General features: G+C 62.5%; 3 protein-coding genes across 9 annotated transcripts in view; 2 read left to right on the top strand and 1 right to left on the bottom strand.

Annotated features, from left to right (window-relative positions):
- Positions 1–17,250: 17,250 nt before the first annotated feature.
- On the top strand, positions 17,251–30,456 carry EGFL7 (EGF like domain multiple 7). 5 transcript variants are annotated; one of them, XM_027104264.1, is made up of 10 exons: positions 20,956–20,990; positions 22,435–22,512; positions 26,355–26,476; positions 26,722–26,838; positions 27,776–27,891; positions 28,103–28,198; positions 28,332–28,496; positions 29,081–29,145; positions 29,719–29,881; positions 30,088–30,225. In XM_027104264.1, exons 3-10 carry the CDS (start codon positions 26,397–26,399, stop codon positions 30,108–30,110), a joined length of 825 nt encoding a protein of 274 aa, XP_026960065.1. In that variant the 5' UTR covers positions 20,956–20,990; positions 22,435–22,512; positions 26,355–26,396; the 3' UTR covers positions 30,111–30,225. The 5 variants fall into 5 exon arrangements, with proteins under 5 accessions (XP_026960061.1, XP_026960065.1, XP_026960060.1 ...); XM_027104260.1 differs by lacking the exons at positions 20,956–20,990; positions 29,719–29,881 and adding an exon at positions 17,251–17,451 and having other exon boundaries at positions 30,088–30,456; XM_027104259.1 differs by lacking the exon at positions 29,719–29,881 and having other exon boundaries at positions 30,088–30,456.
- A 450-nt stretch (positions 30,457–30,906) lies between these two features.
- Positions 30,907–44,286, bottom strand: AGPAT2 (1-acylglycerol-3-phosphate O-acyltransferase 2). Its single transcript, XM_027104265.1, has 6 exons — positions 43,950–44,286; positions 35,085–35,218; positions 34,484–34,659; positions 34,143–34,238; positions 32,420–32,492; positions 30,907–31,619 (listed from the first exon to the last, which is right to left on the bottom strand). The coding sequence occupies exons 1-6, from the start codon at positions 44,129–44,131 to the stop codon at positions 31,444–31,446; spliced, it is 837 nt and encodes a 278-aa protein (XP_026960066.1). The 5' UTR covers positions 44,132–44,286; the 3' UTR covers positions 30,907–31,443.
- An 18,284-nt stretch (positions 44,287–62,570) lies between these two features.
- DIPK1B (divergent protein kinase domain 1B) overlaps positions 62,571–67,708 on the top strand; it is an 8,329-nt gene continuing 3,191 nt past the window's right edge. The window contains exons 1-2 of one of the 3 annotated variants that reach the window (XM_027104257.1): positions 62,571–62,856; positions 66,363–66,497. In XM_027104257.1, coding sequence (XP_026960058.1) covers positions 62,794–62,856; positions 66,363–66,497 — 198 coding nt within the window. In that variant the 5' untranslated portion in view covers positions 62,571–62,793. The remainder of the gene's footprint in view (positions 62,857–66,362; positions 66,498–67,708) is intronic. The other 2 variants (XM_027104256.1, XM_027104258.1) reach the window with 2 other exon arrangements.

Below are 67,708 nucleotides of genomic sequence, written 5' to 3'. Positions count from 1 at the left end.
CTAGGGCTGGGGCAGGAAGTACAGATGATGAGCCTGGAGCGTCTTGTGGTGCCAGGAAGTAAGGAACTGTTCAATCCCCTTCCCAGAAAGAAACAAACCCACAATGGTGGGGTGTATGTCAAAGGGACACAAAAGCCAACCCCCAAAAGCCCCCAGTGGGCCAAAGCTGGAGAAATTTAAGCAACAAAATAATTTCTTATTGGATTCTAACCCACGGTGTAAACTAAACATCAGGAGTCCATAATGATACAAATAGATGATTGGCTCGGTAAGTGGAGGTAGTAGGCAAATGTCTCACGCAGAAGAACTCCAGATGGTTCATGCAGACACCCCCCGGAGGGGAGCACTGTCCCCTCTCTTCAGCTGTGCATGGGGCTGTCCTTCCAGACGACAGCAGGAAAGGTGTGGGGAGTAGCTTTACCAAGAACACCTGGAAGCCCACCTCAGCCAGGTGGTCAAGGTCCACGTCCTCGGTGATGAGTCATGTGGACAGCAAATGCCCCTGATACGATGTGATGAGAAGGGCACCTCGCCTCTGTGGTCTTCCCCCCAAACCCATCACTCCAGTCCTGAGGAAAACATGAGACCGATCCCAATAGAGGGACATTCTATGAAATCCCTGGCCAGTCCTCCTTAAAACCATCAAGATGATCAAAAACTAGGAAAGTATGAGAAACTGTCACCACCCAGAGGAGCCCCAGGAGACACGGCGACCAACCGTCGTGTGGGTCCTGGGACAGGAAAGGGACTTAGGGAAAAGCTGAGGAAATCTGAATAAGGTTCGGACCTCTAGTTAATGATAAATATCGTATCAATGTTGGGTCGTCAGTTGTGACTACCCTGAAGTAAGTTGTTACTAATGCGGAAATGGGTGTGGGGTGTATGGCTACTTTCCGTGCTCTCTTTGATGTTTTGTGTAAGTCTGAATCTATCCTACAATTAAAAGTTGACTTAACAACCCTTCAAATGTGGGCTGCAGACACATGGCAGGCAGAGAAGGGGGCAGATTGGTAAAATCCAAACTCCATTCCTGGTAACTCAGAGCATATGCCGTGGATAGAAACATCGAAATGAAACACCGCGGATGCCAAGGCCTGGTCTCACTTTCTAAAAATGCCCGGGACAGGATTCCAATCTGTTTTTAAAAACTGTCGTCCATCTGATCCCTGCTGGGGCCCGAGAAGCTGTCGGGTGTGTGGACGTGGTCATCTGGTCCAGGGGGGACCCACCTCCTCCCACGAACCTACCCTGCTGTCCGATCTCTGTCCCAGTTCTTTCTTTCCCTCTACTAATTTATCTAAGTTTATCGGCTTTCTCAAGTATAACTACCTCTTACGTGTATAAAACTCCTTTTTCAAAGTTTGAAATGGAACACCTGAGAGTAGTCCAAACGTCCATGTATGTTAAACAAGCTGTGATAGTAGCATTCAATATGTGATTTTCAATTTTAAAAAATCACGCTAAGCTAAAGAAGCCAGATAAGGACGAGAACGGGCTGCCTGATTCCATTTCCACGGCGTCCAAAGCCCAAGCGCTGTCACAGCTGGTCTGTGGCGACAGGAATCAGAAAGTGATTGTGGGGCAGAGGTGCGGGGAGGGAGGGGATGTGGGAGGGGGCCTGAGGGAACTTTTTAGTGTAATGCCTTCCTTGTCTCTACTTTTTTTTTAATTGTTATTTTTAATTGTAAAATACCCATAAAATAAATCTACTATCTTAACCATTTTTCCCCCCCTTTGGCCATGCCCCACGGCTTGCGGGATCTTAGCTTCCCGACTAGGGTTGGAACCTGTGCCCCCTGCAGTGGAAGCGTGGAGTCTTAACCACTGGACCGCCAGGGAAGTCCCTTAACAATTTTTAAGTGTAAATTTCAGGGGCATTAAGTACATTCACATGGTTGTGCAGCTATCATCCTCCTCCCTCCCCAGAACTTTTCATGCGGCAAGTAGAAAATTCTACAACCGTTAAACACTAACTCCCCTTTCTGCTTTTGGGGGTTGGACTCCTCTAGGTCCCTCACGTAAACGGAATCATACAATATTTGTCCTTTTCTGTCTGGATTATTTCACTCAACATAATGCCCTCAAGGTTCACCCATGTTGTAGCATGTGTCAGGATTCCTCCCTTTTTGAGGCTGAATAGTATTCCATTGTATGGAGAGAGGACATTTTCTTTAACCGTTCATCCATCGGTGGACATCCGGGTCGCTTCTACCTCTTGGCTGCTGTGAAAGATGTTGGAGTAAATGTGGATGTGCAAATATTTCTTCTAAACCCTGCTTTCGGTTCTTTTGGGTATACATCTAGGAGTGAGATTGCTGGATCATATGGTAATTCTATTGTTTAAAAGTTATTTAATATTTATTTATTGGGCCGCGTAGGGTCTTAGTTGTGGCACTCAGGATCTTCTGTTGTGAGGCGGAGGCTCTTCACTGGGGCGCACAGGCTTCTCTAGTTGTAGCGCGCAGACTTCGCTGCCCCGCGGCATGTGGGATCTTAGCTCCCCGACCAGGGATCGAACCCGCGTCCCCTGCATTGGAAGGCAGATTCTTAACCACTGGACCACCAGGGAAGTCCCTATTTTTAATTTTTTGAGAAAACTTCATACTATTTTCCACAGCAGCTGCACCATTTTACTTTCCCACCAACAATGCACAAGGGTTGCAATTTCTCCACATCCTCACCAACACGTATTTTCTGTTTTTCTGATAGTGGTACCTCGTCATGGTTCTGCTTAACTTTTGAATGTACAGAATTCAGCTATAATAACCGTTTCAATGTCTTCCTCTGCTGATTTGTGATACCATCTCTATCAACACTGGGGAGGTTGGGGGGATTGGTTACTCTCATCATAGGTTGCGTTTCCGTGCCTCCTTGCGTGTCTGGTAATTTCTATTTGCATGCCAGTCATTGTGAGTTTCACCTCACCGAGTGCTGGATATTTATTCCTGCAAATCCTCTTGCACTTTGTTCTAGAATGCAGTTACATTACTTGGGAACAGTGGGATCCTTTTGACCCTCGATTTTATGATTTGTTAAGTGGGTCCAGAGCAGGACTCGGTCTAGGACTAATTATTCTCCATCACAGAGGCAAGTCTGTCCAGAGGTCTGGCTGATGAGAGCAGCAGTGCCATGGGGCACTGTAGCCTCTAGTCTTTCCAGATGACTCTTCACATGCGCCTTCCAAGGTAGGCATGGGCCAATCCTCCACGGGAAACTCCACGGACCCTCTCAGCTCACCTGGGTTCTCTGGGCAGCTCCCTCTTCTCTGACACTCTGTGTCACGTTGCTAGCAGCCTGACCTCCCCAGACTCTCACCCAGGGGATCCACGGGGACCATCTCGTCCCACTTCCCCTGTCACAGCCTGGAAACTCCCTCAAGGCAGTGAGCTGGGGGAAGTCTAGGGCTCGCCTCACTTGCCCCCATCTCTCAGGGATCATCGTCCCATTTTGCCTGGTATCCGGTGCGTTCAGAGCCATTGTTTCATGCATTTTGTCTGGTTTTGTGTTGTTTTTTGGTTGTTTATAGTGGGAGGGTAAATTCTCCATCACATCTGGAAGGGGAAGTTGTTCCTACTGGAAATGTCCTAAGTCTGGTTTTGGATGGTGACCACATAGGTGTATCCAATGGACAAAACTCATTGAACTCACTTGATCCGGCAGGTCCCCCTCTGAGCATAACCCTGGAAAACTGAAAGTAGGAACACAGAGATTTGCTCAGAGGTGTTCACAGCTGCGTCATTCACGGTAGCCAAAGGTGGAAACAGCCCAAGTGTCCACGGACCAATGAAGGGTAAACAAGATGTGCTGTACCCATTCAACAGAATATTATTCAGCCTTAAAAAGGAAGGAGATGATGACACAGGCTACGACATGGATGAATCTTGAGGACATATCATACTGAGTAAAATATGCCAGGTACCAAAGGACAAATCCTGTAGGATTCCACTTATATAAGTGTGATGGTTAATTTTATGTGTGCCTTTGACTGGGGCAAGGAGTACCCAGTATTTGGTCAAACATTATTCTGCATGTTTCTGAGATTAACATTTAAATCAGTAGACCGAGTAATGCATATTTCCCTCCTTAATGTGGACGGGCCTCATCCAATCAGCTGATGACCTGAAAAGAACAAAAGGCCCCCACACGCCCAATAAGAGAGAATTCTTCCTGCCTGAGGGCCTTCAAACTGAGACATTGATCTTTTTCTACCTTCAGACTCCACATAAAGCCCTGGTTCCCTCGCCTGCCGCGTCTGTGGACTCCTGCTAACCTTGGGACCTGTCAGCCTCCGTGATCGCGTGAGTCAATTCCTTGTAATAAATCTCTCCAACACACACACACACACCCTACTGGTTCTGTTTGTCTGGAGAACCCTGACTAATACAGTGAGGGCCCTAGAGGAGTCGAATCCGTAGAGACAGAAAGTGGCTGGCGGGGGCCTGGGGCTGGGGGAGGGGAGAAGGAGTGCATGTCTAGTGGGAACAGCCGTTCAGTTTGGGACAAGGCGGGAGCTCTGTGGGTGTCGTTGGTGATCGTGGCACGACAATGGAATATGCTTTACGCCACTGAGCTGTGCACTTAAACATGAGGTTAGGACGGCAAATTTTCTGTCATGTGTATTTCACAACAAACATTGAACTGAACACCTCAGCTCTGTGCAGGGAGGGATGTCACCCAGAGCCACAGCCACACACCGGGGACCCGGAAGTCACTGCCACCACAGCCACAGCGCCGGTTGACCCGACTGAAGCCGGCGGCCGAGATAAGAGAGCCTCCGTGGCCTTCCCCGCCAGCAGTGGCCGTGATACGGCCTGGCCTCCTGAAGCTTGAACAAGATCTGCGAGCTGACCCGCAACACAGTCTTTCAGTGCGGTTATAAACATGGGGTTTGGGTTTCCCTGGTGACGCAGTGGTTAAGAATCCACCTGCCAACGCAGGGGACACGGGTTCGAGCCCTGGTCTGGGAAGATCCCACGTGCCACAGAGCAAATAAGCCCATGCGCCAGAGCTACTGAGCCTGCGCTCTAGAGCCCGTGCTCTGCAACAAGAGAAACCACTGCGATGAGAAGCCCACGCACTGCAACGAAGAGTAGCCCCCGCTCGCTGCAACTAGAGAAAAGCCCGCGTGCAGCAACAAAGACCCAATGCAACAAAAAATATATAAATAAATAAATAAATTAAAAAAAACAAACAAGACATGGGGTTTGCTCGAGTCCACCTTTTTCTCACATGCCTGCCTCCTGGAGCCCTCTGTGCCCTGAAGCCCTCTGTGCCCCGTCCGCTCTCCACCGGCCACTCCTTAATCCTGTGGCTCAGCTGTGATCCTGGTACCTCATCATCACAGGAACGCCCCTGTGGGTCCCAGAGATTCCAGAGCCAGTCTGCCCCTACAACGGTGTGCACATCTCCTCTCCAGCGGCAGAGCCAGGAGCCCAGGAGACCAGCTCCCTCACCAAGCGTTCAGCCCGCAGGGCACCGGGCACCTCGGGGGAGCCCAGAAGAACACAAGCATGCAGGTGCCCGTCCAGCTTCCTGCCCCTCCTGGTCCACCTGTGCCCCGAGGCCAGGCCAGGCACAGAGCCAGCGGGGTTCACCGCCCTGAGCGCCGCCACAGAGCGAGCGGACTGAAGGATGCGAGGAGCTCCGAGGGGCCAGCGCCGAGGGGCCCGGGGCGCGAGCCGGCGGCCCTGGGACCGGCCCCGCCCCCCACCGCCCACGCTGCGCTCCGGCCCCGCTGGCCCCTTGCAGGCGGTGGGACCCTAGAGGGTCAGAGACACCTAGAGAGGGTTGGCGTCTGGCACCGGCTCGGGGGTGAAGCCTCTGGGTCGAAGCCTGGGGGCCGGAAGGTTCTCGCGCACGGAAGGAACGGCTTCATCACAGCTTGGTCTACTGACCCCTGTGCACCTGAAGCCCCTTCGGGAGGAAACTATACGCGGGCCGCCCTGGACATCTACCCACGTGGTCAGGGGAGTGTGCCCGCCCAAACGGTCCACTCAGGGCCCCGCCGCCCAAAGCCCCGCCCAGGGTTTCCCCGGCCACTGGGGCCGGGCCACGCGGTGAACACTGCCGCCCGGTGGCCAGTGGGTGAACTGAACGGGGCTGGTGCCCTGCTCGACTCCAAGCCAGGCTGCTGCCCGGAGGGAGGGGCGGTGGAACTGGTGGGGCTGAGGACCCTCGGCCGGCCTCGGGGCTCCTCCGTCCTGAGAGGCTTCCCCAGGCCTCCCTGCCCCACCCCTTCCCCCGGGCCTGGAGGGGACAGGGATGGGCGACAGATGTGCCGCTGACCTCTCGCCAAGTAGGCCTTGGTTCCCCCCCCAGTGCTAGGCCCTGTGTCTGGGTTATGGGACACAGAGATGACCCCTGCCCCCAGGGAGCCCCCCAACTTGGAGGTGGGAGCCAGGTGTCACGGAGAGCAAGGCATCGGGGACCAGGACTCAGAGGTGACAGGCAGCAGGGGGCTGGCTGCAGGGCCCCAGTGCACCCTGGTGCTCCTGAAGCAGCCCAGGTGGGCGGGTCAGTGAGGAAAGAGGCCACCAGGGACTTCCTCCGTCCTCTCTGGTCAGCAGAGGCAGGGCCTCCGGCCAGGCTGGGCCAGGGCCGAGTGTGGACGTGCTCTGGACACAACTGCTGGCCCTCCTGTGTCCCCGAGCACGTCCCGTCCTACAGCTCAGCAGGGCTGCCTCCAGGGCTGGGTCAGGCTCTGTTCACGCTCCCAGCCTGGCCCCTGTGACGGGGACAACTGAGGCACGGCCAAGCCCAGCGTGACGATGGAGCCGGCAGCAGGGTCCCGGCTGGGGCCTCGCCCTCTCGTCCTGTGCCCCAGCCAGGACCCACGGGAAGGACTGTCACAGCCAGAGGCTGTACCGACACTGCCCACGGGGCACGGCCGTCACCCGCTCTCAGGCAAGGACGCGGAGGCCACATCCCACAGCGGACTCAGGACCTGAACCCCGGGCTGGGAGACTGGGCTCCCCATGTTTCCCCGAGATGCAGACAGGAATGTTTGACCAGCCCCTCCCCACTCGCCTACCCAACCACCCAGAGGAGAGCCCTTGGGTTATAGGGCCAAAGCATCTGGGGGCCTCTTCCACGGCCTTTCCTGCTCTCTGCAGAAAGGGGGGCCCTGCGGAGGGCCCTGGGTGCCTTCCTGCACCCGGTGTCATCAAGGTAGACTGTGTGACCACAGATGCCCTGGGGGTGGGGGGGCGGTTAGCACCAGGACGCCGTTGCCCCCTTCTGTGTCCTGCAATTTGTCAGGGTCTCCCCCAGCCCCAGTGCCCTGTTCCACCCAAGAAAGGGTGGAACACTGACCTCACACCAGCATCCCCGGGGACGCTCTCAAAGTCTCCACTGCCCGGGCCCTGACCCCAGGGTCGGGACGGGCCCACACAGTGGACTTGTAAGGGTTCCCCAGGTACCAGGACTGAGAACCATTCCCTTCCCTGTACCTCGTTCTGTTCATTTGGGAAATGGGAATAATCAAGCAATGGCAGTGGATGTGGAGGCCATAAGCACCTAAGGGCCCTTTCAGATCAGGCCTCAGCCCGGGCAGCCGGGGGCATCCAGGAGAGACGCCTCTGCCCATTTTACAGAGGGGAAGGCTGAGGCAAGAGAGACCTGTCCAAAGTCTGTAGGGCAGAGCCGGGGACCTGGGGCCACTGTGGCCCAGGCTGGTGCGCCAGGGGGAGGGGCAGAGCCGTCATCACCCCCAACCCTGGGCTTAGTGCTGGGGTAAACGGTCACCCCAACGTTGGGTTTAATATGCTGGGGGGACAGTACTGACAACCCCCAGAGGGCTGGCTGCGTTCCCCAGTGTCCCCACCTGCTCCTGTGTCCTCCCAGGGCTGGGAGGGAACAAATGTTGGAGCCCTGGTGGGAAAGCTGCCCGGCCAGGTCGCCCGGCACGGGGCCCACCCTGAGGCCAATCCGCTCATGTGGCCAGGGGTGGAGGTGCCCCTGGTCGCCCCTCCTCATAGCGGGGCAGCCCTCAGGCGGACCTCATGCCACAACCGATGGGCAGAAGGTGAGCACGAAGGGCCGCTGACCTGGCTGGTCTGGGTCCGCCACTCCCACCAGCCCAGTCCTGCGACTCCCCGCCTGCAGCCCCGCCCCGCCCACCAGAGGGCGGGGCCTGGGGCGGGGACGGCAGGGGCCGGGTGGAGGGAAGGGACAGGACCCCCACGGCCACGACCGACCGTTCCCTTGTAGGAAACCCACGGAGCCCCCCGCACCCACTGCCTGCGGCCACCTCCTCGTGTCTGTCCATCGAGCCGCACTTTCTGTACACGGAATAACACGAGTGGCTCCTAAGTGTACAGTGTGGTTGTGACACGTGTGCTCCCCCGGTCGTCCCCACCCCTTCCAGGGTACTCCCAGCGGGCCCTGCAGAGCTCCGGGGCGCCTGCCCCCCCCTTCCCTGGTCGCTGCTGCTCTGGGCCTCAGATTCCTCATCTGACAGATGGGGAGAATTTTAGCTTCCACTTTCCAGCAGCAGAGTGAATAATGCTAATGCCTTACTCAAATTACAGCCCCAAACCCAGGCCAGGTGCCCCCCCCCCACCGCTGCCCTCCCCCCGGCTCCCCTGCCCTGCACAGTGCCTGGCCTGCGGTGTGGCCCGGCAATGGGCAGGAAGGCAGGCGGAGAGGAGTGTTTCCGCCGAGGCCCCGGGCCCAGCGAGTGCAGACCCTGATAAGGGCGCACATGGCCAGCCGCACGTCCGCCTTTTGTCCCCAGCTCCGGTCATTCTTTCCTGCCAGGACAGAAGGACTGAGCTCCTGGCGGTGGCCTTCCTCCCGTCCGCCTCCTCTCTGCCCTGGGCTCTGAGGTCCAGGGTCTGGGGGAGTCTGAGGCCCCAGGTGGCAGGGGCCCCAGGACCAGGCAGGAATCTGGACCGAGCTGACCAGGCTTCCTTCCTGCTGGGTCCTCTCCAGGGCCAGCAGTCTGCTGGCTCAGTTCGGGGCAGTGGGGAAGCGGGGAGCGTTTGGTCAGGGAGGCTCCAGGGGCTCAGGCCCGGCTCAGGCTCCCTCGGGAGCAGACACTGCCCCCTTCCCTGCCTGAGGTCCCAGGGAAGCATGGACCTAGCTCAGCCGGACTCAGAACCCACCTCCTAGGCTGCTCATCTGTCCTAAAATGACCCAGTCCGCGTGAGCCCGACATGAAGCAGAGAGAGGGCTGTCCCCCCACCCCCACTGCCCACGTGCCCACAGGACTCAGCCACACGGTAGCTCTGGTGGGCTGGGCTGAGGTGGGCTCCACTGGCCCCCAAAGGGATCGCTCCCACCCAGTGAACTCCAGGAGCTGTGCTTGGCCGAGGAAAGCGTGCCCAGGTCTGAGGATGGGCGGTGGGCTGTAGGCAGAGCCCAGGAAGGCTGGGCTGGGTGTCTGTTTCTGGAACTCCCAAGAGAGTGGGAGAGAGGGCCTGGGACCCCTGGGGTGCTGCCTCCCCACTGGCTCCCTGGTCCCCCCAAAACATGTCCCCATACCTTGTGGGGTTGGTAGCAGGGCAGACACTCGGGCTACCTGCTCGGGAAGCACTCTGGGGCATTTCGTTTTCTTTTACAACAGCTCTTGAGGTGTAGTTCACATACCACGCAATTCACCCATTCCAAGTGCACCATTCAGTGAGTTTGGATATATTGCATTATTAATTATTTTACGTTGTGGTAACATATGTCAATATATGACATAAAATTTGCCATTGTGACCGTTTTCAAGTGTACCATTCAGTAGAATTAATCACATCCACATTTGTACAACCACCACTGCTATCTCTTCCCAGAACTTTTTCATTTTCCCAAACTGAAATTCTACATCCGTTAAACAGTAACTCCCCATTCCCTGCCCCCATCGGTCTGGTTTCTGTCTGTCTGGATTTGTCCACGCGGGACATTTCATACACATGAAATCATACGACATTTGCCTTTTTGAGCCTGGCCTCCTTCACTCAGCTTCCCGTTCCCAAGGCTCATCCACGTTGTAGCATGTGTCACCGCTTCATTCCTTTTTATGGCTGGATAATAAGCTTCATTCTGCCGCCTGGCTGGACCACGCGTGTCCTTCATCCACCATTCATCGGTGGATGGACATCCGGGCTGTTCCCCTCTTTTGGTTATTGTGAGTAATAATAGTCACGGGCTGTGCTGTCCCTGCTTTCAGGTCCTCTGTGTCCACACCTAGGAGCGGAATGGCTGGAGGTAGTTCTATGTTTACTTGTTGAGAAACGACGGGCCCCTTCATTTAAAATGTATTTGCGGGGCTTCCTTGGTGGCGCAGTGGTTAAGAATCCGCCTGCCGATGCAGGGGACACAGGTTCGAGCCCTGGTCCGGGAAGATCCCACATGCCGTGGAGCAACTAAGCCTGTGCGCCACAACTACTGAGCCCGCGAGCCACAACTACTGAAGCCCGTGCGCCTAGAGCCTGTGCTCCACAACAAGGGAAGCCACCGCAATGAGAAGCCCGCGCACCGTGACGAAGAGTAGCCCCCACTCACAATTAGAGAAAGCCCACGTGCAGCAACGAAGACCCAATGCAGCCAAAAATAAATAAAAATAAAATAGATTTTAAAAAGTAAATAAATAAAATAAAATGTATTTGCTATGAACTGTGGTCCACCCACACCGAGGGGTCCCGCTCAGCCACGGGCAGGAACATCACAGACCCACTCACAGCCAAGACCGCCTCTGAGGCCCGGAGCTGAGCGCAGGGCACTGCTGTGTGGTTCCAGGATGGCAGGGGCCAGCCGAGGGCATAGTCACCACAGGGGGTGTGGGTGCGTCGGGAGATGGGTGGCCCCTGGGTCGATTGTGGTGGGGATTACAGGGAGATTACCTCTACCAAAATCGTGAAACCATCCATGTAGAATGCGTGCATCTCAGAGGGTGTTTAGGGCAGTGAGGCTGCCCACGAGCCCATATGGTGGACACGCATCTTTACAGCCCTGTCCGAACCCCGGGAACGCACCACACCAAGAGTGACACCAGGCTGCACGGTGGACTCTGCGTGGTCTGTGTGGCTTCGCCCCTGTAACAAGCGCACGGCTGGGAGGCACGTGGACGGCAGGGGCGGCTGCACGTTGGCGCGGGGGTCTGCGAGAACTCTCCCTACCTTCCTCTCAATATTGCCATGAACCCAAAGCTATGCTAAAAATAGTGTAGCTTTTATCCTGGCGCCCTCGGCCTGTAAGTGGCGGGCGGGGTGTTGCAGGAACACAGGGGCCCCCAGGACCCCAGGCGATGTGACGGAGGCATGGTGGTTTCTCTTTTATGCTTTTCGGCATCAAATCCAACTGGCTCTTTCAAAACGAGCACTTGTTACTTCATGGGCTGAACGACACACACAAAGAAATTGATTTTCATTTTGGAATCGTAAAATACAATATAAATAAGCAATCTTGGGCCCAGAGGGCCCTTCCTGTCCTGCCCCAGACATAGGCCCCTGGTGTCCTTGCCCCTGGAGGACTCCCGTCCTATCTGGCTCCGGGGTTGGTGGGGCGAGCGGGGGCACTCCTCCCCTCGCCCGTGTCCCTCTGTCCCTCCAAAGCACAGCCCACGAGCTCCAGGGAGCCAGCCCAGCGAGGGGAGGCGGCTCTTTCCCTTCTTAACGCTGTCCCTTCAAATGGTGGGGGGGCCGAACGGGGCGCCTCTCGAGTCAGACCCAGTGAAACAGTTGTGCTTGTCCAGGGTCGCATTCCTGAGCCCCATTAACGCAGCGGAGCCAGAGCTGGGACTCGGTGGCGGTGTAGGTGGTCGTCAGTCTCGGAAGCCTGGGGCGGCTGGGGGGGCCCGGGTATGACAGCCACCTGTACCCGCCTCCTGAGCCCTCCACCAGCCGGGGCTCCGTGGGCAGCTGTCTATGGTCGGCCCCGAGACGACGGGCCCTCGGGGCTCCCAGTTCCACCCAGGGGTGCTCGGGCAGAGCAGCCTTCCCGCCTGTCCCAGGGCCGCTGCTGGCCTGCCTGGCCCGCAGCCTGAGCCTGGGGTTTCCGGCCATTGTGGGGATGGGTGGAGGGGGGGCTGGCTCAGGAAGCTGCGATCCCCAGGCGGGAGGGGGAGGGGACATCCTGGCTGAGAGTCCGGCTGGCGTCCTCTGGGCCAGGATGGCAGCCCGTGGCCGCAGCACCAATACCCTAGATGTGGGGGTGATTCCCACACCTGGGTGCCTGCCGGGCCTGGGGAGGGGCCTGACCCGCATCCCCTCCCTCCCCAGGAAAGGACGCAGGGCCCCCTTCACAGGTCACACTCTGGCGCAAGTGGGGAATGCAGAGCCATTCCCCAGAGCAGGGTGTTGGTGGAGAGCTCGCAGGGAGTCAGGAGACTCCAAGCCCCGCTCACCTGGGACGTCTGGAATCCTAGACACGTAGACACAGGGCGGGGAGGGCGGGGAGGGCGGGGCAGGAAGGGGCTTCGAGAAAGCGCTGGGTGGCCTGGATTCTAATCCTGGCTCTGCCACATGCCATGTGGCCTGGAGGGGCAGTCGGCCTCTCTGAGCTTCAGTTCCCTCCTGGCGCAGTGGCGGCCGAGGAGAAAACCCAGGATTTAGCCAAGGGGTCCTGAGTAATCATTGCCACAGAGGACACTGGGGCCCAGAGAAGATGGGGCCTGCCCAGGATCGCCCTGGACCCCAGGGGTCCTGAACACACAGCCCAGATCAGACCCCAGACTGCTGCTCTCCGCAAGCTGCTAGGGGCCCAGCCTTCCTTATACTGGTCCCACATCCCTAGATTGGGGGCCAGGGAGGCAAGGACGGGGTCGGGCTGGACCTGTAGGTGCTTCCCAGGTATCAGGGTGAGTGCCAGGGACCCCCTGCAACTCCCAGGGGCTCCAGTGGCTGAGTCCAGCACATCCAGGGGAGGGACAGGCTCCTGAGGGGTCCAATGTGACCCCTGGCTCACAGTCTGCAAGGAGGGGATGGTTCACGGGCCACGTGACGTCCCGTGAGCCTCGAGGGGCCTTGGTTCAGCTCTGAGCCCGGCCCAGAAAAGGCCACAAACTCTGGGTCCCACGTGTGCATTTCCTATTCCATCCGGGGGTCCTGGCAGGATCAGAGAGCAGCCCCTCCAGCTCTCCTGGGGTGAGCAGGGAGAGTGTGGCCAGACACCACCAGCTTGGGCAGCTCCTCAGATGATAAAGCATGGAGTGACCTCTCGGCCCAGAAATCCCACTTCCAGATACGTTCCCAAGAAAAGGGAATACAGGCATCCACACAAGAACTTGCACATGTGTGTTCAGAGCAGCCTGGATGCACATCAGCTGAAGAATGGACGACACACGTCCATCCGCACAGTGGAACGTTATTCGGCCGTAAAGAGGGACGAAGCACTGACTCACGTTACAATATGCGTGAATCTCAAAAACATGATGCTGGGCGGGGGCGGGGGATGAACTGGGAGATTGGGATTGACATGTACACACTAATACGTATAAACAGATAATTAATAAGAACCTGCTGTATAAAAATAAATAAATAAAATGTTAAAAAAAAACCATGATGCTGAGTGAAAGAAGTCACACACACAGGCCCCCACATCGTAGGATTCCTGCTGTAGGAAACGTCCAGAACAGGCAAGTCCACAGAGACAGAAAGTAGATGGGTGGTTGCCTAGGGCTGGGAGGTGCGGGCCCCGAGGGCTATGGGGAAGAGGCAGCATAAGGACGCAGGTTTCTTTCAGGTGACGAAAATGTTCTAAAATTGACCATGATGATGGCTACTCAAGTGACCGTACTAAAAGCCGTCGAATTGTACACTTTGAGCTGGTGGCTTGTGGGGTATGTCAATTACATCTCAACAGAGCTGTTATATTAAAAAAAGAAACCACTGGCTGGCCCTGGGCTCCCACCGAGCGCCGGCCGTCCCGGAGCTCTGGCTAAGGTCACACAGCTCTCGGGGCCAAGCCTGCTTGTTTGGAGCAGAGTCGCCTGCCGTGGGCAGGGGGCTGAGCAGGTGGGGGCGGGGGAGCCTTTTTCCTCCTCTCCTGGGCCTGGTGGGGGGGTCTCTGTCCCTGCACACGTGGGCCTCTCTGGAGACCCTTAGCCCCAACGGGATGGCCACGGCGCTCCAGCCCCACACCCCGCAGCCCCTGGGCCAGGCTCTGCTCTTCTCTGGGCCTCAGTTTACCCAGGTGGTCCCTAAGACCCCAGGAGCCCTGCACCCAGGGACAGAGGAGGGCCTTGCACCCCCTCGCCCAGCCACGGGGCACTGGAGCTTTTCACCGGGAAAAGAACCCAGACTAAATTTACGCCCAGGCCCGTGCACAGCGGGGAGAGGTCAGGAGGCCCCCACCCCGGCCCCTTGACGCAGTTCCCTTTCCCCTCTGGAGGGGGTTTTCTATTGTTCTCGAAGCCTGGCTCCCAATCTCCCGCACACTCACTTCCTGTTTCCTGGCTGAGAGGAAACAGAGATTTCTGGCCGGGTAGCCACCCCACCACCACCCCCGCCGCCTGTCTCTTTACATTTTTAAAGATATAAAACTGTAATGACCACAGGCGGCTTGGGAGCTCAGCAGCACGGACTGTGAGGCCAGGGGGACCTCAGGGCCACCCATGGGGTGCTCTGCAGCGGGGGGCATGGGCCCCTTTGAGAACCTGGTGGAAGCTGTGAGCCCCTCCGCCCCCTCCCCCAAAAAGGGCTTGGGCACAAGCTGTCCACTGTGACAGTGTTTAGAGACCCCCAGCTCCCCCACAGGGCTCCCCGTCTGATCTGACAAGTGGGGAAACTGAGGCAGGGCAGCTTCCAGCCTCTAACCTCCCTGACCTGTCCGGAGGCCACGGCTGCCCCACGGAGAAGCAGACTCTCCTGGCCACACGGTCTCCCTGCGGAGGGGACCCCCCGCTGCTCCCAGCAGCCCCCCTGGCCCCCCAGACGGCTGGGATGATGGGCGGTCCGGACGCTGTGCCCGAGACCTGCCTGGGGGTGGGGGCCGCCATGCCCACCGCCCTGCAGACTGCTGGAGGTTGGAGGTCAGACTGCCCGTGACGGTCTTCGTGACCCTGAGAGGTCAGCCGTCCTCCACAGACAGGGTCAGATGGCAGAGTGAGCCCCTCAGGGTGGGCCTGAGAGCCTGCGGGAGCCACACACACGCAGCTCAGCAGCAGCGGAGCTTCAGCCGCCCCGCTTGCTCTTTTCTTCCCCGAAGGCCTCGGAGGGTCTGGCTCCCGGCTCTCCCTGAGTGGGCAGGGCGGGGAGGGGACAGGATGGCCCAAGATGGGGGCGCTGAACCGTGGCCCACCTCCAGTAGCCTGCTCCCCCCTCCACACACACACGTCGGTTCTCTGGAACTTCCCTTTCCCTCCTGGGAGATAAAGTGTTTTTTCCCCTCCACGTTAATGGCCGCCCCATCCGTCGGGCTTGGCAAATTGCAGCCTGACCATGAGTGGGGCTTCCGTCCAGGGAGCCAGGCAGGGAGCGCAAGCCTCCCTCCCTCACCCCCCACGACAGGGGGAGCTCTGAGGGGCTGGGGGCAGCGTGGGCTCCAGGCAAAGCCGGGCACTGGGACAAGCCTGGGCCATGGGGCTGAGGACCCGAGGATTAGGGCCCGGCCATAGCCCCGGGAGGGAGGGTGTCAGGCTCTGTCATGGGCTCTCCCTGCTCAGCGAGGTTCCTGCAGGGGTCAGCCCGGACCACCACTGCCCACCTGCCAGCTTCCAGGCGGGACCCGGTGCCCAGCTCCTGGCCATAGTCAGCACCTTGACCTTGACCTTGACCCCAACCTGGCCAACAGCTCTAGAGACAAACATTTCATGGAGGCTCCTGGGAGCCGGGGGTGCACTGCACACCCACAGCAGAAATTACGCCAGGGGACCCCCCAAGCTTACTCCCCAGGGGTGGTCTCTCCTCTCTCCACTGCCCAGACCACTGGTGCCCTGGGACGTTCACTGTGCCTGCATTTTACAGACTGCTCAGCGAAGCAGAGGCTCGGAGCTCGGCCCCCTCAGAGCTGCCCTGCTCCCCAAGTGCCCCCTGCCCAGCTCTCACCCCCACCCCGGTATCTCTCCCATAAAATGAATCTTTCCCCAGGGAGGAAATCTGTGGTTCAAAAAATAAGATTTTCTCCATCTCCCTGTATTAGAGAAATAACAGCACAGCAGTACCCTGCAAAGTCATCAGAGGGGGGGCTTCCCTGAGCAACACAGCAATACCCCTGCAAAGTCATCAGAGTGCAGGCTTCCCTGAACAACACAGCAGTACCCCTGCAAAGTCATCAGAGGGGGTGCTTCCCTGGTGGTGCAGTGGCTGAGAGTCCGCCTGCCGATGCAGGGGACACGGGTTCGTGCCCTGGTCCGGGAAGATCCCACGTGCCGCGGAGCGGCTGGGCCCGTGAGCCATGGCCACTGGGCCTGCACATCCGGAGCCTGTGCTCCGCAACGGGAGAGGCCACAACAGTGAGAGGCCCGCGTACCACACACACACACACACACACAAAACTCATCAGGGTGGCTAAAATGAAAGAGCGGAGAGCAGTAAGTGCTGACGAGGCTGCCGGGCGTCCAGTGCACTCCCGCACTGTGGGTGGGGGAGACCCGGAGAAATGTTGGGCAGTGGTTGGTTTCATGACTCTCCCAGGAAGTGTGGTGACCAGGATGGGTCAGTGGCAGAGCCCATGGAGACCCTCGGGGAACCGAGGCCGGGGGGCGGTGAAGGACGTGTTCTGGGCCTCCGCCTGAGCAGCAGAAAGGTTGTGACGGCTGCATGGGTGGTCCCCAGGGAGGGAGGATGGGGAACAGCAAGGAGAAGAGGCCAAGGGTCCCCCGAGGGCCTCCTGCTGCCCAGGCACCCCTGGGCTCCACGACCAGAGCTTCCATTTCCCGCCAGCCGACCTTAGATGACCATCTTCCCTCGTGAGCCTCAGCTGCATCAGCTCAAGGGTAAGACGTGCGTACGCCACACACCGCACGGCCATGGGCACTTCTAACAGATGTGCAAGGCGGGAGTCAGGGCGGTTGGGGGGGAGATGAAGACCCCCAGCTGCTGGACAGACCCCATTCTCCCTGTGGGACCTCTGGCTCCCTTTGGGACCTGGCCCAGCACTGGAGACAGCTCACTGGCCCCAGGGGAAGGCGAGCTGCCTTCCAGCCCCACTGGGGACGGGTCACTGGACCGAGCGCACGCGTCCCTTGATGAAGGGTCAGCCGCATCTGGCGTGAATCTGGCTGACAGAGCCATCCTGTCCCCGAGGCCAGCGGGCCACTCCAGGGGATAAACAGGAAGCCCCATCTCTCCCCTGCTCTGTCCGCTGCGCCTTCCCTCCTGCAGCCCGGCTCACACGCCGCGCCCGGCACCCCTCAGGCTGCCTCAGATGCCCACGCTGGCCTCTGCTGGGGGCTTGGTCCATCCACTCCTGGGCCTGTGGAGGCCAAAAGCCTGGCGGTGAGGGTTCCCAGGAAGGTCCCAGGAGGACCAGGAGACCCTGGCCGCCCCCACCATGCCCCCGGCCTGACCAGCACACTCTGGGAAGGTAAGGCAACACGACTCACCTTCAGTCAACCGCAGCACGCCTGCAGGCAGGCTGGGAGGCAGCGCCACCTCACCTACTGACGGTGGGGCAGATGGGGAAACTGAGGCCTGCTGTGGCCAGAGGCTCCAGCCGTGCGAGCCAAAGCTGGGACCAGAACACCAGCTTCCCGACCCCACTGGGGCCCTGCCTTGGACGCCACACCCAAGGCCAGCAAGGCTCCGGGTTCGGGTCTCTGAGCCACCCAGGTGTGGACGGCCTGGAGGTCGCTGACCAATCCCACCAGGTGGCCGCCTCCACGCTGGGCCTGTGGGGTAGGGGTAGCCGGCCAGAGGGGAGTCTGCCCTGCCCTCAGGGGAGGCGCCAACTCCTTCCCAAACTGACTCCTGCTGTGGTGGCGTGCTGGACGATCTCGAACAGACGCCAGGGTCGGGCGGGCTGGGGGCGGCAGGGGGGCCTCCTTGAGGATGGGGGTAGTCCTGGCCCACCCCAGGTAGACTCCCCCTCCAGCCTGGACCACAGAGTGAGCTCCACCCACCCCAGCACCTGGGAAGGGGGCCCATGGGGCAGGAAGCACCCGTGACCCCTCTGCCGGACCCCAAGACCCTCCTGGAGTCTGAGGGGGTGCCAGCCAGCACCAGCCCACCCTCCTGTGCAGACCCTCCCGGCGCCGGACCTGCGGTGGGTTAGAGCAGGACCCTAGCGCGTCTCCCGCGTCAGGCTCTGAGGCTCCGGGACCTGAGAGCGGAGGGCACCGTGGGGTTTTAGGCGACAGGCCGGGCCAGGCTGGCGTGTGGAGGCAAAGCCTCCTTTCCTTGCCCTGGTTCTGGTCTCGGCCCAGGAGGGGCTGTGGGAGGGCAGAGCTTGTCGGGAGGGGGTCACAGAGCAGTGGGGGTCCCAGAACCAGTGGGCAGCAGCGGCGGAGCCAGGGCAGGGAAGGCTGGGATGTGGAGGACCCGGGATCTGCCTTCCCCATACCTGTAATTCCACCATTCAACCCACCATTCTGTCTCTGTGCTCTGGGCATCCTTCCAGAAAGTTCCCTAACAGGCTCATGCTTTAGAGGGAGGGGTGGCCCATTAACCGTTACACAAAGTTGGCTAATTAGCTACTCCCAACCTCAGCCCGTCCCCTGGCAGGGATAGGTCTGCCCCTGGAGTGGGGGCACAGGAGGAACTGGGGGCTCACTGAGAAAAGAGAGAAAGGGGCCAGCTTCTGTCCTGATCTGTTCCTGCTCACCTGAGGTGAGTCCCTTTCCTCCCTGGGCCTCAGTCTCCGCATCCATACACAGAAGGGGCGGGGCCCAGCCAACCCTGATGTCTGCTGTGTCTTCCACCCAGGGGCACAGAGCAGATCCCTGGGCCTGGGGTTAGGGTTAGGGGTAGGGTTAGGGGTAGGGTTAGGGGTTAGGGTTAGGGGTTAGGGGTTAGGGGTTAGGGTTAGGGTTAGGGGTTAGGGGTTAGGGTTAGGGGTTAGGGGTTAGGGGTTAGGGTTAGGGTTAGGGGTTAGGGTTAGGGTTAGGGTTAGGGTTAGGGTTAGGGTTAGGGTTAGGGGTTAGGGTTAGGGTTAGGGTTAGGGGTTAGGGTTAGGGTTAGGGTTAGGGTTAGGGTTAGGGTTAGAGGGTTAGGGTTAGGGTTTAGGGTTAGGTTTAGGGTTAGGGTTAGGGTTAGGGTTAGGGGTTAGGGTTAGGGTTAGGGTTAGGGATAGGGTTAGGGTTAGGGTTAGGGTTAGGGTTAGGGTCTTTGTGATGTGGGCAGAGGGTCACCTCCTTGGTGGGAGCAAAGCCTAACCTGGCCCCTACACTCTCGAAAGTACACTCAGCAGGACACACTCAGTGTATGGTTGGGAACCCTAACCCTTCTGGACAGATGTACCCTCAGGTGGGAGAGCCATGGGGCCGAGAGTGGGCCACGTGGGTTGGAGCGGAAGAGATGGGGGATGAGCGCCCCCAGACCTCCTTGCGCTCAATCCGGCAACACTTGACAGCCCGGAGCCTTGTCAGCCGTCACCGCCACCTCACTCGCTGGCAGCTCTCTTGGCCCCATGGGATAGATGGGGAAACTGAGGCCCGGAGAAGTGAAGGCCCTGGCTGACCCCAGCCTCATGCCTGCAAGAGACCCTCCTATGGGGGCGGGGAAGGGAGCAGTCCCTGCTGACCACTGAGACCCACCAGAAGGGCGGGCAGACTTCCCTCCTGCTCTCGGAGGCATTCGGGGGCGTGGGGGGTTGGGTGTGGAATTTCCCAAGCTGCTCCGGCCTCCCTCTTGGCCGGGAAATCCATTTGGGTGGGGCCAGAGGGAGGTAGGGCTGAGTAGAGATGCTCAAGGCCAGAGAGTCGGAGAGGGTCCCACCTGTGGGTGGGCGAGTGCTGACCCCGGAGCAGGGCTCAGACCCGAGGACAATGGGGTTTGGGGGGCGCTGCTCACTCAGAGCACTCAGCCAGGTGTGTCCTCAGTAGCTGCCCTTTGGGCACCCAGCCAACTAGCATCGCAGCAACAGGTGCTCAGCCTGCGGGTCCCCAGCACCGCCTAAATGAGGAAATTGCGGGTCTGAGCTGGAGGGCTGGACCACCTGGAGGGTCTGAAGGAGCACCCCCTTTGGCCACCTAGAGGCCCCCCTCAGCCTCTGGAAGCCAAGGGAGGAGAGGGGGCCTGGGAACGCGCTTTGCCCTCCTCTGAAGAGGGTCCTGGAAGTAGGACTGGGGGCTTTCGCCCATGCTTGCACACGCCCAGGAGTAGGGGGCCCACCGCCCCATTCCTAGAGAAGGCCTGAGCCTCTGAGCTGACGTCTGCCCCTCTCCGTCACCCCCCACCATGGCCACTCTAGGCCCCAGGGACTCACAGAGCGGGCTGTTCTCAGCCCACCCAGCCTCCTGCCCCATCCCCAGCTCTCTTCTGGCCGCTCCCACCCCCGGGCCCTGGCACACACACCCGGGGGTGCAGGTGCACGCCCTGGGGGTCACAGGAAGAACGGCCCCCTCCATGGAGCCGCACTAATGTGGTCCCACCAGCTTGGTGGACCCACGGCCCTGGGAGGGCCCTGTGTGCCAGCCACGTCCTCTGTCACACACTGGGCCCAGCTGGGCCCCAGCGTCACCAGCCAGGCTGCAGCTGGGCCCGAGCACCGTCTCTGGCTGCTTCAGGATTAGAGCCTGGTCCCTGGGGAGAGCTCCCCCACCCCTGCCCCCGCCGCTGGGCCCAGGCCCTCCCTCGGCGGCCCCCCACCGCCCCTCGGCCTCCTGTTTGTTCACTGACAGATCCCCGTTATCAGCGGACAGCACACACAGGAAGTCCGGCTGGGAAGGGCCCATCCCAACCCCGATTTACACGGGGACGGAGCATAAAAAGCCGCCCTTCCTCGCTCCGGGAGGAGCCTCCCTGCCCCGAGTCCACCGTCCCCATGGCCAAGACGGAGGCCTCCGACAGGACAGGCAGGCGGCCTCGGGAGTTGCCTCAAGGCGGCCGGCGAGGGGTAGGGCCCAGCCCTGGCCTGAGGGAGCAGCAGTGGTGGCCATGGCCGAGCCAGCCCCGGGGCGGCACCAGGTAGGGCAGGGGCGGCCTTGGAGGGCAGGGAGGGGGGAGAGCAGGGCGAGCGCCCCTCTGAGGGCTCTGTGGACTGCGGGCACCTGCGGGCTGAGCACCGAGGGTCTGCACTCCACTAGCCGGGGCCACCGCATCATGCCCCCATCAGTGCCATCCTCACCTTGGCCAAGGGCACCCGCTGGGGGTGGCACAGTCTGGATGCCAGTCTGGCCTGCCCGACACTGACGCTTACGCTGGGCAGCCCAGCAGCTGCTGTGAGCCCTGGCCGGAGAAGCCAGCGCGGCGGCCTCGCTGCGCCTCGCACGCCCTCCCGCGCCCGCTCTGATTTCCCAGGGAAGCCCCCGGGGTTGGCAGTAAGGCCCCTCTTCTCTGTGACCTGCGTGTCCCGAGGGCATCGTCCCCCAAGGGTGGGAGAGCACCCCGAGGGTGTCGGGGAGGGGCGCCGGGGAGGGGTGGGAACCCCAAAGCGAAATCTAGAGCCAGGAGGAGCCATGCCAGTGGGGGGCACTGAGCACAGCCCCAGGAGGAGCCCCTCTTCTGCTGCGCTGGCCGGGGGCGGGCGGGGGACAGCTTGGTGTGGCACAGTGCGGGTGCTCTCTTGGCTCCCCTTGCAGCCTAGGGGAGCCCCCCACCCAGAGCAGCCCAGGTCCCCGAGCGGCAGGGCCCTTCCTGGCCTCTGACAGTCTTGTTGTCACGTCCACCCCAGCAGTCTGTGTGACAAACACCCACTTTCCAGATAAGAAAGCAGGTGCTGACGGTCCTCCCAGCTTAGCAGCGGAGCAAGGACCAGCCACGCAGCTCGCCAGGCCCCTTTCTGCCCAGGCCTGAGGTCAAAGGGTCAAGTGACCAGCTTCAGGGACTGGATGGGGGCAGGGAACAGGGCAGGGCAACTCTCCCTCCAGTGCCCCTGGGCCTGGCCCTTAACTCTCTACTGCCTGGGGCTGCCTGCTTGGGTTGGGGGTGGGGGGAGAGACACCGCCACGCCAGGGACCACCCCCCACTTCACAGTTATCCCAGCCCCCGCCACCCAGCCACCCTCAGGTCATCTTCCAGGGGCTTCCAGGGGCCCCTGGTCCAGGAAGGGGCTCCTGTCCAGCCTCCTGTGTCCCCTCCCTTCCTTTACCTCCTGTGCACCAAAGTAGGCCTGATCCGGACGCCCCCCGAGCTGAAGGCCCCCCTCCCCATGAACCTGCAGGATGCCCTCCCAGCACCCCGGGCTTTGCAGAGCTTTCCATCCCAGGACTCAGGACCCCCGGGCAACAGGGTGTGGGCAGGCCTGAAAGGCCCGTTCCTCTCTGGCCATCAGAGGGGTGGGGATCTGTAGTCCAAGTGCAGGCCAAGCTCCCACAGCCACATGGAGGCCGGCCCCGTCCCCCTCCCCAGCCCCTGGATGTCACGGTGACCAAGGCTGTGCGCTAACCCACACCGTGTCTCTGATCCGCAGACCCCGGCACAGGAGGGGAAAGGGCAGCCCCCACCGCTGCCACCAGTGTCTGGGGCATGAGGGAGACTGCTTCTCCAGGTGAGTGCCACAGGTGATGCTCTGGGCAGCAGCAGGGGGCCTGGCTGGGCCCGGGCACGGTTTACACGTGTGCACGCGCGCGCACACACACACGCACGCACTTAGGCGAACAGGGCCTGGGCTCCAGTTCCAGGGCAGAAAGTGCCGAGAGGCGCGGGCCCAGGGTGTCACGCGCACTAACGGCTGTAACACGCTGGTGCAGATGTGAGGGCTCCCCAGGGGAGGAGGGGCTGGGGCACCTGGCTCCAGCTGTGCCGGCTGCTGTCTCTTGGGCACTGCTGGCCACTCCACCACATGGGGCTTCTTTACCCCATGCTGTAAATGTGGAGAGGGAGCCTGGAGAGGAGAGGAGAGGTGACTGGCCCAGGAGCCCCCAGTGGTGCCCATGCACTTGAGGGACTCCTTGGAGGCCTGAAGAGCACTCAGGGGTGGTCCCAACTGTCCTGAACAAAGGGGGCACCAGGTGGGAGCCCGGCAGACCCCCTAACCTGGCACACTGGCTGGGAGGGAGGCTCGGTGTTGCACCTAGGACCCGGCGGCGCTCTGCCGAGCCCCACCCCCACCTGTATGATCTCTGGAAGTCCCGGCTATGAGCCGGGGGATCACTGACGTCCACCCCACGTGTGGCTGCAGGGCAGCGGTCAGCTTTAGCCAGCCCCCGGTGCCTAGGGAGCTGGCCACCCGGGGGCTATGGCCATCCCCGGGAGTCGGCGCTCAGCCTAGGGGAGTCGAGAGCTAGCTACCCGCGGCCAGCGCGGGCTCCCCATGCGGCCTCCGGGCACCTGGCTGCTGGCTCAGCCCTGCGTCCTCGGGAGCCGGCTGGGAGGGGCAGTAGCGCTCGGAGGCGGGTAGTGCGTCAGGAGACCCGGTTCCAGCTGACTCACTGCACGGCCCCCGGGGCGCCGTCCGCCGCGGGGCCTCAGTTTCCCAACCTGCGCAATGGGGGCGGGCGGGCGTTCGGAGCCCACCCGGGGGGGGGGCGGGCCGGGGGCGGGCGGGGGGGGGCGGGGCCGGGGTGGGGGGGCGGGCGGGGCCGGGGCCCCTCTGCGCGGTGGCGACAGCGGCGCGTGCGCGCCCCAGATCGGGCGGTGAGTGTGGAGCGAGCGGGGCGCCCGGCTGGGGACGCGGGGACGGCCGCGGGCGGGGGTCTGTTCAACGTTCGGGCTGGGGGCGGGGGCCTCGCCGCGCGCGGAGCTGGGGGGCGACGCAGGGCGACCGCGGGGAGCCCAAAGGTGAGCGGGCCGGGAGCGCCGGGCTCTGCCGCGCGGGCACCCGAACCCCAGCCCGGCCCCGGATCTCGCGGCTGGGTCCGGAGAATGGGCCCAGCGGCCTTGGGAAAGGGCGCCCCCTGCTGGTGACAGGTGACCCGGGCCGGGCCGCGCGGGTGGGCCCGGGCGGGGGAGGGGTGGGGCGCCGCAGCCCCTCATCCCCCTATCCGGGCCCTGCGGCTCCCCCAGGGCCTGACTCAGAGCCTCGCGGGCCCCGGACCCCGCAGCCCAGGCCAGCGGTACCCTGCGGTGGCGGAGCGGGGGGACGTGTCACTCCACCCTCGCTCCCACTCTCCACGGAGCCGGCCGTGCAGGGGGAAGGGGAGACGTGGGGTGGGCGGTGGAGAGGGCGCACCCCCAGGGAATCAGTCTTGTAATCTCACTCCGCCTCTCCGCATCCACCCCCGCCCATCCAAACGTCCAAAGCACCCCTCACGGTGGAAGGGGGAACCAGGGCTATCGCCCTGCGGTGGAGTCAGGCCCCTCCCTCTAACGACTGTCTCCCCGGGTGGGGTCAGCGAGGCGGCAGCCCGGGGCAGGTGGGAGGGAAGGTGGTGGCAGGGCTCGTGCAGACAGAGGGGATGGGACTTTATTGCTTATCGTTCTGGAGGTACCACAGAGCGCCCTGCCCGGGCTCCCCGCCCCAGCAGGGCTGTAACACCAAAGGGAAATGGGATTCTGCCAGCCCAGCACAGGCTGGTCAGCGCCATCGGCTTCCTCTGGCCTAGGGGAAAAGCGTGACTTTCAAAAATCAACTCTCTTCTTTTAAAAAGCACGATTTCCTTTCTAACCAGCTTCCGATAGGTTGGGGAGGTGCTTGGGGTGGGTGTTTGCGGAGGACAGTCACATTTGCATGAGATGCCCCGCCCTCCAGGTGGCCGGCGTGGGAGAGCTCAGGGTGTGCGGAACCCGGAGGCCCCTGCCCAGCCCTGCCAGCCCCCCGGCCCACCTCTGCCTTCCCAGGGCCCACTCCGCAGGACCACCTGTCCCCACCATTTCAATTCTTGCCTGGACCGCCACCAGGCCCGCTGTCTAACAGTGCGCTCCCCCCAGAGTTCATCTTCCGAGCCAACTCTGACTGGCAGGACATGTCCCTGCCCAGAAACAGCTAAGAAGCACCCCCCCGCCGCCCCAAAACTAAGTCCAACACCTCAGCTGCCCGCTGCAGCCTCTGCCTGCTCGGCCACCCAGCCCTCCCCTCTCAGGCCCGTGACAGAGAACAGGAGGTGCAGGAAAGCCTTCGTGCAGCTGCCTTCCTGCCCAGCCCAGGGCCGCGTGGTGCCGTGGGAAGAGCATGGCCCGAACACCCAGCTGAACCCGCGCGTGGACCAGGCGTGGCATCGCCTCCCTCTGGGTCGGCCTGGGCGGGCATCTGGGGCTCAGTGATGCTCATGGTGGTTTAGGGACTGACCGTAAACCAGAGGAGCCAGAGGAGGGGCCTCCGAGACCCTAGTGGTGTCTTTGAGGAAAGTGAGTCCCAGAGTCCCAGAGAGGGAGGTGACTGTACCCAGCCTCTGCTCCCCGCCCCACCACACACACCAGTTCATCTCCTTCCTGTGCCCTTTCCTTCGCGCGGGCGGCGGCGGGGGGGGGCCTGCAGGGCCAGGCTCAGCCCACCTGGGGGAAACCTCAGATGGGGCGCCCGGAGCATGGGAGCAGAGAGCTCCCAGCTCCCCAGACCCCTGGCTGTGCACACAGATAGCAGCCCCGCCCCCGTCCCCTGGGCTTGCCACAGACCATCAGTTCCCGGCTGGGGGCTCCCGGGAATCCCTCTCTGGGCCTCCCCGGCTCCCATCCACAGCCAGGGCAGGAACGGTGATCGGCTCCACTGGCGTGTGGGGGGGCTGCTCCAGTCCCCCCACCATCTGGGTGCCTAGTAGGGCCACTGTCTTGGGAGCCCTGGAGGCTGTCTGCACTAGCGGTTTAGTCCCCGGCAGGGGAGTGACCCCCCTCTTAAGTGCAGGCCCCGGCCCCACCCTGAGGAGGACCATAGTGGCCCCTGCCTGCTGGGCACCTGCACCCCAGTGGACCCCCAAGCCACCACGGCTGGCTCCCCGTCTGGCACGTGAGGTCACTGAAGGCCACAAGGGCACAGCCAGCTGGGGGGGGGTTCCGCCCCGCCACTAACACCCCAATTGCAGACTGAGGCGGGGAGTACAAGCCCTGCCCTGTGGGAAGGGCACCAACCCAGCCAGGGGACGGAGACGTAGTCCAGATGCCCGCCCTGGGCCCCCACCTTCCCCAGTGAACTTGACCAAGCCCAGCGCTGCCCAGGTGTCCCTCTCCCCAGGCAAGGGCTTCAGCTTCTGTTCCCAGACCCCGGATGTCGTGGCCCTTCTGTGGCCCCTGGGCGGGCTGTATGTGGCTGGTGAGGGGCCGGCCTCCCTGTCCAGGTGGGATGGGGGCGGGGAGAGCTGACACCGCCCGTGGAGGCTCTGCCGCTGCGGTGAGAGGTCCCAACAAAGTGGGTGAGCTGGGCGGGTGTCACGGAACCAAGAGGACAGTCTCCACGAGGGGCACGGGCTCGAGGCGGGGTCTGCAGAGGGACTTCCAGGGTTGTGCTTTGCACTTCAGGCCATCCTGAGGAGAAGGCCATTCCATCCGGAAACACAGGCCATGTGGGGCTCCCAGGAGCTGCTCCTGCTCTGGTTCCTGGTGCTGGCGGCGGGTGGCACCGAGCACGTCTACCGGCCTGGGTGAGCCAGGGCGCGGCCTCTGGGCGCTCGGGAGGTGGGGGTGTGCGGCGGGGAGCCCTCGGCCCCTCCCCAGGGCAGCCCCCGGTGTTTGCGGAGCCGAGGCTTCCCTGTGGCTCCTGCCGATGGTCTTTCCCATGGTGACACTGGGAAACCCCTTCCCCGCTTTCCGGCTCCCTTGGGTTCTGGGGCTGGGTCACAGCCCTGGGAGCCCCCCCACTGACTTTCTGGCCCCCATCACCCCATAGCCGCAGGGTGTGTGTCATCGGGGCTCCCAGGGGCCCCGTGTCCGAGTCCTTTGTGCAGCGTGTGTACCAGCCCTTCCTCACCACCTGCGATGGGTACCGAGCCTGCAGCACCTACCGGTGAGCGCCGCCTGCCGCCGCAGGGCCCCATCTGCCACGCACAAGCCCTGGGGCTGGGAGGGCAGTGCGCCCCAGAAGGGAAACTGAGGCCCAGAGCAGGGAAGGGACTCGCCGAGGCCACGTCTGAGTGGGTGGCGGAGACTGACACCTGTTGTAACCTGGGCAGTCCCGACTCAGGAAGCTACCGCTGTGACCTCAAGTATCAGCTGCTACGAGGGCATCTGGCGCATCCTCTCCCCACCCTCATTTTAGGGGGCTCACCCACCCTGTCTGCTCCCCTCCACTTTGGGGGCGCTCCCACCCCCACCCAGCATCGCTGGCTGCAGTCTCCTACCCGCGTGGCTCCCTGAAAGCTTCCTCGTCCTGGCCCTGCCCTTGGGGCTCCAGTGGGCACCCTCTCCCCGTGGCAGCCCCCGGCAGTTACAGATGGAGGTCCTGCCGCCCCCAACACCTAGGACGCCCCAGCCTGTGCCAGTGTGAGGGGCGTGCCTCTCTGGTTCTCCGCTGTGGGAATGTGGCTTTAAAAGATTTTGTTTTCTGAGGTGCTTGAAGACCTCCCTAGTCGGGGATGGGAGACGGTGTGGCAAGCCCCTCCCCTCAGGGCCTAGATCCCCACCCCTAGAACAGGAGGCTCTCCCCCGCAGTGCCACCTCTGCTCCACGCCAGGCTCAGCCGGGCTTCCTCCCAGGCCTCGGGGTCCTGCTCAGCACAGCAGGTTGGGCCGGGGAGGTGGCCTGTGCTGTGAGAGGTACCATCCCTGGGGGAAAGGACCTCTGGGGGCACACCTGGGTGACCTTGTCCATGCTGGGGGAGACGGCTCCTGTGGTTCTGGAGGGCACGGGGACGGAGCCAGCCTGGAAGGCCAGCGGCTGGGGAAGCCCCGGCCGGGGCCCAGGAGACCCACCACCCCTCTGAGCTGCCCCCACCCATCCCGCAGGACCCTCTACAGGACTGCCTACCGCCGCAGCCCTGGGCTGGCCCCCGCCCGGCCTCGCTATGCCTGCTGCCCCGGCTGGAAGAGGACCAGCGGGCTGCCCGGGTCCTGTGCAGCAGGTACGGGCCCCTGGCGCCTGGGGTCAGTTTAAGTAGAACCCAGCGAGGGAGCGGTCCCTCCCGCTCTCCAGATCCGGGGCCAAGCACCAGCTGCTTGTCTCTCAAAACCTGAATGAGCATCTCCGGCACGGCACCCCTTCCTTGGCTGCCACCCCTGCGGGGCCCTGGGGACCCTCCTGAGTTGGTGACAGGCCTCCCCACCCACCCGCAGCAATATGCCAGCCACCATGCCAGAATGGGGGGAGCTGTGTCCAGCCCGGCCGCTGTCACTGCCCTGCAGGATGGCAGGGCGACACCTGCCAGACAGGTGAGGCTGGTTCCACCCTCCCAGAGGGGAGGGGGCCTCCGGGCACCTCCTGTGTGTCCTGGGTAGCCCACCGATGGGTGGGTCTCGAGGGGGCTCAGGGTGGGCGCCCCTGCCTGACAGCCCTTTCCCACAGATGTGGATGAGTGCAGGGCTGGAAGGGGCGGCTGTCCCCAGCGCTGTGTCAATACCGCGGGCAGTTATTGGTGTCAGTGCCGAGAGGGGCACAGCCCATCTGTGGACGGGGCACTCTGCCTGCCCGGGAGAGGGGCCCCCAGGGTGGCCCCGAACCCCGCGACAGGTAAACTCCCCGCTTGCCCCCCTTGCTGATGCGCCTGGGGGGTGGGCAGGGAGGGCCCGAGGTGGTGGGGGTGACGGGCGCACTGGAGGGTGGATGGGTGGTGGCTTCCCACGGGGACCGCGGGGAGGGCCTCAACTCAGCCCGGAGTGGAAGAAGGCGCCCATGTGTCCCTGCCTGGGCAGCCTGGAGACACAGCACCTCCCTCCGCTGGTGACGGGACATTATTACTTTTGGTACGCGCTGTGACACTTCAAACTCGTACCGTGAGTAATAATGCGCCGTTGGCAGCCCGGCACCGAGAGCGAGAGTGCGGCATGGACCTCAGCCCAGAGCCCCTCAGCATGACGGGGACCCCAGCACCGAGGGGCGGGCGGGGTGAGGCTGCGTCTGCCCAGAGCCACCTTCCGGACCAGGAGGATGGCCTTGGTGGACGGCCAGGACCCAAGGTTGGGGGAGGACTCGCCACAACAGCTGGGGCAGGAACCCGGTGCCTGGGGCTGCGCCCCACACCTGGAGCAGAGGCTGGAGGCCCCGCGTCGGGATGCGAGCCCGGCCCCCCTGACTCGGCACCCGGCTCTCCCCAGGAGTGGGCAGTGAGGTGAAGGAGGAAATGCAGAGGCTTCAGTCAAGGGTGGACGTGCTGGAGCAGGTGAGGGCTGGGCGGGGTACCCGGGGGCCTCAGCATGGGGGCAGGGCTCAGTGGGGGAGCCCTGGGCGGGAGGCTTCCCCGCTGCTGACAGCCTAGGGTGCCCTTGGCCTGGGCGCCATGCTGGGCAGGGGCAGCGGACGGTGTCTGGGATGCCAGTACAGGAGGGGGCGGGGCCCCACAGAGAGCGAGGACTCGGCCCAGCCCACCCCCGCCTTTGTCCCTGCAGGGACAGAGTGCCCCTGCGGCCTTTCCGCAGGGTCCTTGGCCCGAGACCCCTCAGCAACCCCTGCCCACCCCTCCTAGCTCCTCCAACCAGGGGTCCCAGGCCTCAGGGACCATTGGCCGGGCTGGCCTGTGTGACATCCGTCTGTGCCGCCCCCTGCCCCGGTCTCCTGGCGCAGAAGCTCACTCTGGTGGACGTCCAGGGCCCTGCAGCTAGAACTGAGTCTGGGGGTTGGCGGTGCCCTTGCTGGCCACCCTATTGTCCTTCAATCCTTGTGGAACAGGGAGGGTGAGGGGCTGGCCCAGGGTCACACAGGCCCTTCTCCACCGGGCCCTCCGCCTGCCCCATAGAAGCTGCAGCTCGTGCTGACCCCGCTTCACAGCCTGGCCTCGCGGGCCCTGGAGCACGGGCTCCCGGACCCGGGCAGCCTCCTGGCCCACTCCCTCCGGCAGCTGGACCGCATTGACTCTCTGAGCGAGCAGATCTCCTTCCTGGAGGAGCAGCTGGGCTCCTGTGAGTGCCGTGGTCCCTGTGACCTCCCCACCCACAGAGTCCCCCTCTGGTAGCCTAGGACCCCCGAGGCTGGGGCCATCTCCTGCCCAGAGAGGCCAGAGGGCGCAGGGAGGGGCAGCCACAGGCCAAGCGGGCAGATCTGGCTGGGCCGGAGGCTGGTGGGGAACGGACACTGCTGACCCCAGCCCCACCCCTTCCACCCATAGGTTCTTGCAAGAAGGAGGTGTGACAGTCCGACCCAGGCCCCCGCTCTGGCCACCAAGAGTCCGAGGACACCGGCCCCACCCTGCCCTGCCCTGGGCCCTGCCCTGCCACCTCTCCCACCAGGAAGGCCCCCCCGCTGCCCCGCGTGGGGAGGGGGCAGTGCGGGCCCTCCTGTGCGAATCCAGCCCCAGCCCAGCCAGCACTCTGGCCTTGTGAGCAGAGCCCGGCCAGACCCCTGCGCCCCCGCAGCCGGCTCTGGGGGCCTGGTGGGCCCACGGCTGAGGAAGGTACGAGGGCTTCCTGCCCAGGGCCTGGCCCCTGTGCTGCTCACCAGGCAGCCCTGATCATCATCAGAATAAAATAAGACTTGAGCCGCTGTGTCCGTGGCTGGATTGCAGGAACATTCTGAACCTGACCGGCCTCCCCCGGCCGACCACCACGTGCTGGGAGGGAGGAGGCTGCCAGCGCGCCCCCTGGGCCCTCCTAGGCAGGGTCGTGGTGCCCCCTCTTCAAAAGGAGCTGGAGCAGGTGGTTTCGTGAAGGTGACGCTGGCCACAGGGACAGCCCCGCCCCGCCCCCCCCACGAGCTGGCCCCACCCCTAGCCAGCAGCCGAAGAGCAGCTCTGCAGCCTCCTTCCCAAGTGCCTGCCTGACCCCTGGGCACGCCTGCCACCCCCAGTGGAAGAAATATCACAGGATGACCGTGGGCCCAGGCCCTGGCAGGGAGCCCCACCGAGGGCAGAGGCTGGCGCTCCACACTCCTCCCAGGGAGGACGAGCGAGGGCAGCCCTGCCCGCCCCCAGTGACCACAACTCACCAGGTACTTCCAAGAGTTCGTTTATAAAAAACAATGATGAGCGCAGTACCAGTTCAGCAGGCTTGCTCCCCAAGGCCGGTGGGGGCCACAGACACTGCTTTCTGGCCGCCCTGAGGCCCAGGTGGCATAAGACTAGGCGTCCTGGCCCCCCAGAGCCCCGCCTCTCCGAGAGCCTGATGCAGGCCGTGGCTGGGACCCCAGATCCAGCCTCTGTGCCCCCCAAGCCCAGGCAGGAGGGTGGGGGCTGGGCAGACTGGCCCCCCCCGCATCAGCCCATCGGGGCCCAGGCCCACTCCCACACCAGACCCCGAAGGCACAAGGGTGGGTGAGGCCCTGCCCTCAGAGCTTGGGGGGCTCCAGGTGACTCTCCTTTGCAGGGACATCAGGGGCCTGGACCTGAGGCCAGTGACAGGAAGGGGTCCCTTGTTTCCAGGGCCCGAGGAAAGTTGGGGGAGCCGTGGGAGGGGACACAGTGATATCTGGTGGGCAGGGGTCGCTCTGTCCATTGTCTAGCCAGGTCCTGCCCCGCCCCAGGCCTCGGCTACTGGGATGCCTGGGCGTCGGGCCCTGCAGGGGCCCCGTTCTCCCGGGGAAGCTGGGATACGTGGAGGAAGGTGGCCCTCATGGCCTGCTGGCAGGTGTCCAAGAGCTCGGGGACGTCGGCGATAGTGAGGCCAGCGGTGGGGATGGCGTCCAGCACCTCCACCTTGATGGTTCCTGGTGGGGTGGGGGGGCGTCAGCAGCCTGAGGGGCTCTCCAGGGGGGGCCCCTCCTCTCCTCAGCTGCCCGCCAGCCTCCCCCGCAGAGCCTCCCGAGGGGCCGGGCCGGGCTCTTCCCCAGACACCCTGGTCCCGGGTGGTTGGCTTTTAGTGGAGAATAACGACACGGTCACACACACGAGTCCCAAGCATGTTCTCAGTGGGTGTGGACAAGTGTGTGCTCCCCCGTGAAGACCACCCAGGGGCCAGACGTTTCCTCCCCCAGAAGGTACCCACCCTCCCTCCCACCCCCACCCTCCACAGTGGTTCAGGCGGCCTCGGGGCCTCAGATGTGGGCAGAGGCAGCTTCTATCTTGGACCCCACTTCCCACCTGGGCACCAGGTGCCCTTGTGCAGGGTCTGGAGGGAAGGGCGGGGGGAGGTCCCAAGCTCCATGGCTGGGGGGCATGGGGGTGCCCGGGAGGCTGCTGCCCCCGAGAGTTAGGCCTGGATGCGCTGGCTCAGAAGCCCACCCTGGCACAGGAAGGGGCCACCTCAAGGCCCCCGGGGCCGTGTGCACAGCCCGGGCCTGTGTGTGTGAACTTGGGCACGGAGCCCACCTTCTGGGCACCTCAGTCTCCCCGCAGCCCAAGGCTGGGACTCTAGACCCTCCCCTCCCTGCCTTCGTCCTTCCCCAAGCGGCCACTGAGTAGCAGGGGTCTGTAGTGACCACCCAGAAACGGGAACTGTTCTCTCAGGGGCACGGGTGTCGCAGTGACTGAGAACAGGTGGGCCGGCGAGTGCACAGGTTGGGGGTACCTGAGGTGAAGAGCTTCGTCTTGTAGTTGTAGAAGGAGGAGAAGCTGGAGTAAACCACGGGGATGATGGGCACCTGGGGACGGCAGACGTGGCAGCCTGAGGATGGACCGGAGCCCTCACCCAGCCCAGCCTGATCCCCAAGGATGAGCTCTGGGGAGAGGCCTGCCTGGCCGCCAGCCTGCCCCCACCTTGGGGCTGGTGCCAGGAGTCCCTGTGGCCACATCCTGCGCCAGGGCGCTTCCACACACTGACCCCTGGGCCTCGGACGCCCTTCCCGCCCTGGGCCCAGAGTGCACATCCTGTACACCCTCGTTCAAGCATCCCCTTCTCCAGGAAGGCTTTCTGGGTTGGCACGTATCCATAGAATGCACTTCTGCATTCCTCACAGGGTCCTAAGACTAACCAGGGCCCTGTCCAGTTTAGCCAGAGGAGGTACCTGAGGTCTTTCCGCCCACCCCTCCCTTCCCAACCTCTCCCCCATCCCAGGGAAGACGGGGCAGCTCCAGCCAGGGGAGGCGGCAGGCTATTCCTGGAAGACACCAGCGTTGAGTCCAATGGTGACTCCAATGGTGATGCCAATGTCGGAAATGGCACCTGGGGGTAATCATCGACCCGGGGCCGGGGAGAGGGATGACAGCAAACGACGCCCAGTCTCCTGGCTGAGACTTGCTGCCCCCGGCCCCCCAAAGCTCCTTCGGTATCTCCTGTCTCCTCTTCCACGACCCCGGCGAAGGGAAGTGACCTCAGTTCCAGGCCTGTGTCGGGGGTGTCCTCCTCCTCTTGCTTGGGCAGAGCCCAGGCTCACGCCCCCATCCCCACGCACCCACTGCCGGCTCGGGGCCCCTCCACCCCACGGTCCAGCTCCCACACCCGCCTGGCACTGGCTGGCAGCTTCTGGAAGGAGGGCTCTCACATCCTTGCTCAGGGCCACCAGGGGGTGCTAGAGGCCACCTGTCACAGGTGAAGGACAGGAGAAAAAGCAAACCCCTGCCCAGCTGCCCCGCTGACTCCGATCAGGCAGGATGAAAGCCCCCTCCCCTGACCCCAGACGATGGCTGCCTTCCCCTACACAAGTCCCCCAGCACAGGGCACCCCTCACCTACCAGGAGACCCCACCCGAAGGACAGATGTGCCCCAGCCTCTCCTGCCATCACCCCAGACCCCAGGACACCTCTAGGACAAACTGCGTCCCTACAAGTCAAGGACCAGAAAAGCATCAAGCCCCGTGGAGGGCTCCCAGCTCACCTATCCTGGCCCATCTCCAGCTCCGGCCCGACCCTGCCTCACGCCGCGGGCCCCGCCCCCCCGAGCCACTGCCCACGCCCCCCGCCCAGCTAGGGGTGCTGGGGGCCTGCGCCTGGCACAGCCTTCTGGAGACAGCTCAGCCAGCAGGCCTCCTGCCTCCGCCTTTGAGGCCAACCCCAGCCTCCCTCCGCAGGCCCCTCGCCTGGCCAGCTAGGAAGCGGGGTGCTGGAGCTCCAGGCACAGGGATGGTGGCCACGAGCATCATTCTAGCTGGCGCTGGGCCGGATCAGGTGCCAGCCTTAACGCTCAGAGTGGGTAAAGCGGCCCTGCCCTCCTTAGCCGGTCAGGGACAGGTGCTGGGTGGGGGGAGGCCCTGCCGCCTGCCCAGCGGGAGGTGGTCCAGGAGCGCCAGTGGCCTCGCCTGGCCAGGAGGTCACCTTCAGCCTTAAGCCAACCCCTGGCTGCGGCCCTGGCGTACCTGGGCCTGGATGGCCAGGTGGAAGGCACCTTTCTTGAAAGGCAGCAGATCCCCACTGTCGTTCCGCGTGCCCTCGGGGTAGATCCATACTTTGAGCTGTTGGGGAGACAGGAGGCGGGTCAGGGGGCTGCCCCTGGGGGGCCCCCACCCCCAAGGAGCCCCGCCGCTCAGCCGGGAACACCGCCGCTACCACCGCCGACGGCCGAGGCACCGCGCCTGGCTTCTCTGTATGCGGTTTACAGACGCGTTTCCTTCTGCCAAAGGGAGTCACGCTCGCGGGCTGTCCCGACAGCACAAAAGTGTTCACGCCGCCAAGCAGGCCCCGAGCCCCAGGCGCTCACCTTCTCCCTGACCATGCGCTTGCCCACATCAGAGATCACGGTCATGGCCGTCCTGGAGCGCTGCCGGTCGATGAAGAGAACGCCGCCCAGGTACATGATCAGGCCCACGGGCCCCAGGAAGAGCAGCTCGCGCTTGGCAATCTGCACGCAGCGATCGGGGAGGACCTCCATGAGGCCTGAGCCCGGGGCAGGGGGCGGGGGAGACAGAGACAGAGCACAGCCTCAGAGCCAGGTGGCCACCGCCCCGCGGAGGAGCGAGCTGGCCCTCGGCCTCGGCCACCAAGAGGCCTGGGCCCAGTCACGCCTTCCCACTGGCTACCTGGGCATCACCTGGCCTCAGCCTCGGTTTCCCCTGCAGAGGGAAAGTGCTGAAGCAGGGCTCGCGAGCCCGGCGCCAGGCATAGGAAGCCTTGTCTCCTGTTACCAGCTGGAGGCCTGTGTCTGGAGGGGGGCACAGGTCCGCGGTCCGCATCTGCCCCTCACCTGCCAGCTCTTCGGGGCCCAGCCTCCACCAGCTGAAGCAGCATGCCCCCTCCTCCCCCTCCCCGCAGGCAACTGGGAAGGGCCGGCCCTCCCGCCAAACCCTCCGCAGCCGGCCTACCCATCATGTCCAGGATGCTCTGGTGGTTGGAAATGATGACACAGGGGCGGTCCACCTCCAGCTTCTGACGGCCCTTTACCTCAAAGCGAAGGCCGTATAAGTACTTGAAGGACCGGATGAACCAACTGATGATGCTGAGGGGAAGACGGGCCGTGAGCAGAGGCCACCACCCACCTTGTAACTCAGGCTCCGCCTGCAGACCTAGGCAGGGTCATCCCAGTGCAGGACCAGAGACAGACACAGCACGGGGACCCCCACGCCCGCCCTGGCAGGCTGGCCGCTGACCCTGAGCTCGCCTTCCCCTCGGAGAACCTTCAGGTCCTGTCCCTCAACCCCTCAACGGGATGGCGAGTGCCTCCCTGCCCCCCTGCTACCCCAGCCAGCGAGGGTTGGGTCACACAGGAGCAAGGCCTTGGGGGCCTGGACGCCCGGCAGTGGGGAGGGCGCCTCCTTCCACATCTGCGTTCCCAGGCCTGCACCTGCCACCCAGCCCTCACCCCACACCCCTGCTCGTCACCACAAGCCGGGGGGGCGCCCAGCTGGACGGGGCTGAAGGCCGAGAGCCCCCGGGGCCGGGCTGGCTCCCTTCTCAGACGTGTCAGCGACCAAAGCACCCGACGTGGAGAGGCCCTTGCAGAGGAGGCTGGGCCCCCACTCACGGGAAGTGAACGTCCCCTCAAGGCAGAGCCACACCGGGAAGAAAGCATGGGTACCAAGCGGAGACCTTGGCGAGGAGCTGAAGGCTGCTTCCAGTCTCCACCGCTGGGGACACTGGCCCGGCCAGGCTTTCACTCCTCCCCTGCATCCTACAGCGCAGCGCCCCAGCACCTTTCACAGACACACCCAAGGTCACATGAGGATGGCGGTGGAGCCAGGATGTGTGTGGGCCCCGCTCCCAGCAGCAGGCTGCCCTGGGCACTCGTGACCTTGAGAGGCCTGGCCCAGCAGCTCTCACACTCGACAGGCAGGCACGACCGGGCATGCCCCTGGGAACGGTGTCTGCCGGTGGCTGGCCGGCAGGGAGGAGGGAGGCCCCGGCCCCCTGCTCTGCGGGAACACTGCACACACTGGGCAAGAGACAGGTGCCCGTGAGGGGTCAGCCTGCTCGGGGTGACGGAGCCCGAGGCTTGAGGTCACTCCTCTGCAACTCAGGAAGGTCCCCTGCGTCCTTCCCATCCGTGGGTGGCAGGGGGCTGAGGGTGGGCCCCAGTGACCCAAGGGTTCCTGACCCAGAACTGTTCCACTTCTCCCAGAAGATGTGTGTGCGCGCACGCACACAGCAGGGTCATTTCATCTCCCCACAGTCCTGACCGGAAGGGAGGGATTTCCCACTGTATCCGGAAGGGCCTGGGCTCAGAGCTGGCCCTCAATAGAGCAGAGACTCAGAGCTGGGCCCTTGACCCAAAGCCACACTCAGGTCTTTAAAACTGTGGTAAATACACACAACATAAAATGTACCATCTCAACTCGTTTTAAGTTGAGTGGCGTCAAGTGTACTCACATTGTCGTGCAACCGTCCCCCCTTATCTGGGACTCTTTCATCTTCCCTGACTGACTCTGTCCCCATTGAACGCTCACTTCCCCAGCCCCGGGCCCCACTGTCCACTTTCCGTCTCTGTGGATCTGTCTCCTCTAGGCCCTCACGAGTGGACCCTGTCGGGTCTGCCTCTTTGCTCTGAAAGGCAGACTCGTATCCAGCTCACAAAGCCTAGCTCCCCACATTACCGCGTGGTGCGGATGGGGAAACTGAGGCTCCAGGAAGCAGCTGAGCCTGGGCTGCTCTCACAGTCAGGCCGGCCCGCCTTCCCCGGATCTGGAAGCCAGGGCTTCTTCCTCAGCTTTGTGAGCCTCGGCCAGCTCGAGCCAGACCTTCCTGCTTGTCCCCATCCGGCTCAGGGGTTGCCAGGCTGGACACTCTCTGGAGAACTGACTGGCTGTCTCAGCTGGGGAGCCTCGGGCAGCTCAGCTGCAAAACACAGCTTCTCGGGTCATCTCGAGGGTTGAAGGGCACAGGGAGAGGGCGCGTGTGTCCAATAACACGGGGAACACGCAATCTCACCGGCAGTCAAAGAAATGCAGATTGAAACAAGAAACCCCGTCTTCCTCCTTCAGATTGGCAGATGAAAGCCTGCTAACGGGAGGTGTTGGCCTGGTGTTAGGAAATGGCCCGAGGGCTGCTGGCAGAAGTCAGAGGCCACAGAGGTTTCTAGAGGGCAGCTTAGCAGCACGTGGCAAACGCCCTTAACAGACCTACTCCCTTTGAGCTTGCAGTCCTCTTCCGCAATGGGTCCTAAAGCAGGTGTGAGGCAGGCACAGGCGCGGTCTGAATTAGGGAAATCCGAAAACACCTCCACGTGCCCCGTGGGGAGAGGTAATATAAACAGGGCCGTGGCAGAGGAAAACAGCAAAGATCTGTATTTATCTGCTGCCAGGCCTGCTCCCTTGACTCCTAATAACTACATAGCGTTTGCATTTCCCTCCCAGGCCACATCTGGAAAGGACAGTGCTTCTCTCTGGTAGTGGCATCTGCTGGCTCCATTTTTCTTCTTTTTTAAAAATTGGGGTGAAATACACGTCAAATGTATCATTTTAAACCATTTATAAGTGTCCGGTTCAGCGGCACAGGTACATTCACATTGCTATGCAGCCGTCCCCAGCCATCCATCTCCAGAACTTTCCTAGATTTTCTTTCTGTATCTCATTTAAGGGATCGGTTCTATATGGGTAGGTGTTTTGTTTTGTTTTGTCTGAACTATGGAAGATGCTGCGTATAAGACTCAGCTGAACAGGGGCCCTCTGCAGCGGCTCTGCTGCTTGTCTCCCGCCTCTCCCACTCCGGCTGGGAGCCCAGGCCAAGGCAGAGCCCCCGCACCAAAGGCTCCAGGACGGACAGACAGGCCCAGGGCTGCCCCACATGCTGCGGGAGACGGAGGCACCCATGGCAACTCTCCACACATTTACAAATAACTGCTCTCAGACAAACTAAAAGATACAGCCGCGGGGTGAGTATAGGAAGCTGGGAAAAAAAGGGGCATCTCGGGAGAGGAAAGAGGCAACGGATGTTCCTCAAGGGGAGGGGACCGGTCACTCCCTGCAGGCGGCGTGCACGTGGGTGCCCACTTTTCCTTCTCCTAATGTCCCATGTTTTCAAGGTTTTCTGTAAAAGTGGTGAGAAAGTATCTATTATCCTTTTTTTTTTTTTTTTTTTTTTTTGGTTCGCGGGGCTTTCCCTTTTTTTGGCCCCCCCGTTGCGGGGCACAGGCTCCGGACGCGCAGGCTCAGCGGCCATGGCTCACGGGCCCAGCCGCCCCGCGGCATGTGGGATCCTCCCGGACCGGGGCACGAACCCGTGTCCCCTGCATCGGCAGGCAGACTCTCAACCAGTGTGCCACCAGGGAAGCCCTCTATGATCATTTTAATAGTGCTTCCTTGAAGAAGAAGGAAGCAGATGGAGCTTTGCAGAGGCCCCCCCAGTGCCCAGGCAGGGAGAGCCGGTCTGTCGTTGCCTGGACGGAGCTTTGCAGAGGCCCCTCCAGTGCCCAGGCAGGGAGAGCCGGTCTGTCGTTGCCTGGACGGAGCTTTGCAGAGGCCCCTCCAGTGCCCAGGCAGGCAGAGCCGGTCTGTCGTTGCCTGGACGGAGCTTTGCAGAGGCCCCCCCAGTGCCCAGGCAGGCAGAGCCGGTCTGTCATTGCCTGGAGTGCAGCACGCTCCTAACCACAGGGACAGACACCCCACAGCCACGCCCAGCATCTCCTGAACGCTACATGCCACGCCTGCACCTAGACAGACGTTAACTGTCGGGTTTCGGTCAGACAATAACCCCACAAGGTCGTACGCTCATTACACCCAGGCGAGGGAGTCCAGGCTCAGCAGAGTTAAGTGACTTGCCCAAAGTCACACAGCAGGGAGCCCAGGATGGGCCGAGCCCACCTCTAAACCTGACTTTTGAAAAATGTGTGAAAAGTGTCAAGCAGAGGGCCTGCTGGAGGCGGGGTGACGGCTGCAGGGTTGTCAGGTGCAGTCTCGAGCTCCTTTTGAGCGCTCCCCCTCCTCCCCTGGGGGCTCTATGGCCCCCACCCCACCCCCAGCAGGGCTGCAAGTGGCTCTGTCATCCTCTCCCAGCAGGAAGCTCAAAGCAGCCACCCTACCCAGGCTGCCCTGCCTGCCCAGCCCAGGCCTCATCCTGAGCGCCAACACCCCCTGTGCCCCAACACCCAGCTGACCCCAGCGCCCTGCCCCTCGGCCGCGGAGTCTGGGAGCTGCTCCCTCCTCTCCCCTACGGGGAGCAGAGCAGGGGTCACGGGTGCCTGTCCCACACCCTCCAGCCCTGAACTCCATGTCCTGCCTCCCCTGGGGGTGGAGCTAAGGTCGCCTGAAGCCCAGGTGGCCCAGGGCTGGGCTGAGTGCGGCACAAGGTTCCAGAAGCACTGCGGACAGCTGCCAGGCAGGTGATTGGTGCCAGCTTTCCATAGCAAGGCAGGTGGCCCCCAGGACCGGCTCCTTCCAAGTGCCCGCAGGGGCAGCCACCCCCTTAAGCAGAGGGGACTTCCTGGCCCTTCCTGGGTCTTTCTCAGAAGCCCTCCACTTAACCCTGACCGGGGCCGCCAGCCTAGAAGTGAGCAGCATAAATGCTGCAGATTCTGGGGGGCCTGAGGCCGAACTCCTGGCAGCCAGTCCCCCTGGACCACCTGTGCTCGCCCGAGGACACCTGAGCCCGGCCCAAGCTCAGGGTCAGACAGACCCTGACTCCCTCTCACCAGCTGTGACCTTGGGCAACGGACTTGACCTCCCTAAACTTCCATTTCCACTCGTGAAAGGGGAAGGGTGCGGAGGGATTGAGCGAGATGAGGCTGGAACACCCGTGACACCTGCGGGACCCTGGGAGCCCTCCGCAAAGAGCAGCTGTGTCGGCGGCGATGACACAGGCAGGACAGAAGGACCCAAAGTAAATGAAAGCAAGAGGATCCTCCTCCGGCCACAGCACCTGCTCCGGGCGGCTGGCAAGCAGTTCAAGGTCAGGTCTGAGCTACCTGCTGACCTCTGCCCTCAGACCCTGGACTCGGACTAAGTGGCTCTGGGGAGACCTGGCAGCTGCTTCGGCCGAGAGGCACCGGACCTCAGCCAGACCCCACGGGCTTTGCCCCCGGAAAGGGAGGGGCGTGATGGGGTTTGCTCAGAGCGGCCCTGCCAGGAGGGCAGCACAGAGCCATTGATCTGCTCAGGGGACAGGAGGTCCTGGGAGGGCCACCTGGCAGAGCAGCAGTGTTTTCCAAGTGTCACGAGAGCTGGAGCACAGAGGGGGCCAGGAGGTGGGGGCTCCAGCCTGTTCGGGTGCCCAGAGGTGTTAAGAGGGGCGCGGGAGTGGGCGGAACGCCAGGGGCCTGGAAGGAGGCGGGGCCGTGAGCAGTGTCCAGGGCTCTCGGCAGCTCTGCTTCCTGGGCCCGCAGAAGTACACCCAGAGGGGAGGCTCTGCCCCTCACTATCCCACCCCGAGCAAAGCCAGGGCAGACTTTCCTGTGAGACCAGGGCCCCAGGCCAGCCCCCAGGTGCTGCGGCTCCCCGACAGCGCTGTGTCTGCATCCACGCACCACCCCCCCACCCAGGGCCACGCAGTGGCTGGCAGTGCTGGGTTCAAACCCTGACCGGCATCGACAAGCCCCCCGCCCCTGGCTGCAGTGATGCCCGTCCTCGATGTTTCGAGCAGGTGGGGAGCTCCATCTGCCCTGTCCCCCACCCCACCCCGCAGCCTAGCTATGTCCCCCAGGTCCCGGCCACTAGGATGGACGCAGAAGTGGGCAATTCAGTCCCCAGAGGTCCTGCCGTAACAGTGACATGCTGGACCCCGAGAATGGGGGGGCCACAGGCCAGAGGAGCCGGCAGCTTTCCGTGGCCCCAGGCTGCCTGCCCTGGTCGCCTGTGACGCATGAAAAAGTAAACTCCCCGGGTTAGGCCACTGTTGTTAGGTTTCCTGATCCTGCAGGGAACCCAATGCTAACACACACCGCTTCCCCGGGCCTCGCTCTCTTCTCCGTCGAATGGGTGTAATAAGGGCACGTGCCCCTGGGACAAGGAAACAGGACCTGCTACGCCAGCCTCACCCTGAACGCGGGACCCTGCCACTCTGGGAGGGGTCCCTGGCCTCAGCCCACAGCCTGGTCAGAACAAAGCCTGCCTCTGCTTCTCAGCTCCCAGCACTGCCCTGCACACTCAGAACTCGCAACTCAATGGCAAAGGCCTCCTCGGGTGCTCACCCGGAGCCCCATCACGGGGAACATGGGAGAGTGAGGGGCCAGGTGGAGTGGGGCTGCCCCTCCTGGAACTCAGGGATTCTCCCGAGCCCGGTCTCCAGCCCCAAAGCAGCCATGGCGCCGCCCCCAGCCCCCGATGCCGTGGGAGACGGAGGAAGGATGAAAAGCGTGCACTGTGGAGCCACTCCCAGTGGGTCTGCAGCCCGGGCCCCATGTCCTAGCTCTGGGGCCCTGCCAGTCATCTCCCCACTCCCCGCCTCGGAGGCCTGCGTTGCTTCTCTGCAGACTCGTCTGTAAAATGGAACACGTAATAGACCCTGTCCCCAAGCTTCAGGCATCCGCGGCGCACGGTGTGGGCTCAGGAGATGGAAGCAGAGGCTGGTGTCGAGGATGGTGGGCAGAGTCCTTCTGGAAGTTAGGGTGGGACTGGAGGGGGAGCAGCCAGGCACCCACGGTGCTCAGGGGTCCCAGGTGGGGCCTGAAGCCTGTCCACACAGCACCCCAACCTCCACTTCCGTCCTCCTGGGCCCCGTCCCTGGACTGGCTACCTAGAGGCACAGGGCACTCCTCTTCCTCTGCATTTCTCCGCCCCCCACAGATGCACGCCTTGGGGAACTCGTGTTCACAAGGCACCCCGTCCCTACCCCCTCTCTTTGCCATCACTGGGGAGCCTTGGGGGTCATCACTGTGACCCGCCCCGTGGGACCTGGGGGTGCAGGGGAAGGAGGCTCTGGGCTCCCGGACCCCCAGGTCCGCCCCTCTCTGGGGAGGACACAGCACCTCTGTGATGTCCTGGCCTGGTCCCTCTGCAGAGCCTGAGTCGGGGGCTGCCCTGGGGAGGGAAGGGCAGCAGGAAGCTTCCTCGTGAGCACGATTCAGGGTCCTGAAGACGATGCCCCAGTTGGCCGGAATCTTGGGGGAGGCTGGGGGCCAAGCCCGGCTCTGGGCTGAGGGAAGCCGGCCAGCAGAGGCTGGAGGGCCGGGCTGGGCAGGGTGGGGCCGGAGGGAGCGCCAAGTGCTGGTCAGGCTGGCCTGCCCGTCCCGCTACCGCGTCAGAAAGGGCAGTTGGTGACTTCTGATCTGACGCCAGGAAGCAGCTTTGAAGCCCAGGCCTGGAAGAGCGAGTTGGGCCTTTGAAAGACAAGGAAGCGCCTGTGAAGAGGCCACCTGATAAGACTGAGCCAGGGAGGGGGAGGGCCGCCTCCAGGAACGCCTGTCACCTGCTGAAAACCTGCTCCAGCCTCGCTTCCCACCGAACCCAGGACAGCACCTCCTCCAGGGAGCCCACCAGCCCTTGCTGCCTGCAGCCACCCCCGCCCCCTGCCCCTCCAGGCCGGTCCCCAGCGGGTGCTGAATGGAGACTGGCTGTGAGCCCACTGCCTGCAGGGGATCCCCAATCCCAGGCCAGGCCCTCCGCACCCCAGAGGGTCGGCTGCTTGAGAAGACGGCTGGAAGGGCAACAAGTGGGCCGGCCCTGGGGTCTGGACTCCCTGGGACGCTGGCCTGGGCCATGGCGGGGAGCTAGAGACCCACGGCCCAGCCACCAGGCTCCCCACGCTCAGGCCACACTCCACTCCTGGGCCACAGGAGCTACGAACTCCTGAAAACGGGGCCCGGAGGACCCGCTGAGTGTGGGCCAGTCCCGGAAGGCTCAGCCCGCCCAGATGAACAAGGACAGGGACGGACGGCAGAGAGCCAGGAACCCTCACCCACTGCCCTGTGAGCATGTGGATGGCAAGGGCCTCGGGGACCACAGTATGCCCACACCAGGCACAGCCAAGGGTCATCATTGCAAAAGCCAGTGAGGAACGTCAACAACAGACCCTCCCAGTCGGAAACTGGGAGAAAGGGCAAGGAGCCCCCTCTCAGGCCACCGTGAGCAGTCCAGCCTCTGACCCAAGAGAGGCCCCCCGCCTCTTCTGGTCAGCCCAGCCTGACCCCTCACCCCAGCAACTCCAAGCTCCCCAACTCTGGGGGGCGTCCCAGCCACCACCCGTTCTTCCCGCCCCGAAGCTGGACCCCAAGGACTCCGCGCCCACCCTCCCCCGCGGGGCCACCACACCTTCCTAAGCGGAAGGAAAGGGAAGGGGAACCGGCCTGGTGCCGAGCACAAGTGCGCTCGTCGCCCGCGGCAGGTGGGCGCGAGGGGGTGGCGGAGAGAAGACGAGGGACGCCCCAGGCCCCGAGCGGAGGCGGGTCCGGGCGGGGCGGTGCACGGCGGGCGGCCCACCCTCCCCGCGGGGAAGCAGGACCGAGCCTCTGCCCGCTTGGCCCGGCCCCATTCCTCTCGGGGCCGCCCGCACCCCGCACTCCCCGCGCGGCGCCGAGGGCGAGACCTGTTTAAATCCCTCCGTGCCTGCCCCTGGCCGGGGCCCCGGGGCCAGGGCGCGGGGACACTGTGACGCCGGCTCCGGGGACCCCGGCCCACCCTCGGCCGCCTCCCCAGCCGCGCTCTCCGACCCGCTCTCTCCCCTCGGCCGGTCCGAGAGCCCGGGAGAGGCGCGGGCAGGGCAGGAAGGAGGGAAAGGACACGGGAAAGTTAGGGAAGCGGAAGCGGGCGGCCGCGCGGCGCTGCCCCCGCCTCGGTGTCTCTCCCCGCCCCGCCCGGCCCCCTTGCCTCATGTTCTCCACCGTCCGGCCGCCGTGGCGCAGCAGGCAGATGACCGCGGCCACCGCGGCCACCGTGAAGCAGAGCACGCAGTACAGGCCGATCTTGGCGTAGAACCTGGCGGAGCGGCTCAGCTGCAGCAGCAGCACCAGCAGCAGCAGCGCCGCGGTCAGCCACGGCCAGAGCTCCATGGCCGCGCCCCGAGCCCCGACGGCGCGGGCCTCCGGCTCCCTGCCCGGGCTCCGGCCGCGTGCTGGCGGCGGCCGACCCTCCTCCTCGCCCTGACCCGCCCGCGCCCCTTATTGCGAGGGCGGCGGGGCGGGGCGGCCGGGGTGGCGAGCGTAGTTCGAGCGAGGAAGAGGCTAGGTGCGCCCCGCCCGCGACGTCCACACCCGCCGCTCGGCCACCGGCCCGGCGCCGCCCCCGCCCCGCCCCGCCCCGCCCCGCCCCGCCCCGCTCGCGACGCTGCCCGTGCCCTGACGCCAGGCCTCCGGCCTCTGGCCCTGCGCCCCTCCCCAGCCCCCGCATCCCCGCAGCGGGTCGCCTGGGCCGTGGCACCGCGCAGGTCCCCACCGCCGGGCCGCCTTCCCCCGCCCGCGGGCACCGCCTCCGAGCCCTAACCCACCGCTCCCCTCCCCAAACCGCGGCTCCAAAGGCGGCCGAGGACGCGGCTGCCCTTGCCAGCCCGGTTGCCACACAAGGGGCCCTTGAACCGCGCCCGGTGACCGACGGGTAGCCTGCCGCTTCGGGTCCGCTCCAGCGACTGAGGGGAGACCCAGCCTTGTGCGGCCCAGTGGGCGCAAGGACTGAGGGGAGGGGGCTCTGGGTAGGCATGAGGCGTGTTCCTGGTAGGGGCTGGGAGCAACGGCCTTGGGTGCCAGGTTCCGCGTGTTATCTCCAGCGCTCCCGGTGCCAGGCCAGGGCCGGTATCAGGCGACTATGTTCACCACATCAGCGGATGGGCCTGCGCTGGCTTTGGGGAGGAGCAGGGACCCTGCCCGGTGCTCCAGGTCACCCCCTGTGGGCTCAGCCAACCGGCCTCAGAGCAGATCGCGGCTGTAAAACCAAGTTTCCTTTCTGCACAAGTGCCCTCCGCCTGTGGCCTGGGTCCCGGGTTTGCTGCAATTTACCAATGGCCCCGTGTGTGGAGCCCCAGGGGCCTCTTCCCTTTTTCAGACGCTGAGGTGACCTGTTACTGAAATACTTCCCTGAAGCCTCCCCCCTCCCCAAACTGCTACTTTGGCTGACAAGTACAAAAGCTTCCATCACGGAGGAATGGGGGTCTCAGGCCCGAAGGGAGAAGCGGTTTCCCTGCTGTGGGTGGAGTAGCCCCTTCACAGGTGTTCTTAGCTTTGCACAGCAGGAGCGTCATTTCCTCTGCATTACACCTGTGGGCGATGTACAGTAAGACCGGTGAGAGCACTCTCTAGTTCAGTCTCGCTGCAAATCCGTCTGGCCATCATTCTGCATCACACAGAACAGCTTGTCTCTTTTTCCGCTCTTGGAACAGGATATAGCTGCCCCCTCTAGAGGAGGCCTGAGAGCCCCTCGGGGAGGGGGTGCCGGCACTGCTGTGCCTGGGCTGGCTGCAGGATCTGGGGCTCCCTGGACAGACCCCAGCGAGACTCCAGAAAAGGCTTGTGGGTCAGGTGGGCGCACGACAGCCAGCACTGCTGCAGGGAGCTGGGCACTGGGGCAGGAGGCCGGGTCCCAGGAGGGCTTCTCGGAGGGGGTGTAGAAATACGTTGAGCTGGAGGCCCCAGCTCAACAGAGAAGCGGAATCCCGTGCTCACAACCACCACGGGCAGACGGAGCTGCTTTACCCAAGGCTCCTGCTGGTCCTTTAGCTCCCAGCCCACCACCCTCGCCAAGGCAGCCCCACCCACCCCTCACCTCCCTTCCCGTGACTCAGTTGCGCGTTCGTGGGTGTTCGTGTTCGTGGCCATTCTCCCCCGCCTCCCAGGCTGCTCCACTGAGCCGTGCCTGCTCTGGCGTCTGACACCCAAGAGGATAATGCCTGGCACCCAGTAGGTGCTCCACAAGTACTCCCCAGAGCAAACGCCTCCCCGTTTCACAGAGGTGACGGGAAGAGCCGGCCCGGCCCCCTATCCCACACCCACTGCGCCAGGAAGGCTGCTAGCGCCTGGCGCGCCTGGTGCGCCTGGTGCGCTGCCCTCCTGCTCCCAGGGGCGCGGGTTCTGGACGCCGCTCTTTTGTCCTCAGACAGACAGAAAGGCTGTTGCTCAAGTTTGCCTTCTTTCCCAGTTCCTTCCTCCTCTGGGGAAGTGTTGAAAGAAAACGCCCACTTTTCCCCTGACAGGGAGGGAGAAGAGGAGGGGCCTCAGGCTCCGCTGGGTCTGAAACAAATATTCAATATTCTCCTGTAATGCCCCATTTGGAAGGCTAACAATAACTCTTTTTGTTTCTTGAAAGTGAATCACCAGAGAATCTTCTGGGTTGGTGGAGATACCGAGGCATGAGATTTTCCTCTAAAATGAGTGATTCATGACGAAGCAGGGCCTGGCGTGGGCTCCCTCCAGGCCCCTCCCACGTGGAGAATGCTACTTTGATGGGCAGGGATGTACCCGCGCCCTGCCTGACCCTCTTGGGTGCCCCGAGTCCCCACAAGCACCCAGGGAAGGTGCTGGGGGAGTTTGCTGCTAAGTCAGTCCCATCTCCTGCTGGAAGACAGCTGAGAGCCCTCCTGGGCATTAGCTGGGACCTGCCCAGCCAGACAGCACCTGACACCAGGTGACACAATCGGGGCTGAACCGGCACCACCTCCTGAGGCCACGGGAGCCCGCAGCAGCCAAGGGGAGGGGCCCTGAGGTCCTTGTGTTTATCTGGGGTTGGGTGGGGTATCTGGAAGGAAGGGCCGAGCCTCTGCATTTCTGGAGGCCCAGATAAAGCACCCCTCCTCGCCATGTGGCTTTAGGGGCAGGGGCGGGCTGCCCAGCCTTTGAACTCCAGAGAAATGGCTAAGCTCCAGTATCCCCGAGCCTCAGTTTCCTTGTGGCCTGTTTCCAGGAGGCCAGCGGGAAGCAAGGCCCCTCCCGACCTTGCCTCTGGCATCAGGAGGTGGATTCCTCTCCCTTCAAACCTGCCCAGGTAAAAGACCAGGACGAGAAAGCCAGGGAGGAGACAAAGTCTCAGCGGTCGCCGGAGATCAGGGACCATTTAGATGGGGAGCAGCCAGTTGCATAGCTGGTCGGGGCGCAGGGAGGAGCCCCACTCCCTCTGGGGAGGCGTCTCCAGGAGTCTCATCTCCTGGGGAGAAGCTCCTTGGGAGGAAGGAAGGTCGGGAGAGCAGAGCGGGGCCTTGCGGAGGGAGGCGCCTGGGCTGCCCCGGGGCACCAGGTGAGCTCACCGGGACCTGGGACCTGCTGGTGGGTGTGCCACAGGCACCAGTGCCATCCCACCACCAGTAGATAAAGGAGCCTGTGAATCTTTCATGGACTTGTGCTTAAAAATAGATGAGGTGAGGCCTCTGGGCCTGATTCCCAGGTCTCTGCAGGGGGCGGTGCTGGGGCCACAAACTCCCCAGGGAGCGGGGAGAGGACCGTGCGGCCGGGGCTCCAGGGGTGCTGGCCAGGGCACGGGGAGCCAGGGACACGGAGCCGGGCTCCGGGGTCAACAGGAAATCGCCATCTGGCTGTACTGTCAGGAGCTCCTGGGTCACAAGACTGGGGGGAGGGGCCGGACGGGCAGAGCAGCTTCTTCTCCTCCCAGAGAGGGTGTCTGGCCTGGGACACAGAGGGCCGGAGTCAGGCAGATGCTGCTGGACAGAGCAGGGGAGACAAAAGCCCCAAGAGGAGCCAGAGCTGAAGGCCCCGGGGTGAGGCCCTTTCCGCAGCAGCCCCTCCCATCGCTGGAGAGCTGGGCCCCCCGTCCCAGGTGGCGGCCCCCTCGCACAGCCCCTCATGGCCACGACACACGTGTCTGAGTGCCAGGCTTGGGTGGGAGGGGCGGCAGGGACGAGGGGCTGGAGGCAGAAAGCATCCGAGCAGAGGCGGAGCCGAGGCCCTGGAGCCGGCGCCCGAAGGGCCCCACCGGCCTCCCTGCCTCCGACACCAGCCGTACCCCAGGTCTCCGATGGGTCCTCGGAGATGGCCTCACTCAGCCCTGCACTGGACAGACAGGGGCCCAGAAGGGCGAGAGGGCCCCCCAGGGTCCCCGGCCAGCAAGACGGAGCAGGAGATGGGCTTTGGTGCCCAGGGTCGGACCCAGGCATCCCCGTCCAACCCCCTGGATAACCTCGGCCCAGCCCTTCCTCTCTGGGCCTCAGTTTCCTCAGCTGTGTGTGGGGCCCGTGAGCTGAAGGGGACAGGCTGCGTGGCGTGCCAGGCCTATTCTTGGGCAGCTGCCCTCGGCCGCCTCACCCCTGGCCCAGCTGGCATCTAGACTCCGTCAGCTGCCCCAGCTGGCCAGCCCGTGGTGCTGGACAGGTCTGGAGGCCAGACAGGTCGCCCACTTCCTTACGCCACCCAGTCCCGGCCTCAGCTGCTGCCCAAGGAGCTGCCTCTCGGGCCATGGGGCCTCGGAGGTGCCCTGGTCCCTTCCGTCCTGCCTCACCACTGCAGAGGGAGGAGGTCACAGATACTAGGGAAGCCCCTGCGCCGGGGCAGGTGGGGGCGTCCTCTCCACTGTGAAGGGGGAGGGAGGGGGAGGGGCCAGGGCTCTGCCCCGCTGACCAGGCCTCCTTCACCCTCCCCTGCATGTACTGAATCGAAATCCCAAATCGGCCTTCTCCCCTCACCCCTGCCACCCTGACCTGACTGAGGTCAGGTGGGACGTCTGTCTGGTCCGTTACGTGGTCGGGAAGGGCCTTTGGTGGCAGCTCTGCAAACTCACCCCAGAGACTCAGACTCTCCAGTTCAGGGAGCAGCTCTTCACTCTTCCTCAGGCGGCCCCTTGACCAGAGGAGGCGGAAGGTGGGAGGCTGGGCGCTCCGCTCTGCAGAGACCCGAGCCTGTGTTCCGCCCGCCATCGCTGGCCGGTGGCCTTCCCCTGTGTGGGCCATCGTCCCTCCTGGTCCAGTGGGAATAAGGGACCGGGGGAGGCAAGGCCCTCCCCGTGGGTTCCTTCTGCCACGTTTCCTCTCTGTCCCCGAGCTGCGCTGGGTGACCCATGGCTGCCACCCAGGGCCTCCAGGGAGCCCCCAATCCCCCCGCAGCCAGGCCAGGCCTGGGCCGTGGGGTGCTGTGTGCATGGGAAGGAGCCGGTGTCCCTGGGTCCTGCTGGCCCTGGGGCTCCGTGGGCAGAGGTAGGCGGCTTCCTGCCCCACCTCGCCACCGCCCGTTGGCTCAAGTCCCGCTGTCCGGCCCCTGAGACCTCTCCACGCAGCTCCCTGCTCCATGGCCGGGGCCCGAACAGTTCACTGGTCAATGAATGAATGAGCGCGAGAGTGAGTGAGTGAAGGACTCCTCCCTTACAAGTCCAGAGAGGAGCACGCCTGCTGCCTGGAGCCTGCCAGCTCCCAGGCTGTCAGGGGACACACGAGGCCCTGAACTGCTGAGCTGGGCCCACCGCCCACAGAAAGGAACCGAGGGACTTGATCATCGGGGAAAAGCCACTGGCGGGAACGGCTGGCTTGCTTCTGCGCCAGCGATGGCCCTCCGGATAAGCAGACACAAGAAGGCACTGGTCGTTGAACTGACCTGCACACAGGCCTCAGGTGCCGCTGCCGTTTCTGTCTTTCCCCGTGGAGACCCAGTCCCAGGGAGCGGGGTATCTGAGCTCTGGCTTCTGCCCCTCTGCGGCACTCACACACACCCACTCAAGCGAGCCGTGGAGTGCTGGCCACGTGGCACTGGGGCAGAGCAGCCCCGGTGGATGGGAGAGTGAGTCAGAGCCCCTATCTTTGTTCATAAACCCAGTGAAACTCCAGGTGAATTCATGACCTAAATATAACCAAGGAAACTCCTGTGGGAGCACAGGGACTGTGGTGGGAGCAGAAGCCTGGCAGGTGGAGATGAGGGAGAGCCCCTGGGTGAAGAGGGAAACAGAGACACGGCCCAGGACCACCTGGCACAGTTACGCAGGCTGTGCACCGCACAAGTCTAGAGAGTTCCAACAACAGGAACTACAGCAGCCGGCCCTTTCAGAGTGAGCAGACCCAGTTCTCTGGCCGTTGACCCTCACCACACCCTTCACCGTTCAGAGGCCTAGATAAATGAGTCCCGAGTCAAAGTCAGTGGGTCCTGCTACCTCTGGGTAAGAGGTCAGAGGCAAGGTTCCAGAGCTCGGTCTAAGCCACCCCGCCCTGCCCCACCCCGCCCAGGGCTGCCTGGATGTCAGCCAGCACCACTGCCAACATTCACCTGAGTCACCGTGCAGGGCAGGTGCGGCCTCCTGGTGACCCATCCGGACATCAGTCACTGAGCTGATGAACTTGGAGCCGGGGCTGCAGCCCCACCCTGGACTTCTTCCCTGCACTTGCCTGTGCTGTCCCAGGAATGGTCAGCAGACCTAGCAAATAAAATAATAAAATATAGGACACTCTGACTTCCCTGGTGGCGCAGTGGTTAAGAATCTGCCTGCCAGTGCAGGGGACACGGGTTCGCACCCTAGTCCGGGAAGATCCCACATGCCACAGAGCAACTAAGCCCGCACACCATAATTTTTTTTTTTAATAAATTTATTTATTTATTTTTGGCTGCGTTGGGTCTTCATTACTGCGCACGGCTTTTCTCTGGTTGCAGTGAGCAGGGGCTACTCTTCGTTGCGGTGCGCGGGCTTCTCATTGCGGTGGCTTTTCTTGTAGCGGAGCACGGGCTCTAGGCACACGGACTTCAGTAGTTGCAGCATACGGGCTCAGTAGTTGTGGCTCACGGGCTCTAGAGCGCAGGCACAGTAGTTGTGGCGCACGGGCTTAGTTGCTCCACGGCACGTGGGATCTTCCCGGACCAGGGCTTAAACCCACGTCCCCTGCATTGGCAGGCGGATTCTAAACCACTGTGCTACCAGGGAAGTCCCACCGTAACTATTGAAGCCCCCGTGTCTAGAGCCTGTGCTCAGCAACAAGAGAAGCCACAGCAACGAGAAGCCTGCGCACCGCAACGAAGAGTAGCGTCCGCTCGCCACAGCTAGAGAGAAAGCTCGTGTGAGGAACGAAGACCCAATGAAGCCAAAAAATAAATAAATAAAGTAAAATTACTTTAACAAAATAAATATCAGTAGTAAAATATTTTTTAAAAATACAGGGCACTGGGCTTCCCTGGTGCCTCAGTGTTCAAGAATCCGCCTGCCAGTGCAGGGGACACAGGTTCAGTCCCTGGTCTGGGAAGATCCCACCTGCCGCGAAGCAACTAGGCCCGTGCGGCACAACTACTGAAGGCCGCGTGCCTAGAACCCATGCTCCGCAACAAGAGAAGCCACTGCAATGAGAGGCCCGCACGCAGCAACGAAGAGTGACCCCCACTCGCCACAACTAGAGAAAGCCCGCACACAGCAACAAAGACCCAACGCAGCCAAAAATAAATATAAATTAATTAATTAAAAAAAATACAGGACACTGGGTAAGATCTGAATGGCAGATAAACAAGGAATACTATTTTAGGACAAGGACGTCCCATACTAAAAAATGTCATTCGTTGTTTATCTGAAATGGACATCTCACCAGGTGTCCTGTATTGCATCCGGTGACCCCCTCCCCAGAGCAGGGCCCCATCCTGCACCGCAGCCCCAGTTCTCACTCTGGCTGCGCCTGCCGGGCTGGCCCGGCCTCTGCCGACGGCTGAGCAGCACTGCCTTCTAGTGGAAGCAGCCCTGGCCACAGGGCGGAGGACAGAGGGAGGAGCTCCGGATTCCAGGGTCCGCCCCCCAACCCCCCTCCCGCTTCCCGGGCCCCTCCACTCCCCGGCGGGGCACAACCCCCAGAGAATCAACCTGGCCCAGGGCTGGCTGCCCCGGCGATGCACACAGTGGTTGGCCCTGGACGGCCGGCACTCTCGGGCTCTTGTTGGCCCCCACCCTATGGCCGAGATGGTGTCGGGGGTTGTGCAGAGTTTGGGGGGACTTCTCGCCTCCCACCCGCTGGAGCTCCGTTTGAGCTCCGTTCCCTTCCTCCGAACCCCGCCCATCTGTGCACCCGGCACAGGATCGGAGCCCGGTGCAGGCCGTCTTTCCCTGTCCCCTCGGTGCGCACAGGACGGGAGAAGCAGCGCCTGGCCACGCGCCCCTGGAGGCTGGGGGCAGCAGAGCTTGCCACCCGCCACCAAGGCTGTGGGCTCCCAGCTCCGGCTCTGTGACTGTCCTCCCCCATCTCTCCCTCCCTCTCCCTCCCTCTCTCTCCCTAACCCTTCTCACCTTCGCCTCCCTGCTTTCCTCCCTAGCTCTGCACTGACAGGCCTTCCTCTCGGTCCAGCGCCTCTGGTCCTCCCCGCTGGGGCCGGGGTGGGTCCTCGACACTCGGCCTCCGTGGGCTCCTTCCTCTGTGAAAATATTGAAGATTTATTTTATGCCTGTGTTGGTATAAAAGGAACCATAGGAGTTCACTTTTTTCCTTCTGTTTCCTTTCTGAGCTGAAAAAAAGGTGAAAGCACTTCTGTGGACCCCTAAAATGCTGTGGGCCCAGGGTCCTGAGCTATGGGCCTGGCGGGCAATGGCCCTGCTCGGGCTCCGTGTTGGGGTCCTGGGGGGTCACAGCAGCCATGAGCAGATGTGTGGCCCCGGACGTCCTGCAGCCTCTCCGCGCCCTGGGCTGTCCTAGCCGGCAGGTGGCTTTTCCTAGTTACCCTTGGGGGTCCTGACCCATGGGAGACCCCGGGCCTGGTCACCAGCTCTGCTTCCAGGTGGACTCAGCAATGCGGCAGCCACGACCCCTACGCGGATGGGCACCACGAGGGGGCAGGGGCTCCCAGGCAGATCCGCTCACCTCTGCCTGGACCTGCCCCACCCCCGCCTCAGCCCCCAAAATCCCTCCAAGGCCAGCATCTGGGGAGGCCCTGCCTGCTCTGTTGGGGCTGATGGCCCGGCCATCTGAATAGAATCCCCACCGGAGGCAGTGGCCGCTGTGGAGGGCTGGCTGGCTCGCTCCTAGCGCCACGGGCTCCCAGGGCACGGCCCACGTGGGGTCAGTGGGGCACCGCCGCCCCAGACGGGAGAGACGTGTGCGGGGTCCACCCTGGCCAGGGCCTCCCCAGGGCACACGCGGAATCCTCCCACCGCAGCCAAGCCCCGCGGGTGCGGGGCCAGATCCCGGGCTCTGTCTGACCCTGAGCGTCCATGAGAGCTCGGTCCCTGCCCCGCGGCAGCCCAGGCAGCACTGAAGGTGGATCTGTTTTCACACCACCCTCTCAGTGCCTGGGCAGAAGCTCAGGCCCGCCCAGGGAAAATGGCCTGGCTGGTGAGACAAAGCGTAAGGAGGCCTGGCAGGCGCTCAGCGCCTGGCCCAGTGACACCACAGCAGCACAGGAGCCCGCCTTGAAGGCCACAGGGGTCCCGCAGGGTGCTGCCCACATGCAGCCCCCCTCTGGGGAGAACCTGCCTTCAGAAGACTGAGCCCTACAGGGCAGCCTCAAGGGAGAGGCCTCACCCCCCAGGACGTGGCTTGTGGGTTCTGATCTGCTGTGGTCATCCCGCAGAGCTGCCTCTAGGTAAACTTTCCCCTTCCTGTGCCCACCGGGCCCGTCCCACAGAGAAGAAGCTGGGCAAGCTTCCCCTCCGTGTTTCTCTTAGAGGAACACTGCACACAGCGAGGCCAAGACGCCCGCACGGGGAGTCCACCCCAGTCCTCTTTGCCCTTTGGAGACCGGATCGAGCTGGCGTCCCACGGCGGGGCTGGCTGACGCCTTCTCCAGACCCTCGACGTGCGTGAACAGTCCCTGCATGTTTGCACACGCACCTACACACGTGCACAGCTCCCCTTTCTTAGGGCCACGACATTTGTCCTTCTGCGACTGGAGTGGCACTGCTGGGTGTCTTCAGGTACCGTAGATCTGAAAGAGCCCAGAGTGGAACACGAGCCGTTTTCATGATCTGTGTTGATAACAGTCCTAACTTTACCTCTTGCAGATCCTGACGTCAGGTGGGTTGAAGCTCCAAAGCAGGTGGGGGTGGAGGAGAAAGGGCAGCAGGACAGGAGAGGGGAAGGAACTGGGAGAGAACGCGGGGAAATGGCCCCTGAGGCTGACTCATCCCTTCCCACGGGAGGTCTTAGACGATCACTGTAAAAGATACAGGTAAACGTGCGCCCACCGATGAATGTACATTTCTGTTCACGAATGGAATAATAGTCCATCGTACGTGGTCCGTGCATACAATGGGATACCGTTCAGCCATGAGCAGGGATGAAGCTCTGACACGTGCTACCACACAGATGAACATCGAAAGCTAATTTCAAGTGAAAGAAGCCAGACGCAGAAAGGCATATATAGTACGATTCCACTTATATGAAATATCTAGAAAAATCTTTAGAGGCAGAACTCAGATTGGTGGGTGCCAGGGGCTGGAGGGAGGGTGCATGGGGGGTGACTGCTTATGAGGTCCGGGGATTTCCTTTCGGGGGGATGAAAATGTTCTGGGATTGGACAGAGGTGCTGATCGCACAACACTGTGAATGTGGTAAAGGCCGCTGAATTCTGCAACTTAAAATGGTTACTTTTATGTTACATGACTCTCACCTCAGTGAAAAAGATACAGGTGGGCAAGAATAAACAAGTCACCTGGACCCTCGACACCTAACCCGTGCTCTCACTGTGGCATCTAAGGGTGTGGCTTTCCAGATTTCAGGATTTTTTCTTATACGCACCCATCAATGTACACCTGCATACCTGTGTGAGTTCCCACAAATGGGGTAACGCTCCCCCTACTTTTCTTTGCTCTGCTTTTCTCATCAGAATAGAGTCCTCGGCTATATCCTTGGGGTCCACAAATTACAAGGGAAGTTTTTAAATGTTGTTTTTTCATTTGGATGACACGTAAAAGAACTTGTCTAAACGTCATCATGAAAATAAGCTTCCTTTCGGCATCAGAAAGACTTGTTTCTCCCCCACATCGTGGACTTTTGAAGGCATCGAAGCAGGCTGTGGCCTCCCTGTGGGTGTGGGGCAGGTCCCCGGGCCCTGGAGAGCGTGCATCTCTTGAGAAGCGTCCGGCGTTTGAGGGCCCAGGGCTGCAGCTCTGTTTTAAGGTTTGCAGAATACTGTGCTGCCTGAACAGACCTTCATTTATGTAACCAGTCCCCTCTCGGCGGGGGCGTTTAGGGTGCTCTGAACTTTCTCTTAACAAGGCTGCTTGAGTGACCCGCGAAATCTGTGCCCCCTTCCTTAATGATTAACTTAGGACGGGTTCCAGCAGGTGACATTTCTGGGTCAAAGGCTTTTAACCTGCTGCTTTCCACGGTAACACTGCATGGAACCCCCACCCCAGGGGGGCTGAGGAAGAGACGCCGCCGTCCCCTGTCCCTGGGCCGCTGATGGGGGAGGGGGCAGGCCCTGGGAACCGTGAGAACGCGGGCCGCAGTCCCGGGGGATTCAGCCTCCTACCTGCTTCCCTCGCTCCCTCTGGGCAGCAGACTGTCTTTCCCGGTGATCCCACCCTCAGCACCCCCTCACATTCTTCTTTCAGCCCCGGAACGCATCTGCCCCTTCCTGCCTCAGAGCCTTTTCCAATGCTGCTCCCTCTGCCAGGAGTTCCACGCATGCCCCCTCCCCTCCACAGCAGGCCCCTTTGGGTGCGTCCCAGCCCAAAAGACCCTCTCACAGAGGCCCTCCTGATCTGCTGGTCACTCAGGCCCCCTTAGTGCTGGGCTTCCCCGTGGGACCCCCATTCCATTTGCCCGGCAGTGTCAGGCTCTCCACTGACCCTGAGGCCCCCGCAGCCAGGGCCGAGTCTGTCTCTGTCCGGCCCCTATCACTGCTGGATTCCTCATCCCAGCCCAGGGCTGGGCGTGCAGGCACCCGTGAGCCTACACACACACACACACACACACACACACACACACACACACACACACTCTCATACACACACACACACACACACACTCTCTCTCTCTCTCTCTCACACACTCATACACACACACAGCAGGGCCCGGCCCAGGGCTGGCTGACCGAACGCATGGCCCTGGGAATGCTTGTCAGGAGGGTACAGGCTCGGGCCACTGAGCCTGAGGCCCTTGTGCTGCCGAGTCCATGGTGTCCTCTGTCTCCCCGAGGCTGGCTGGACCTCGGCCTGGACCAAGACCTTGCAGGACAGTGACCTCTGCCCCTCTCCAGAGACAGCAAGCGGGTCAGGGTGGGGATGGAGGAGGTGGGGGGAGAGGGGATAGAGGGAGGGAGTGACAGAGAGGGGAGAGAGGACACAGGAGGGAGAGCGAGGGGACCACACAATCTGACTAAGGGCATCAGGGGGCCTCACCCGGAAAACAGGCCCGTGGCGCTAGGCCAAGACAGCAGGGGTGTCAGGGGGGAGGGGAAGGCTGGGCCAGAGTCAGCAGATGGGCTCCAATCCCGGCCCCATCACCGCAGCGCGTGGCTTGGAGGGGCTGCTCTTCTTCTGGACCCGGGTGGCCATCTGTAGAGCGTGGAGGAACCGTCCTCCATCTCAGGGCTCCTGTGAGCACGCTCCGGGAGATATCCTGCATTGTTCGGTGTCACGCTAAGAAAGTTCTGCGCTGGGTCTAACCTCAGGGTCTCCTGCTGTGGTTTAATCCCCTTGTAGCCTCCCCGTGTAGACCTGACTCATCCTTGGGGATGTGTAGTGCAGGCCCCCAGGAAACCCCGGGGACCCTCACTCCCGGCGTAGGGGGGAGTGCTGGTGTGCAACTCCCAGGGACCGCGGCCCTGGCCTGGAGCTCAGATCGCTGGCCACCATGTTGTGAGGGTGCTCACGCAGCCCCGCTGAAAGGTCAGCATGGCCGGGAGCTGACCTCCAGCCAGCACCAACCTGCCAGCACGTGGTCCTCCAGTCCCACGTAAGCCTTCAAAGGACCGAGAGGCCCGGCTGACGTTTTGACATCAATGTCACAGAGATCCTGGGCCAGGATCGCATGGCTGAGGTGCTCCGGGATTCCTGACATGCAGCACTGCTTGCTGTTCTGAGCCGCTGGTTTGAGGTGCTTTGTTATACCGCAGTGGATCACTGATACGAGACGCTTTTGCAACTGGATGCGTGGAAAAGAATCCAAAAAAAAAAAAGAATCCATAGGGAGAATATTCTGGGAAGAAGAAGTGCCAGGAGGAGTCCAAAAGGCATTTTGAAAAGAATCCCTTAGCGTCTGGAAAATAGGATCAGTCCAGACTCCGGGGCAGGAGCTGGAATCCTCACAGGACCAGGCCCACCAGCCCCATCTGTCCAGGGCCCCTGCTGCAAGCCACGTTCCAGACACGGAACTTTTTGGTTCTTGAAAGCACCGCCCGTAACAAATTACCACGAAGCGTGACTTAAAATGACAGAAATTTAGTCTCCCCGTTCTGGAACCCAGAAGTCCAAAATCCTGGTGTGGAGAGCCGCACTTCCTTTGGAGGCTCCAGGGGAGGCCGTTCCCTCTCCCAGCTCCTGCTGGCCAGCTGTTCCTCAGCCTGGGCAGCACGGCTCCTGCCTCTGCCCCGTCTTCTCCCCTGTGTCTGTCTCTGCTCTGTGAGTCTCCGATAAGGACACTGGTCATTGGATTTGCCCCCCACCTCAAGGTAATCCAGGGTGGTCTCCTTTTCTCAAGATCTTAACTTAATGACATCTGCAAAGATCCTTTTTCCGAATAAGGCCCCATTCACAGGGTCCAGGGGTGAGGATGTGAACACATCTCTTTTGGGGGCAACTATTCAGCTCACTGCAGGCAGTGCACTAGACACCCAAGGGACCCTCCCACTGCAAAAACAAAACTTGGATTCTGGGATCTGAGAAGCGGAAGTCTCCCAAGACCTCTGACCTCTGTGGAGCAGGTGAGCGGTGAGCAGGCAGGAAGACCCCGGCCCCGAGGGCAGATGCCCGCGGCTGTGCCCTGAGCCCTGCACCTCCAGCTCTGCGGGGCCCCCACCCGCATAGGCGCAATCCCTCCCAGCACCCTGGATTTAGAGCTATGGGATTCCCATGGGTTAAGGTCAAGTAGACATGAGTTCAAGATCAGACTGACAAGCACGTGGTGGAGACGCAGCGCGAGTGAGAGAACGGGGCAACACACGTCGGATTGAGACCCCCAGGACCCTCAGACACCCGCCTAGTCGGAACAGCGAAGTGTAAGTGCAGAGAGAGGCACGAGGGACTCACAGCCCTGCTGCTGCGTCACCTGAATGTGCCAACATCCATCGTGCAAAGTGCAGGTTCCACGTCTGCCCACGGTCCAGTGCCTCTGGGCCTCTGCACGTTCTGTTCCTCTGCCTGGACTCCATCCTCCCCTTCCCTCCCCCTGCCCCCATCCTCTGGGTCTTAATGCAGACATCACATTCCCCAGGCCTGGCCTGAGCCTGAAGGCATCCACACCTCCCAAAACACCTGTCTGAAGGGAACTGCGTGACCCCTGACCTCAGTCCTAGGTCAGCGGGGCCTGCGGCAGTGGGATGAGCTATGTCTGGAAGGGCAACGTGCCCAGGGCCCAAGTCTCCATTTCTCCAATTTCCCCGTGACATACTTGTGCCTGAGGCTGAGGGGCACCAGAAAAACCTAGAGTTTAGTTGAACATGCGGCTGCCCAGGAAAAAAAAGACTACATTTCCCTGCAGGCTTTGCAGCAAGAAAGGTCATATGACTAATCTCTGGCCAATGGGATGTGAGCAGAAGAGGTATGCTTTTCTAGGTCTTGTCTTTAAAGGGAAAGTCATGCTCTTCACGTCCCTTTTTTTTTTTTTTTTTTTTGCTATTCACGTCCCTTTTGCTCTTCCTCCTTGCTGGCGTGTGGAGGTGATGTTTGGAGCTGGAGCAGCCATTCTGGACTGCCAGACTGACGGAAACCAGGTGTTGAGGAGGTCCCTGAGAAAGTGCAGTCTCCGTACCAGCCCTCGGACGCTTACACTCAGAGTGCTACATGAGAGAGAAATACACTTCTCTCCTGATTCAGCCATTTCTATTTTGGGGTCCCTTGATAAAACGTGTTATACTTTCACTGACTCTTGGGCCGTTTCCAATGATGTACCTGTTTGGTCTGTGTATTGGGTTGGATAGTGCCCCAGCCCCCGCCACCCCGCCCGGGGTTCATGGTCACCCAGAACTTCAGTTAGCAATAATCGCGCCTCGGATAAACCTCACTGGCTAGGATGCTGCCACTGCGCAAAGCTACACCCAGAACTTCAGCATGTGGCCTATTTGGAGATAGGGTCTCTGAAGGTCATGTGAGGACACAAAGACGGAGAAGGCACGACATGGCTCTGAGCAGCCTGAAATGGTGCTTCTTCATCACAAAAGCCGCCCCACCGTGGGCTGGCAGTCAAGGTGCCAGAGGCCCTTCCCCGCTTCCCAGTGTCCACAGCCGCTGGTGTCACAGAGCATTGGAATGGCCTCTCCAAAGTTCGCTTAGGAGATTTCTGACTCTACCTCCATCCCTTCCTCCTGGCCCACACACCTTAGCCAGGCAGCTTGGTCACCGAATGTGGCTGTCCCCAGAGAGGAGCACCTCTGTTTGGTCATCTTGGCAATGACCAGCATGAAAGGGTGGGGGTGCGGTTATGCAGATCCTTTGGAGGTAACCAGGATTCTACCCCAACCCTCCTGTGCAGATGCTTCTCCCTTCTCCTAAGGGGACCCTCTGGCCAGCCTGGAGGGTCCACAAGGGGATCGAGGGGGTGCAGACTTAATCCTGGTCCAGCCACCTGGACTCTCTTATGGGACCATCCTGGTCATCAATCCGAGTATGACAATCATTTGGTTGAGGACGTTGGGTGCCCGCGGTGTGGGGGGTAATGGGTCTCCATAAGTTTTATAAAAATGTCCATGTTAGGAATTCCCTGGTAGTCCAGTGGTTAGGACTCTGCGCTTTCATTGCCAAGGGCCCGGGTTCAAGCCCTGGTTGGGGAATTAGGATCCCGCAAGCCGTGTGGTGTGACCAAAAAAATAAATAAAAATAAAAATGCCCACGTCCCTTTTGCACTGGACCTGTGTCAGTTGGGGTCCCATCAGGAGACAGAAGCCACATGGCAATCTCAAGCGGGAAAGTTTGCTACAAGAATTCCTAACTGTAACGGAGGATTGGAGTGAAGACCAGACACAAGAAGTAACCTGTAGGGAATTCCCTGGTGGTCCAGGGGTTAGGACTCCGCGCTTTTCCTGCCGAGGGCCCGGGTTGGATCCCTGGTCAGGGAATTAAGATCCCACGAGCCGCGCAGCACAGCCAAAAAAAAGAAGTAACCTGTAGGGCTGAGCTGGAACCCCAGCACCCAGGCTGAGATCTTGTCGGCAGAGCTCAGCTGTGGCTCTCGGGACAGCAGAGAAGTCACTGTGGTGTTGGCAGAATTGCAGGAAATCTGCCCTCCGGAACTTGCTGGAAAACCACTATCTGGGAGCTGGGGAAACTGCCTGCAGGGCAGTGTCTCGTCGGAGGCACTCTGCTACAGAACCATCCCAGGGCTCATCTTTTCAACAAATGTGCTGGAACGACTGGATGTCCATGCAAAAAACCCACAAACAGAAACCCCCAAACCAAAACACTGCCTTGACCCATACCTTGCACCATGTACAAAAATTAGCTCAAATTGAATCACTGACCCAAGTGTAAAACCTAATACTGTAAAACTTCTAGAAGAAAAACACAGAAGGAAATCTTTGTGCCCCTGGGTTGGGTTAAGCAAAGATAAGGTGTCTTAGACTTGACAGGTGCAAATGAAAAAAAGGAAAAAATGGACAAATTGGACCTCACCAAAATTAAGAACTTGTGCTCTTTGAAAAGCACTGTTAAGAAAATGAAAAGGCAAGCCATAGACTGGGAGAAAATCTTTGCGAATCTTTTTTTTTTTTTTCCGGTACGCGGGCTTCTCACTGTTGTGGCCTCTCCCGTTGCGGAGCACAGGCTCCGGACGCGCAGGCTCAGCGGCCATGGCTCACGGCCCCAGCCACTCCGCGGCATGTGGGATCTTCCCGGACCGGGGCATGAACCCGTGTCCCCTGTATCGGCAGGCGGACTCTCAACCACTGCGCCACCAGGGAAGCCCGCGAATCACATATTTGATAATGTACTGGTTTCCAGTAGATATAAAAGAATTGTCAAAACTGTGAGAAAATTGTGAGAACTCAACAACAAGGAAACAATTTTAAAAAATGTGCAAAATTTTTGAATAGACTCTTTGCCAAAGATTATATACAGGTCGCAACTAAGTACGTAAAAAATATTCAACATCATTAGTTGTTGAGGAAATGCAAATAACAACCACAAAGAAACACCATTGCACACTCAGTAGAATGACCAGAATTTTTTTCTTTTTGATGTGGACCGTTTTTAAAGTCTTTATTGAACTTGTTACAACATTGCTTCTGTTTTATGCTTTGGTTTTTTGACTGCGAGGCATGTGGGATCTTATCTCCCCGACCAGGGATCAAACCCGCACCCCCTACATTGGAAGGCGAAGTCTTAACCACAGGACCACCAGGGAAGTCCCGCATGGCCAGAATTTAAAAACAGACAATACCAAGCGCTGCTGAGGATGTGGTGCAACCAGAACTCCCACACCCTGCAGTGGGATGTAAACGCGCAGCCCGAAAACGTCCTGGCAACTCTGGAGGAAGTTAAACCTACCCTGACCGCACCGCTCAGCGTCCCTGCTCTGTATAACCCCAGGGAAAATGGATTTCCTTCACACAGAACCTCGAATGCAGACTTGATGGCAGCTCTGCTCTTGCTCTCCCAAAGCCAGAAGCAACTCCGAGGGCCTTCAGGTGGCGATTGGCTCAAGCCGGTGCCTGGTGCCGGGAGTCCCCCTGGCAGAGAGGGGGTGCTGAATTTCCGGCGCCCTCTGCCTCATGACAGAGGCCAGACCTGAAGGCTGTGGCTGCTTTATTCCATATATGTGACGTGCAGGGGAAGAGCCCGAGCTCCCCAGGGCTGGGCCACGGGAGGGCTGGAAGGAAGAGGGGCCCCGGGGTCTGTCGGGGGTGGAACTGTTCTGTAGCCTGAAAGCGGTGGTGCCCACAGGGCTGTCTGTGTAAACACCGGCAGAGATGCACAGTGAAAGGGCGCATTTGCCTGTATTTCTTTAAACAGTGGGAGAAAGAGGCAAACGCTGCCGCAGTGTCCACGGCCCCTCCAGGCCGGGTGGTTGGCGCGGGACCCCACTAGGGACCTAGCCGCGACACGCCCCGGTCCCTGGGCTCACCGCCCCTCCCGCGCCCCGCGCGACCGGCCCTGCACCGTGGGACCTCCTCAGGCCGCCCGGCTCCACCACCCGTCTCTTCTCTGCAGGGGCCCGCGCGACAGCCCCGCCCGTGACAGTCCCCTCCCGTGACGACGGCCCCGCCTGTGACAACCCCGCCGCTCAAGGGTGCGGGTTGGGGGCGCGGGCGGGCGGGGCCTCGGCGCCCTCCCCTTTCTCTCCAGGGCGGGGCGCGGGGAAGGGGGCGGTGGGGTGGAGGCGGGGCCGCAGTCACCTCCCACCAGCACCGCGGCTCGCCGCCGCGCCCCCGGCCCTCCCTCCCTCCCTCCCTCCCTCCTCCCCCCCTCCCCCTCCCTCCCTCCCCGCCGCGCGCCCCCGCACCGCCACCCTCGCGGCCACGCGCCCTCTCCCGCCTTCTGCTCCCTGCCCCCACCCCGCGCGCGTCCCCGCCGCGCCCCCTCCCCGCGCCTCCCCTCCGCGCGCGCCCGCCCGGCCGTCAGAGGCGAGCGCTCCGGCGCGGACGCGGGGCGGGGAGGAGGCGCGGCGGCCGTTGCGGGCCGGCCCGCGGGGCTGAGGCCGAGCCGAACCGAGCCGAGCCGGGCCGGTGCACGGCCCGCGCCCACCATGCGGCGGCTGCGGCGCCTGGCGCACCTGGTGCTCTTCTGCCCCTTCTCCAAGGGCCTGCAGGTAGGCGCGCCCCCGCCCCGGCCCCGGCCGGCGCCCGCCCCCGCCCCGCCCGCTGTGGGGCCCGGGCCTCGGCGGGGGCGCGCGGCGTCCAGCCTGGGGCCCGGGGCGGGTTCGGGACTCAAGGCCGACGAGCGCTGCGGTGCGTGGCTCCCGGGGAGGCTGGGGGCAGGGAGGGGACTGGGGACTGGGCTGAGGGCTGTCCATGCGGTGAGCGGAGCGGCAGGGCCCCGCGGATGCTGCAGGGTGGCCCCCCTGCCTCTGGGGCTGCAGGAGGCCCCACCCCGCCGCGGGCTGGACCTGCTCCCGCAGGCCCAGAAGCCACAGCAAGTCCGCTCCGCTTCCCTCTACTTAAAAGACCAGGTTTGTTTTTCTGTGATGGAAAACTTGGGGCCCATAGGACCACCCTAAGGACTACCCTCCCCCCGGGCCATCCCCCAGCCAGCCCGAGATTAGGAGCGTGCCCTGACCCCACAGTGACCTTGGGCGAATCACTGTCCCTCTCAAGACCCTGCCATCTGCAGGGGAGGCCCAGGCTGCCTCGGGTGCCAGCTGTCAGGACCCCTGTCACCTCTGCTTTGGGTGATCTGAGCCAGGCCCACATCAGAGTCTCAAATCATCCAGGCCACACCTACGACCTCAGTGCCCTCCAGGACCCCAGCCCCTGGGCGGAAGGAGACAGCCCTGATCAGAGCCCAGGCCACCGTGTTCCCCTCTGTGGAGAAGGGTGGGAGCCAGGTAACCCGTGCTTGTCTGTGCCAGAAGCCCTTCCTGCCCGCCTGGGGCCTTGGGTTCATGGCGGTCCCCACCCCACGCTGGGCAAGGTGAGAGCTGAGGGTCTGTGTCCACCCCCAGGCTGGGAGGCAGGGGGTGCAGCAGCCCCCGTCCTGCGGAAGAGGCCTTGATGGGGCTGCCGCAGGGGAGGCCAGAGCCGCGGGTCCCGGACCCTGGGTGTCAGGCCTCTGAGCTCAGCCCGGGAACGGCAGATGGGCATGGACAGGAGAGGGGTTCTGGGGGGTTCCCAGTGGTTTGAGCCTAGGACCCCCGTTAATGTCAGGACACACCCTGAGCCTCAGTTTCCCTGCCTGTGAAGCACACTCCTGGGTTGGTAGTGAGGGTTGGAGGTCGTGGCGCATGTGGGTCACTGGCCCCAAGGCTGCCGATCGCTGTGCTGTTACTGTCCCCCGAGTGACCCCCCCAAGCGGCTCCACGAGGAGCCGGGCAGGCCACGGTGGGGGAGCAGCTGCACAGGACCCCCTGAGGAGCAGCGCACTCCCTGTCCCAGGGGCTCACTCGCCCAGGGGTGACAGGACCCACGAGAGCCAGGGCGGGGACTACTTCTGGAGGAGGTGCCCGCCTGAGATGAGGGCCCGGGGGTCGGTCACAGCTAGGCAAGTGCGGACGGTGTCCTGGGAGCTGGGCCGCCACCTGAAGGCCCGAGCCAGAGGGCGTCTGGCGGGACACTGGGCAGTGTCCAGGGTGGGCCCGCAGTCAGTCTGGGAAGCCTGGGTCCAGCCCAGGGCAGCCCCTGGGTCCAGTGCAGGCTACAGCCTGCCCTCGTCCTGGCCATCCCCCCAGGACTGCCAGCGCTGGCCCCCCAGAGGCCCTGCCCACCTCCACCTCGGGGCGTGGGTCACCAGCGGCTGGAAGTCCTCTGACCTCATCCTTCCAGACAACACCCCCAGCTCCCCGGCCCCCCACCCACTGTCCCTGTGCTTTCCTGTTTTTCCCTTTGAACAAAACTGGCGGAAACAGATGCAGTGGCAGGGACTAGTGGGCCTGAGACCCGACCCGCTCACTCGGCCCCAGGGCCACCCCTGGCCTCTGAGGCTCCGAGCCTGCCCCTGGAGCTCTCAGAGGCCCTCCTGCTGCGGCACCTCCGCGTGAGTCGGTGCTAGGGAAGCAGGAGGTGAGGACCCCGCCTCTCCTGGAAGAACCGTAAAAATGAGCACATATGCCTGGGCTGGGCCTGCAGGGCCCTGCCCTGTCCTCAGTGGGGACCCGTTGGCCCCTTTCTCGGCCCCAGCCCCCAGGTGACTAGGACCCAGGACTAACCAGGACTGGAGCCGCTCCCTGGCCCGCGGGTGGTAGGGTGCGTGACAGTGCTGGCAGTGGTTCCCCTCTAGGGCAGGCTGGCCTGAAGCCCCAGGCCCTCCTGCCCTCCTGGGCCCTGGGCCCGGCCCTGTTCTCGGGGGCTCAGCTGCCTGGTCGAGGTGTCTGAGCTCGTGCGTGGGTCAGCACGTGGTAACCCCATCCCACCAGCTGGCCGCCCCTGGACAGCAGCCAGTGAGGCCTGTGATTTACCGGGGGGGGGGGGGGGAAGGAAGTTGATGCCCCTGCAATCCCGGCTTGGGGGCTGCATGGGAGACAGCGCCCCCAGCTCCTGCAGGGCTCTGGGACTCTCCCACCCTGAGATTCTACCTGTCAGCTGGCGAAACGTGGCAGAGGGGCTGAGCCCTCCATAGCAGCAGTTCCCGGCCCAGCCCCGACTTCCGGGACAGAGCCTGTGGCAGCAGGGCCGGGGCTGCATGTCCTGGTTATCTGTTCTTTATCGTGGTAAATTACACATCACATAAATTGAGCATCTTAACCCTTTTTAAGTGCACGGTTCAGGGACATTAAGCACATTCACATTGTTGTGCGGCCGTCACCATCAGTCGTCTCTAGAACCCGTCTCATCATCTTCCCAAACAAACTCCATCCCCTTTAGACACTCCCCATCCTCCCCAGCCCCTGGCCCCCAGCCCTTCCTGTCTCTGTGGATCTGACTCGAGGCCCTCGCGTGGGTGGAATCACAGGATCTGTCTCGTGTCTGGCTCATTTCACTGGACATGATGTCCTCCTGTCCTAGGGGCTCACTCGCCCATGGGCGACAGGACCCACAGGGGCCAGGGCAGGGACTGCTGTAGCCTGGGTCGGGATTTCTCTGCCTTTTCGTGGCTGTATAATATTCTGTCGTGTGGACGGACCACACTTGGTTTATCTACTCCTCTGTCAATGGACAAGCGGGCTGTATCCACCCTTTGGCTTCTGTGATCGTGGGTGGGTGAGGCCGTGTCTCTTAAAGGCTCACAGGGTGACCGTGCCTCCAGCCCCGCGGCCCCTGCTGGCCCGGGTCCAGCCCGAAATCTCCACCACCCAGGGGGACAGTGCGCGGGGGTGTGGGTGCTCTTCCAGCCTGACCTTGTGCAGAGGTTACATGTCACTATGAGATGCGGGCAGGACAGGAGGGAAAATTGTTCGGAATCTCTTTATTCAGCAAAATAATGAGCGTCTACCCCAGATCTCCCTCATTTTGGAATTTATTTTTACCTGCCCGTGAGATTTAAAGGTCTGGGAGACACCAGGCCCCGGCCCCACCCACAGTGAGTAGGTGGAGGGGGAGGGAGACGTTGGGCTGGGCAGGTGCTGGCCCCCGGAGGGAGGGGCACCCCTCGGGAAGGCTGGGGTCTGGGACGTGGGGTCAGCACCCCAAATGCGGCGCTCCCTCATGGCCCCCTCCCCCGCAGGGCCGGCTCCCGGGCCTCAGGGTCAAGTACGTCTTCCTGGTCTGGCTGGGCGTCTTCGCGGGCAGCTGGCTGGCCTACGTTCACTACTCGTCCTACGCTGAGCTCTGCCGCGGGCATATCTGCCAGGTGGTCATCGTAAGTGTCACCTCGGGCCAGGCCTGTGGGCTCCTGGGCCAGCGCTCCTGCCGTGGCAGCTTAGAGACGTGGCTCAGAGGCGCCGGCTCAGTGGGTTTTAAGACACATCTGACCGTGCCGACTGCAGAGCTGCCCCTGGCGGGCCACGGGGGAGGCCAGAGAGGAATGCGGAGGCCAAGGGCAGCTGCGCAGATGCGGGCGGCTGGGGACGGGCAGATGGACAGAGCCAGATGTAGAGGTGTCCATGAGGGAGACATTTTAGCCCAGACGGGGACAGGCAGGCACTGGTGGCCTTGAGGGCCCCTCCTGGAGCCAGGAGTCCAGCAAAGGAGGCTGCGGGGCATGGTCTTCGGGGCCTCAGACGGGCGACAGCGCTGAGTCGCCACCGTGGCGTCTACGGCAAGGCCGTGCACGTGCATGTGAGGGCGCGAGCCTGCGTGCGCTTGTCCACGCCAGCGCTTGTGCACCCACGAGCGTGCACACAGGGTGGCTTACTGCTCCTGCTGATGCAGTGACTGGCTGGAGGGCGGGGTGAGGCCGGCCGAAGGGGCCTTGGCAAACCTCAGACTCTGATCCCCCACCCCCACCCCCGGCCGCCCCGCCTGGCCTCCCCGGGCAGGTTGGAGCCCTTGGCGAGCCGACCAGGGTCCTGAGGCCTCCATGCCACTTGGGGACAGACCTGCCCTGCCCCAGCAGAGCTCCTGGGGTCTCGAAGGGGGAGCCTTGCCTCGCACCGGCCAGGGGCCTGGAGTTTCTCCTCCTCTGCAGGTTGAGAGCACTCCTCTTGGGGGGCTGTGTGGCGCCCCGGAAGGGCTCAGCAGGCCTGTTCTGGGCAAGGTCCCAGGGGGGCCACACTTGGGAAAGCCCAGAGGTGGCGGTGGGAGCGGCACGGGGCTCCAGAGCGGGAGAGCCCGTGCGTGGGGACTTGTACAGGGCCCACTGATGGTTGGCTCAGGCCTCCTGGGGGCGGGGCTGCCACCAGGCACCGAGGTTGCAGTCCCAGCTCAGAGGAGAAGGCCTCGGGCCTCCCGGCCATTCTCAGGCAAGCTCATTTATTCCAGAAAGGCTCACTGGGGGCCTCCAGGGGCCTGGCCCGAGCTGGGTGCTGGACACATGGCTCTGCCTTCACAGTCAGGGGCGGGGGGGAGCTGGGGAGACCCAGGGGCAGGCGTGTGCGGGGATGGAGCCCGGCCTCTGGGCGCGGGCGGGAA

This window comes from Aethalodelphis obliquidens, unplaced genomic scaffold (genome assembly GCF_003676395.1).
Source record: "Aethalodelphis obliquidens isolate GAN/ISIS:26980383/991018 unplaced genomic scaffold, ASM367639v1 scaffold7, whole genome shotgun sequence".
Classification (NCBI taxonomy): Eukaryota; Metazoa; Chordata; class Mammalia; order Artiodactyla; family Delphinidae; genus Aethalodelphis; species Aethalodelphis obliquidens.
The sequence above is the reverse complement of the archived record's forward strand: the minus strand, read 5'-3'. Positions and strand labels throughout refer to the sequence as shown.

Excerpts from the sequence above, each read along its gene's own strand:
- EGFL7 (XM_027104260.1), top strand. The coding sequence starts at position 26,397 with ATGTGGGGCTCCCAGGAGCTGCTCCTGCTCTGGTTCCTGGTGCTGGCG. Across the intron at positions 26,477-26,721 it reads GAGCACGTCTACCGGCCTGG|CCGCAGGGTGTGTGTCATCG; the intron begins GTGAGCCAGGGC and ends ATCACCCCATAG. Across the intron at positions 28,199-28,331 it reads GGGCGACACCTGCCAGACAG|ATGTGGATGAGTGCAGGGCT; the intron begins GTGAGGCTGGTT and ends CCTTTCCCACAG.
- AGPAT2 (XM_027104265.1), bottom strand. The coding sequence starts at position 44,131 with ATGGAGCTCTGGCCGTGGCTGACCGCGGCGCTGCTGCTGCTGGTGCTG. Across the intron at positions 34,660-35,084 it reads GAGCATCCTGGACATGATGG|GCCTCATGGAGGTCCTCCCC; the intron begins GTAGGCCGGCTG and ends CCCCGGGCTCAG. Across the intron at positions 31,620-32,419 it reads GACGAAGCTCTTCACCTCAG|GAACCATCAAGGTGGAGGTG; the intron begins GTACCCCCAACC and ends CCACCCCACCAG.